This window comes from Lycorma delicatula, chromosome 12 (genome assembly GCF_047948215.1).
Source record: "Lycorma delicatula isolate Av1 chromosome 12, ASM4794821v1, whole genome shotgun sequence".
Classification (NCBI taxonomy): Eukaryota; Metazoa; Arthropoda; class Insecta; order Hemiptera; family Fulgoridae; genus Lycorma; species Lycorma delicatula.
This window is the reverse complement of record NC_134466.1, coordinates 42,442,872-42,514,960: the sequence shown is the minus strand read 5'-3', so window position 1 is coordinate 42,514,960 and position 72,089 is coordinate 42,442,872. Positions and strand designations below refer to the sequence as shown.

The window sequence follows — 72,089 nt, the reverse complement described above, 5'->3', positions numbered from 1 at the left end:
GTCTCCGATATTCTTAATGCAAATATTATTCCGTACATTACTATCTGAAATCATATGAGATTTATTCAAAATATCGAAACTAGTTTTTAAAATACTAAAGTTTTGTTTTAAATTATTTTATGACGCTTACAAATATTAACATTTCAATATTTCTTCTTCTTGTGACTTAACCGCTCAATGAACGTTGGCTATTTTGTTAACGACCATAATTTTATTCACCGCTGTTCTGAAAAAAGATGTACTCGACACCCCAAATCATTCCCTCAAAATTTTTTAGTCAGGCTGTCCTTCGCCTGCTTAGACCATCCGATGTCCTCATATCTTTCCCTGGATAATTAGATGTAACAGGGAATATATATCTGGATGTCTTATGATATGGCCAAAATTGGATAATTTCAGGATTTTAAATGTTCACACAATCTTTGGTTTCTTTTTTCATCCGGTTTAGAATCGTTTCATTTGTTACTTAGTCTGTCCAGCTCAGTCTTAGTAGACGCTTGTAAGACCACATCTCAAAGTCTTTAATCTTTTTAATAAATACTTTAATGAGTGTCTAGGATTCCAGCCCATACGATAGGAAAGAGAACGCATAAAATGTGAGCATTCTTATAAGCAGGTCCAATGAACGGTTGGGGGTATGAGCAATTCTTAATTTGGAAGAAGACTGATCTAGTTTTCTCAATTCTGCATTGTATTTCCAAATTGTCATTCCAAAGCCACCGGGTTGGTCTAGTGGTGAACTCGTCATCGTAAATCAGCTGATTTCGAAGTCAAGAGTTCTGAGAATCAAATCCTACTAAAGGCAGTTACTTCTAAACAGATTTGAATACCAAATCGTGGATACTAGTGTTCTTTGGTGGTTTGGTTTCAATTAACCATACATCTCAGGAATGGTCGACCTGAGACTGTGACTAGAGTACACTTCATTTACATTCATATATATCATCCTCTGAAGTAATACCTTACATTGGTTCCCGAGGCTAAACAGAAAAAAGAGACTGTGATCCCACCATTCCCATTTTAGTTTATCCCATTTTTTCCTGCCCTTTTCCCTGAGGCTTCTGATAGCTGTAAAGAATGTTTTCCAAATTTTGAGTTACTGGCCCAACCCTTCAATCCCCAACCTGGAGAACCAGGTGATTTTTATAAGGGTTTTCTTCTCCTAGCCTTTGAAGAACCAACTCTAAAACTGTAAGGTAGCAGTTTTTAAACAGATGTTATATACAATGTGGTAGTTGAACCTATTGTAACTTATAGCTCAGAGTACTGGCAGGTGATCAAAAGGAATATGGAGAGAAAGAAAACTTTGTAAATGAATTTTTTCCGTTGAGCTGCTGACTTATGAAACTGAACCGAATAAGGAATGAGGTAACTAGAGATCGGGTAAAAAGGTCAAATTCCACAATAAAAGGATCGAAGAAAAACGTTTAGTTTGGTATGGACATATTAAAGGGATGAGTGAGAAGAGGTGGCCAAAAATGGTGTTAGATTTGTCCTGGAGCAAGAAGGAAGAGAAATAGATCCAGAAAGACGTCGTGAGAAGGGGTTCAGATGGCGATATAAGAGAGAGAGATGGTGAAGGTGACTGGATGTACAGGGAAGTATAAAGATCCGGATGCGAGATGCGAACTGTGGGAACTCCGCCTGTAAAATGACTGCCCTCAAACTGATTCTTACAACATGTATCAATGTTTAGTAAATTAAAAGTTCTACCACATCTATGCGCTAAACTTAGCAGTTTTCATGCAATACTACACAATTCTTTTATATATAAATTGGTCTTAATACATTTTTGTCTCTATTTTTGGTAAATTACTGACCAATTTCCAAAGATATCTTCATTATTTTTGTACTGTATTTTTTTTTTTTTTTGAATAGTCAACTATAGATCGCATTTAAGATTTCTTATTACAGTCTTAGGATTATTTCAGTCTTTCACGAAGTACTTCTGTGATTTTTCTTTTCTTGCTTTCAATTTTTCGGAATTCAAAATTACAAAAGTTTTTTATAAATATGTTTATTTCTAAAATATTAATAGCGGATATATTTAATTCTTCCAGATTTTTTCCTGATTCTCAGTCAGATTGGTTTAACCTTTATTTTGTTGTAAAAATAAAAGAATTGTTTAATTTATCTATAGTTTAACTAGTGAATAAATTAAATTAATGGCTTTACTCGTCGTCCCAAATCACTTGTTTAACAGCGGATTTTCCAAGCCGAAGGTTTTGAGAATCAAATCCTAGTAAAAATTAATTGCTTTTATATGGATTTGAATACATTCTTTTTTTTTCCTTACAGGAGTGAAAAATTCTACCAGCCACCTTCCGCCCTCAAGAGACGGTAGTGTCGGGGTCTCACCGACTGTGACAGGTAAAAACATGTTTTTTTGAAAAACAGCGCTATCTGTTGGACGTAAAAGCAACACACGCTATACTAAATATTTTACGATTCCATTTCAATGTTTCCGACATGTGTGTCCACTATAGACTAAAAGACTACTGGACTGATTTATGCGCGGGGAAAAAGGGAGAAAAGAAAAAATCGGAAAAGGGAAGAAGGGAAAAAAGAAAAAAGGGTAAACAGGGAAAAGATAAAAGTGAAGAGAAAAGGGGAAAGGGAAATAAAGGAAATAGAAATGGGGGAAGGAAATTTAAAGGGGAGGAAATTAGGAATTAGTATATGTAAAGGGAAAGGGAGAAGGGGAGAAACGGTGGAAAGGAAATGTGTTAAAAATGGAAATTGTGAAAAAAGAAATGGGAAAAAGAAAATGGAGAAAGGGTAAAAGGGAAAGGTTAAATTTTGTGAAGTTTCGTAGTATTCATTTTGTTAATGTTTTATCAAACTTTCAATTGTGTTCATTTAATCTATATATGTGTATATATATATATATATATATATATATATATATATATATATATATATATATATATATACACTCAAATCTAGCAATAGCGAAGCATTGCCGGGTCTGCTAGTATGTATATATATATATATATAGCCTGTGAAGCTACCGGTAACGTAAGGATTCCAACACGGGGCCATATATCTAAATCGGTTCAGCCGTTGAACTGCTACAGTGGAACAAACATACATACATCCTAAATACATCAATTCCTTTTTGGGCAATCGTGTAAAAAGTATTTGATATAATCGGTTTATATAATAGTTCGCTAATATCGTTCTTTGGTTTGGCAAAAAAAAAAAAACAATTTTACGTTCGAATTAAAAAATGTTTATTATTTAAAATAAATTATTGTATTGTTTTATAATTCCGCGAAATAATGAAACCGATATAAAAAAATTACAAATAACGAGGGATTAATAAAGAGTATTGTATAATAAATAACATTAAATTAAAATATAAAAATTCATATTTATCAAAATCATTTGAAATCGTTAATCTTGATTAATGAACACAGGATTTTTAAAAATTTGTTATTATATAATAAAATTGTGAAACTCTATTGTTCAATAATACATAAAAATTTTATTCTTTTAACAGAGTTTGTAAAGTATGGTTTAAATTTAAAGTACTATTTTAAACGTTTAAAACTTCTATATTGTCCTCGTATTGAAGTTTTTTTTAATAGACAATCGATTAAACTTTTTTCATTTAAAACGCGTATTTTATAAATTCAATGACAGGATTTATTTTATAATCGTTTATTATAAAAACGTTTTGAATAGGCTTATTTACGTACTATAAAAATGTAATTAAACCAATTTAAAGTTTTCTCATTTTACATATTTTTTATGTACATACATAGAATTGGCTAGAAGCTACATTCACTGGCCAGTAATAAGAAAAAGAAATAAAAACTTTTTTCTATTTTTATTTAACATGTTTAATACATTTCAATAAAAATAATTACAGTGTCACCTTTCTTGTCTTTATGTCTTTTTTTCAGCGTTTAACCACTGAATAATACTTTTGTTTTTATTATAAGGATTTGTAAAATCAATAGAATTTTCAAGTTTGAAATGGTTCATTTTATTTCGATTTGAAAAAATTACATACCTTTGACCATTTCTCATAATTAAAAAATGGCATTAAATCAAAGTAAGATTTTGACTATTCAATTGTTTCTCACCGTTCTATATATTTAAAAAAGATTTAATAGAAATAATTGTCTTTCTTAATTTAAGGGACTAGTGAAGAGGTTGTCCCATCATATACTCAAACATAGGAATAATCAATATCAAATATAGGGTTTTTTTAATTAATATTTCACTGTATAAAACCCATTTTATTTTCGTTATAGAAATAACATCCCGGTATTTCTTTTTTGTGATTCCACACCAAAACACGAATTTAAATTTTCGGTCATCAGTTGATAATATACGAGCTAAAAAAATGGTAGTAAATATTTTTCTTTCATTTGTATTTTTTCCAAAACATCAAAAATGTTCTTAATTTAATTTATAATTCATCATTATGTGGTGTTCTGCCTGGCAGCAGGTTTCTTATGCCAACCGGATTGGTCTAATGGTGAACTCGTCATTGGAAATCAGCTGATTTCGAAGTCAAGAGTTCTAAGGTTTAAATCCTAGTAAAACCAGTTACCTTTATCCGGATTTATACGGATCGTGGATACCGATGTTCTTTAGTGGTGGTTGTGTTTCAGTTAACCTCAGGAATGATCGACCTGAAATTGTATAAGAGTTCATTTCATTTACATTCATACATATCATCCTCATTCATCCTCTGAATAATACCTTACGGTGGTTCCGGAGGCTAAACATAAAAATAAAGAGAGAGAGGTTTCTTATGCCACCGTTATCTCCACCTAAGTCTTCTTCGTCCCATTGTAGTTTCCACTGTCACCTCATCTATTAACTTCATCCTTCTTCCTTTCTCCTACTGTCTCTTCCAATTCAGTCTTGAAGATTCCATTTCCTTTAATCATATATCCAAACCAATTTCCATTTCTTTTGTGTTCTTCCACTTAACTGTTCTTTCTTTTTAACATTGTTCATTACTTCTTCATTCCTCACTTTATCTGTCTGTTTTACTTTCTCCATCTTTTTTTATACTCACATCTCAAAAGCCTCATCCAGTTCTCTCATTCTTCGTCTTCATCATCGATATTTCACTTCTATCTTACTAGAGATTTTTAATTTTTTTGTACTAAATTTTTATCTATTTTGTTTTAAATAAAAGTGGAAATTTTCTAAATCTTTTTTGTTTCAGTTGATTTTTACTGGTATAAATCTTCTAATAATTAGCTTCTGTACAGATTTTTTAAATTATAAAACTTAACCAACTACATTTAACTCGGCTAAGAATTGGACACACCAGGCTTACCCACGCTCATCTACTTGGCTCTCGTCAGAAGATCTGTGAGGCTTGCAAGGTCAAATGCTCCGTGCATCATCTGCTCTTTGATTGCTCAGTCTTTGTAACCATACGACAAAACTTAGACCCGGGTTAAGATATGAAATTTGTATTAAACCAGAACGAAGGTGGTGTAAAAGGTCTGTTGTGGTTTCTCTCCTACAGTGGCATGAGAATTTGATTTTTAGTGATTTTTAGCTAATTTATGCATTTTATTTTGTATTTATTGTTGTCACTTGTCTATGTTTATTATTTATTGTTCCTCATTATTTTTGTTGTTTTGTATAACTATATGATACTTTACTAAGTGTTACTTTAGTCGCTAATGACTGTACTTGTTGATGCGACTGTAAATAAAAGCTTTAAAAAACAAATTATGTCAAGCCTAAAAATGTTTATTTTCTATGTTAAATTTCTTGGGCTTTACAATAATTTTCTTGATAACTACTAAAATTATAGGTTCCTTGTTATTTTCCAATTTTTAGATCAAAAACGATATAAAACCATTAATTTTTCCCCACAATTCACGTAGTAAAACTTCTAGAAAGAGATGTTTTACTAGTCTTATCTTAAAAAGAAAACATTTACAAATACATTTTTCATTATTTTTACAGTATTCTTACTTTTTCTGTTTAACCTCCGAAACCACCGTAAAATATTACTACAGAGGATGAATGAAGATGATAAGGGTATGAATGTAAATAAAATGTAGTATTGTACAGTCTCAGGTCGATCATTCTCGAGATGTGTGGTTAATTGAAACCCAACCACCATAGAACACCGGTATCTACGATCTAATATTCAAATCCGTATAAAAGTAATTGCTTTTACTAGGATTTGAACCTTAGAACTCTCGATTTTGAAATCAGCTGATTTGCGATGACGAGTTCACCATTAGACCATACCGGTGGGTCTTATTAGAGTAATACAACTATAAAGTTTTGTAGGAATTTTCTGAAACATGAAAGGTGTTTTGATTTTAATATGCTGATTCTGCTCATTGAAGTAAAGGAAAAATAACTTAGTAAAACATAATTTTTTTCTTTGGATTTCCGGTTTGTCTTTTTTTATATCAATTTATGTGGTTAATAACAGTGGGTTTTAGATGTGTTATTAAAAAATTGTATATATGTATGTATGTATGTGTATGTGTGTGTGTGTGTGTGTGTGTGTGTGTGTCTGTGTGTGTGTGTGTCTGTATGTGTGTTACACTACAATAAATACATTTAAAAATTATTAAATAGGTAGATTTTACATTTAAAAAATTACAAATGACAGCCATTTTTTAAATTATTAAAAACTTGCTAATTTTCAGTTGTAACAAATTTTATTTTCTAAGTAAAATTTACACTTTTATTAATTTAAAAAAAATAACGAATAATTTTTATGAGTATGCTTCTTAACCGATTTGTGTCAATGGACTTTCTTTTAGATACTAAACAGCACCTTAAAAGATGCACAGACCTCTTTTAAGATAAAAAACGCTTCCTTCATCTCTAAAATTAAATGGTATTTGGAATGTTTCCAACACTACAGTATTTATCCATTTTCGTGGTAAATATGGCATATAATTTATTTTCATTTTTATGATATGAACATCCGTTTCTTATAACAGTTATTTAGTTGTTCCAATGATTTTTTGTTAGGATCGTATTAGAGAATCATCTATCATAAAAATTATTACAATATCTACAAATGTACCACTAATTAATATATCGTTTATTATTACGTAAACCCTAAAATATTAATTAATAAAAAATGATGGGCTTAAAATGCTGCCTTGAGGAACACCAGAGTTTATCAATAATTGCGGTACTTTCCACCGAGAAAGAAGAAATGGTATTGATTAGCTTAGTGTTATTTCTTTATAGTTCTCTAAAGATTCTAGTTCTCTATAGATTCTCTAAAGATTCTTTAAATGCTACCTTGAGGAACACCAAAGTTTATCAATAATTACAGTACTTTCCACCGAAGTAGAAAAAATGGTATTGATTAGCTTATTAGCTTTTTATTTCTCTATAGTTCTCTAAAGATTCTAGATTTGTAATTTGAATGAGGTTTTTTCCGTAATTGACCTTAATAGGTTATTTTATTATTTTATTTTTTTATTTTACCTCATTTGAAGTTATATCATTATATTAATGTGGCATTTATAACAGGATTCCAGATAATTTTCGATTTAGTCTGTAAAACTGTTGCCATGTTCTTAAAAATATTTGTTACCTGAAAAGCGAATAACTTTCTGATAAACTCTTTGCTTAATTATTATCCTGCTTTATAAAAATAAGCGTATAAGGTTGCATTAGATTCTTATAAAATTTTCTTAATAAATTGATACAGATTGCCTATTTAAAATTCTTTAGAAAAAATTGGTTTTTAATTAGATAGTTTTGTATCTCTCCTACTAAAGTTCTTTTTGACATCCGGTTGCCTGGAATAAAAAGCTTCTTTTTCTATGCTATTTCGCATAATCTGAATCTTAACGTAAATTTTTTTTTAAATCTTGTTTATGTAAAATCTGTATAATTAACTACCAAGTAATGATATAATAACAAAAACGATAGAAAATAAAAAATTACTACTAATTGTAAATAAGAAAAGTTCAGTAAATTAAAAAATATATAAAATCACGTTTTGCTGATACTATAGTATTTTTCATGTATTACATGTACAGTACATACGTAATAAAATAAATCTACATTTTCTAAAGTTAAACAGAACTAAAATGTTTGAACTTAAGTTAGCAAACGATAAAACTATTACTGCGGTTGTTGCTGAATTGTGTACTATGAAATACAAAAAATAAATGTAATAGAACAGAAGAAAAAGTTGTGAACCAAAGAGACGTTCATCGTTTTATTGCAGTTCGTTCCTGGGACCTAACCTATTTTCTTTACATTTTTTTTTGTTATATCATTTTGTACTTTTTTTTTATAACTGCTTTTTCCCCATTATACTTCCTCTAACGTTTATAACACTGATATGTATTCTATACTTGCGTGAATTCTGTCATTTTATTATCTATTTTATTTATTTATTTTATTTTCCTTCTTCTTTTTTTTAATAACTTACAACATTTCATTCAGATATTAATTTTTTTATATTGATAATATTTTATAAAAATAAATAATATATATTTTATTACTTTTTTTTATTATATTTTAATTTTTAGTTTTTGTCATTACATTTGGCAAAATTTTAATATACTGATACTTACAGCCAATAATAATAATTTAAAATAATAAATCGGTTTACTTAAATAAACTCATTAAAAATAAAAAGAGTTATTATATTTTTTTATTTTATTATTTTTTTTTTGTTTAATTTCATCGTTTTGAAGTAAGCCTCAAATTATAGATTTATTGGATAGTTTCCGGTAATTTCTTGTTTTTAATTTCATGCTATTTTATAATAAACATTGTTGAAATTTAAGAAATAATTTAATTTAAAAAACATAATAATAAAAGAAAAGTAATTCATGGGAAACGTACATCTTAATAAAGTTAAAATAGTTTAAATTGACATAAATAGCCAACTGTCCATATAATTTTTTATCGGATGTAAATGATCAATATTTACCCGTAATATGGATCAGGATCATGTAAATCAGAATGGGGAAGAATGGATTAAGAATAAGGAAAAGGAATGGAGGGGTGATAATGGATAATTGTTAAAATAAAAAAATTACAAAAATTTTAAAACCGTTAAAGAGGGAGGGACAAAGCAGAGGAGGGGCTATGAAAGTAGGAATGGTGAGCGGGCGGAGCTTCCCAACTCAGAAAAACTCAGGTCGTTATAGGTGCAGCAGACTGGTTACAGCGCTAGACTAACCCACTGAGTTTGCCTAGTGGTGAACTCTTCATTGCAAATCAGCTGATTTCGAAGTCGAGTGTTCTAAGGTTCAAATCCTAGTAAAGGCACTTATTTTTATACGGATTTGAATAATAGATCGTGGATACCGGTGTTCTGTGCTGGTTGGGTTTCAATTAACCACACATCTCAGGAATGGTTGACCTGAGATTGTACAAGACTGCACTTTATTTACATTCATACATATCGCCCTCATTCATCCTCTGAAGTAATATTTTACGATGGTTCTGGAGGCTAAACAGAAACAGAAAGAAAGACTGGTTACAGCGATGCAGCCGAGAAGAACACATTTTTCGCTCTTGTGGTCCTATTAAACCCTTCCTAAATGCACGTGCGTCTAGAAATTAGATTTCATTTTTCTTCAAGTTTCTTCGAAGCTTCTAACTAAACGAAATAAATAAAATAAGGCAATCGCCGCTTCCATTTGCGAACGCTAATATTGCTAAATCAATTATAAGTTCCGAACATCCTCTTTTCCAAATCAAGAAGATGAAGAAGACCGCCGACTGACAGCGACAAATGCGTAAGAAAAAGCCTAACAGTCGCCCGACAGAAGAGAGAAGAGTTTTGCACTTTCCCTCTGTCACCCTTTTAATAGTCATGGAATAATTTAAGGTTTGTGGTTTGTAAATTATTTACAGCCGGTTTTAAGGAAATGCCAAAGAAGAATGAAGATGGACCCGCTACCACGGACAAGAATCCGGACCTGAATCCAGCCGAGATGCAATGAAAAGATAACCAGAGTGAAAAAAGTTTCCTAACTTTGTTTCACACAACATCCATCAACCTTTCCTAAATCTTATAATTGTGTCACTGTTAGCACATGCAACTCCCTCCTGAGAAGAGAAGTGCATTGCATCCTCCAAACACTAGGGCCCCCAAAATGTGTATTTCTGCTAGGCCGGATGGCGTTACCACCGAAAGGACTTCAATGGGTGGACTGTTGTGAACCGGGAGAATTAAGCACATATGTGGTTACTCCCCCAAGGTCATCCATCCTGATCTTATAGGAGAAGACACCCGAGTTGTGAATCACCCGTTCGCCACACCATACCCTCCGTTCCCTAATGGGTTTTACCGGAGGTCATCTTCTAGACCCTTAATATATGATTACGTATATCATTCATCAGTACGTTCTCTATCAGGATTGGATCGATGCAAATGCCACGAAAGACATTTACATCGGTGTTAAAACTAATCAATTAACAAAAAATATTTTTTAAACACACCTACCTAACCCGAGTCAAAAAATTATAACCAATAAAAATGTACAATTTGAGTTGTAACAAAATATTAATCTCATACTTTCAAAAATTATTTACAAATGGCAATTTTGATCTACCATATCAAATCAACCAAAATTATCCATAAATCAACAAACGAACATACGAAACCACAACCCGGCACAATTGCCGAACGCGCTACTCTGGCGGAAAAGTACCCAAACGAATAATAATAGTAGCCTGGATGGTTCACAGCCACCCAGGCTACTATTATTCTACATTAAATACCATCTGCAATCCTTTTGAGCATCAAAAATCTTTCAAAAAATGCGCTACTCATCTCTAACTTTCAAGTTAGCCTGCAGATCCAGACTGGAACCAATACCTTGAAACTCCCTGATCATCTCTGCTCGCCTAAACTCATATTTTGAGCAGATGTACAACACGTGATATGAATCATCCTGGATTTTTATCCAGGTTCTACGATTAGTAAGGCTATACATAAATCCCACTATCCTTACGTTCCGTTCCAAGAAGATTCAGTGTTAAAAGTACTTTTGAGAATGGAGGTACTCCGAGACGCGTTAATGAATGACAATGCTTGAAAGGGTAGAAAAGAATCCTCATATCAGTTATCATAATCCTAGCGGAAATAAAAAATACTATAAAAATTATAATCATGAGTTATAGTCTTTTTATTTTCTCCTTAGAAATATATATTACCAAGTAATTCTTGTTGGGTTACACTCCAGCCAATTCTGCTTCAGCTAGGTTGGATATATCAATAAAATTTCTAAAACCAGTAGTTATACTACATTAGTTAGTTTACCGCCTATAAAGTGAACTATCCCAGATAGATAAGATAATTTGATTATTAATAGTAATGATAAAATCAAGATAGCTTTAATTTTATTTTTTATTAGTACTAATATTTATCTATAAAATAAATATAAAAATCGTGGTGATAAAAATAAAATAATATAAGAAGCTATAAAGTGATGTTACCGTCTTATAGCCTATAATAAACGTTTATGTCTCCTTTAAAAAGTCGATTTAAAAAAAGTATGTTGGTATATAGACTAGCAAACCTTATACACAGATATATATATATATATATATATATATATATATTTTAGAAAATGTTTGATAACCTAAATATGGATAGACTGAAGACCAAAAGGCTAGTTGGTTGAATCCTGAAGGGTTATTTTGCTCACAATTAGGGTTTGAACATGTGGTTGAAATGACCTCTATCCTTTATGTCGTCATCAAGAAATGCATTACCCTCAAAAACTAAACCCCTTTCATGTTATTTTATTTCTATTTTTATGTACATGTAGTTTAATTTTATAAGTTCAACTTGTACACACTAGCGCACGTGCACTCTGCTTTTATTTTAATTGGTTGAATTTAATCGTTCTATGATTGGTTGATTTTAAGTAATATAATTTTTTAGTAACAAGCGCTATTTATTAATAATATGTACATAAATAAAGTTAAAAATATAAGTAATTTTTATAAATGGTTTTAAATTTCTTATTATGATTAAGTTTTAGACTAAATTAATAGAAAAACGTTTCATGTTCAGTGATATTGTTTACAATATTAGGTAGTAGTTTCATACCTACTTGTGTAGGTCAAACTTGATTTTTAAAAAATAACAAAATTTCAAAGAATTAGTGATTTTGATCGTACAATAATTCACATTCAAACAACTTATCATAATTCGCAAGCAGGAAATTTGTCCTTCATTTCAGTACCTCAACTTTTAATCGGTTCATTGTCTTCCATATATGTCAAATTATTTGTAAGGGAAAGTTTTCCTTTAGGTCAATTTGCATGTTCCCAGATTCTATCTTCAATTTATTGATATAATCCTCTATTTAGAGCTCTGAAGAGATCTTGGTAGGAAGCTTTTAAACAAAGCTGTTGATGGTCGCAGAAAGGGTTTTACTCCTCCTCACCAACTCCTCCTGTTCTTTATCTTGTTGTTACAGTCAGCACCTGTGACTACTTTGCTTCAAATATTGGATGGTGTTGGATGGTGTATTGTCAGTAAAGAAAGATACAATTTCTGTGTTGGTGATGGTAAAATTATACGGATTTGAATACTAGATAGTGGATACCGGTGTTCTTTGGTAGTTGGGTTTCAATTAACCGTCATCTCAGGAAAACCCATCGATTTGGTCTAGTGGTGAACCCGTCTTCTCAAATCAGCTGATTTGGAAGTCGAGAGTTCCAGTGTTCAAGTCCTAGTAAAGTCAGTTATTTTTACACGGATATGAATACTAAATCGTGGATATCGATGTTCTTTGGTGGTTGGGTTTCAATTAACCACACATCTAAGGAATGGTCGAACTGAGACTGTACAAGACTACACTTCATTTACATTCATACATATCATCCTCTTTCATTCTCTGAAGTAATACCTGAACGGTAATTCCCGGAGACTAAAAAAGTAAAAGAGAGAGGTGGTGGTTAAAGACATACAGGTATAATATGTGCCATTTTAATTACAATCCCTCCCACAATGCCTTAGGAGATTGGAGAGATCAAATAGAGAAGAATCAGATTGAATCATTTGGTTGAGGGTTTTCTATTACAGAAGGAATACATTAGATTTTTTTATTATTATTTTATCGCGGTATGTTCTGTAACGGTGAAGTATGTAACATTGTTAGAAGTAACAGAGAGAGAGAGCAATAAAACTTAGATTTTCAGAGAATAATTTTAAGAGACGGTAATCTGAAAAATTATTAATTATTATCATTATTATAATTGTAATCGTAATTATGAATTCGTTAAATAAAAATTCATAAGTAATTAAAATGAAACTTTTAGCGGAAATAGTGCGTTCAATTTGGCTTAGATTACAAGCAGAATTCGAGGATGAACTTCAACTATGTGAGAACACGTACAAAGAAAGCGAGTGGGTGCTTTTTCCCAGATTGTTACTTGCAGCTAGTCAGTCTCAATTGGAGAGGTTCCAGCAGACCTTTCCGCCTCCTCGCGTCGTTATTGAAAATGAAAATTAAGATTAATTGTTGTAAAAATAAATGTTTTATTGCTTTAAATAAATTATAAAAACTGAGCCACGCTTTTATTTAACTAAATACTTTCATTACTTTTAATTTTAAAATGTAATAATTATTTTTTTTTTTTTTTTTTTTATCTGTAATTTTACGGGCATCGACTGCTAAGGTCATTAGCACTCGTCACAATCTTTAAAAGAAATTACTATCACCATCTGAAACGTCATATGTAAGGGTGTAAAGGGCCCTTACATTTTATTTAAAAGCACAAACTACACAAAACATTTAAGCCATAAAAGATAAGGACAATCACAAACACTTATGGGGTGTAAAGGGCCCCGATATTAAAATTTGAGATAAGGTTCTCAAAAGACCATGAAATTAAAATTAAAATTAAACTTATCAATACCATTTCTTTCTATATATATATATATATATATATATATATATAAACTACCGCTTAGAGTATCTTTTACCACAGCTTTAAACTTTCATTATATAGACTGGCGTGTAGAAATTCAACTATATTTTCTTCATTTCCATTATCCAGATCAGCACTAATATTATTTGTAAGACGGAACCTCTTTCTGAGGTCCTCATATATAGTACACTCTTCTATTAGATGCTTGATTGTCAGTGTTTTATTACAAACACCGCACATTGGTCTAACTTCGCCGGTTAACAAATATAAATTTGTTAATCGCATGTGACCGATTCTAAGTCTGGTCACCGCTACTTGTTCACGGCGAGTCAACTTAAAGTCGCTTTTCCATTTATAAGGAGAAGATTTACCTGAGTTTAATTTTGTATTTAAACTCCTCCATTCAGCGTTCCACTTGTTTCTTACTATGTTTGTTAGACGGTTTTTAACATCTGCCACTCTTACAGGAAATGCATCCAAATCATCGCAGACTGTTGCCTTTCTGGCAGCTTCGTCTGCGATTTCATTACCTGTAATACCAGCATGCCCCGGAGTCCATACAAATACGCATCGCTGTCCTCGTTCTTTTAGAACGTATAAAATGGACAGGATGTTTGCAATTAGGACATCCTTAATGTTTTTGTTCCGAATTGCGACAAGTGCACTTAATGAATCGGAATATATTAGCACTCTCTCTTCGCAATAGTGTTCAGTGTAGCGAAGAGCTTGCTGAATTGCAGTGAGTTCTGCCGTGTAGACACTGGCCACATATGGCAGTTTCCAAAAGTGGGCTTCTTCATTTACATATATTGAGCATCCAACACCATGTTCGGTTTTAGAACCGTCAGTATAAATTCTAATATGTTCTTCGTAGCTACTGACGGTTGCCAAAAATTCCTGCTGTATGATCACTGCTGGTTTCTTTTTTATTTCTCCTTGAAAGAGATCCAAACTTGTATTTACCGCTGGCAAGAGCCATGGCGTTATTTCTCTAGTAGAAATTGCCAATGTATCTGGAATGGCAATTTCATATTTATTTCTTAATTCGTGGTACCTAATCCCGGCTGGTCTGGAATAGGTAGCACGACGTTCGTATAATGCAGCCATGGGATGATTCGTAAATAATTTATTATTTATATGAGCAGGATAAGCCCATATATTTGCTGCGTATCTTAACAAGAGGATCTCCCTTCTATAATGTAGTGGCATTATTCCGGCTTCAGACATCAGACTAGCCGCCGGACTTGTGCGGAAAGCGCCTGTTGCATATCTTATTCCGCTATTATGAACTACGTCTAACTTTTTTAAATGCGACTTTCTAGCGGATGAATATACGATACATCCGTAGTCTAGTTTAGATTGAACCAATGCTTTATACAATCTCAATAATGTCTCTTTGTCTGAGCCCCAATTTAAGTTCGATAAACATTTTATAATGTTTAGGGCTCTTTTGCATCTATCACTCAAGTCCTGTATATGTAATCCCCATGTAAGGGATTTATCCAATACTAGTCCTAAATATCTTACGCTGTCTTTATATTGTATTGGATTATCATCAATTGTCAACGCAGGACTTTGATGAGGAATTCTCTTCCTACAAAAGTGTACACAGCACGTTTTTTCTGGTGAGAATTGAAATCCGTTACTCTTTGCAACTTCATTTAGAGCATTGATCGCTCGTTGCAATTTTTACCTCACCATAGCAGTCTTGTTGCTGGCATACCCAATTGCCAGATCATCAACATAGACGCTTTTGCTGGTTTCTGCTGGAATGGCTAATATCAATTTATTGATGGCAATGGTAAACAAGGTACCGCTCAACGGCGAACCTTGTGGTATGCCATTTTCCAAATTTCTTACAGATGAATATTCGCTACTGACTCGTACTTGGAAAGTACGGTCATTCATATAGTTGCTGAGTAGTATAGGCAGATTGCCACGAATGCCCCATTCATGTATCTGGAGCATTATACCATGACGCCAGGTCATATCGAAAGCCTTCTGAAGATCAAAGAAGACTCCGACACAATGTTTCCTTTTAATGAAGCTGTTATATATAACGTCCTCTAAGCTGATCATTTGATCAGTGGTAGAATGGTATTGCCGAAAACCTGCTTGATACGGTGATATCAGGTTTTCTTTTTCCAAAATCCAGACGAGTCGATTATTAATCATTTTTTCCAGTATTTTTCCCATACCACACGTCAAAGAAATAGGACGATAGCTATTGGGGTCTGTTAAATTTTTATTTTTATTTGGTACTGGAACAACATGAGCTTTTTTCCACTGCTGCGGGTACGTTCCATCCCGCCATATTCTATTATAAAGTTCTAATAATCTACGCTTTGCAGTGGTATTCAGCTGCCTGATCATATTATAGTGGATTTCATCCGGACCAGCAGCTGTGTTACCTGATTTTTCCAACGCTTTCGCGAATTCTTCCATTTTAAAAGGTACATTATATGAGTAATTATACTCAGTTCTGAAGTTTAGTAGACCTTCAAGTTGTTCTTTTTTAGTACGAAAATCTTCTTCGTAGTTGGCCGTTCTGCTGGCCTTTTCGAAGTGATTGGATAACAGCTCTGCAATTTCATATGGAGTGTCTTTTATTTCATCTTCATCTTGAAGGCTAGCTATGGGAGCAAAATCATTACGCCCACAAATCGCCTTCACTTTCCTCCAAACATCTGATGCAGTAGTAGTTTTGTCAATGGATGACACGTATTGCTGCCAGGATCGTTTTTTCGAGTCTATCATAAGACGTTTTGCATACGCCCTGTAATAATTATTATGTATTTATATAATTGATTTTCACTTTTCAGTGCATTTCTATATTTGTTAATATATTATGTTTTTTGTGTTTAAAATTCTCAATTTTATTTAATTCTTATTTTTTTTACTGTTTAGAGGGTTTTTATAATTTGTTTCCTTTTTTTATTAATGTTAATATTAATATTAGTTAAATAAAAGCTTTTTTAAAAAATAATTTTTTATGTGTAATCAAATATATTTTTGTATTTTTTTTTTGTGTTTTTCACATGCAACCATTTTCGTGTTGAGTAAATTTTAAGTTTTTCTTAACTTTAAGGTGGAAATTTTTTTTATCCGCTACTTAGCACCGGTGAAATCTACCTCCGCCTTCCGGCGAGCCAAAAGGGATTTTTTTTTTGTATTATGAAGAAAAATTTTCGTTCTGTTTAAAATTGTTACGTTTTCTGATTTATATTAAAATTTAATTTTATAAAATGCCGTATTTTTTTTATTAACTTAAATTAAGTTCCTCAGAATTAAATTGTATGTAGTCTTTACTTCAGATTATTATTTTTTTATTCGTCATTGTTCAATGTTAATTTACGGCTAACTCAAAAAGTATTTTCTAACTATAGTTTTTTTAGTTTTTCAAGGATTTTCCTAGAAATTACTATATATACGGTTCTAGGATCAATTTTAGTATTTTGGGTTAAAATATATACGAGTATATATGTGCCAAATTTGTGTTACGAAAATGTTATTTTCTAAATAACAATTATAATGACAATCGGCTCTCCAAGGGAGCCATAAATAAGTTTCCTGACAAAAGCACGTGATAATGATTACGAAAATTTAAATATGATTTTATTTTACCCTTACAGTAGAAATCAGAACTGCATGCTTTGCAAGCCGTAATCAGAAAACAAGGGTTCTCACATGTATGTTTTATAGAAACGTTATTGCTTATATGTTAATATCCGAAGTATTAGTGTGAAAGTTTTAGTAATATACATACTACACTCTTTACCATTTATATCGGCGGTTCTCCGCATCCTTCGTTAAAATCTACGTTTCATTCCCACTATGACCCAACTCTCGTATTGACTGACCAGGTGGGTACAAATTACCTCGAAAACAGTGCCGTACTTTCACTGTGTAGTGTACGTGTTCGAACTGTGCAGAAATTACACAGTGACCAAATCATTGCTTACTGTTTTATTAATAGCCTGTGTGTGAGAGATCATACAGGGCGTTTCATAATGTTCTTCGGAGTTTCGAAAATTCATTAACAAAAAACTATTTCAGTCATAAGAATAAAACAAGTACTGTACGAAAGACTACTTCAAACACTTTTTTTTTACATATACTAGGCAGTTAGTAAACTATTTTCTCCCTAGGCGTCGACAGTAGAGGAAATGGCTGCCACGGGAGGCGAGAGGTCGTTTTGTGTGTTAGAATTTCACTTGTCAACGTCAGTAATTTCTGTGCAACGTGCGTTTCGGTTGAAATTTCATAAGAAGCCACCAAGTGACAATTAAATTCGTGAATGGTATAAACAATTCAGTGAAACGGGTTGCTTGTGCAAGCGAAAATCAACCGGTCGTCCATCAATCTCTGAAGTCAATGGCGAACGTGTGCGTGCAAGTTTCATTCGCAGCCCGTCAAAATCGACTACGACTGCAGGCAGAGACTTACGAATTCCGAAAACAACAGTGTGGAGAAATATCCGTAAACGTTTATTATGCAAACCGTGCCATCTTCAGTTAATCCAGCGTCTTTCTGATGGAGATAAAACACGTAGGCAAGATTTTTGTTTACAGTTACAGGAAAAGATGTTGTTAGATGAAGGTTTTCTACACAAAATAATTTTCAGCGATGAAGCTACTTTCCTTATTAGCCGCAAAGTAAACCGTCATAACGTGCGAGTTTAGGGAACTGAAAACCCACACGCTTATGCGGAACACATTCGGGATTCTTCGAAAGTAAACGTTTTTTGTGCGATCTCTCGTGAGGCAGTGTATGGGCCGTTCTTTTTTATGGAAACGACAGTAACCGGCATGATATACCTGGATATGTTACAATTATGGCTTATGCCTCAGCTACTCAACTTCCTTCTCCAGCAAGACGGTTCTCCTGCCCGTTTTCATAACGAGGTTCGACAGTACCTTAACACAACATTACCTCGGCACTGGATAGGACGTGCGTCTGAGCAACACATTATGCTGTGGCCACCAAGATCACCAGACCTCACGCCATGTGATCCTTTCTCTGGGGTTACATGAAAGATAAGGTGTTTATCCCACCAATGCCGCACGATATCGCTGAGCTAAAGGATCGCATAATCAATGCAATTAACTCTATCGAAAATAACATGTTAGAACGAGTTTGGCAAGAGCTAGACTTTCGTGTTGATGTGTACCGTGTCACCAGAGGAGCAATATTGAATATTTATAGATTTTAACAAAAACTGTTTGAGTCCCTGCATCACCTCGTACAACTTTCATTTAGGTAAATGAAATACTTTTTTTTTACTGAATTTTTGTAACTCCTAAGAACATTATGAAGTGCCCTGTACGTGTGTATGAACCGAGATCCAATGTCGGGGACTGTATGCTGCGCGCGCAAGCTGCTGATATTAATGATATTGAGAATAGTATTATTGAAATTAATTTAATTATCACATTAAATAAAAAATATACCACTCAGTCAATATCTATAAAATAGTCGAACACGTCAAGCAGTCATTTAACAATAATTGTCGCTTTACTTAACATCTTCTGGCCATTTTTATGTAGAAAAATATTTCATGTACTTCCTTTTCCCTAGTAGCAGAGAACCTAACTACAATAGTTTATAAAATCGCAAAATGCGTTTGACCATAAGAACATTCAAAAAAGGATGTTTTAATATAACCTTAACTACTTATTTATGTTATAAATTAATGTTTTTATAATTCTAATTAAATAAAGAAATAAAATAGTACATTTTAGATATTGTGTTTCTTTTTTTTATTTATATCATTATAAATAAAATGAGCAAGCGTAATAAATTATTTTTTAAGTTATGTATTTATATATTTTTAATTTTAAAAAATGTAATTCTTCGATTTTTAGCTAAACACTAACTTCCCAGTTAGTGTTTATCCCATCAATGGTAACATATGTCAGATATTTTATTCGCTGAATTTTGAAATGTTACTAATTACTTTTACCTGATTCAAAACCGTTTTTAAGTGCGATCATCTATTAAATTAGCAACTTGTTTAAGAATAGTAGTATTTAATCCAGTATTTGTTGATTCTTCTTTCGTAGAATTTAGTGAATTTTTCATATTACCAGAATTATTTAATGAATTTGATATTGTTTCAGCTAAACCTGATAATATAAATAGTTTTTTTTATTAGCTAAATTTGATTCTGATTTGAATTCAGTTTTAACGCCACTGTCCTCCTCACCTAACAAACCTTCACTCAATCCATCATTTGCATCGATGTTACCACTAAGAAAAGTATTCATATTATCTGGATATCTTGTAAAATTGGAGGATAAATTTGATGGTGTATTTAATCCATTTTGTACTGCATTTTCACCCTTACCAGCAAACAAACTTTCAGTTGATCCAATATTGTCTGCTGTGAAATCGTAATCACCACTTGGCAAAATATTCATATTATCTTGATATTTCTTTAAATTAGAGGCTATATTTGATTGTGTATTTAATACACTTTCTACTTTATTTTTACTCATATCAGCAATCAAATCTTCACGCGATCCCGTAGCGTTTGTATCGATTCCACCATTTAGTAAAGCTTTCTTATTGACTGGATAATTTCTTAAATTAGCAGCTGAATCTGATAATGTAAATTCAGTTTTGTTTTGTGTTTCTGATAAATTTGATGCTTCATTTAACCCAGTTTTCATTGCATTTTCACCCCTACCAACAAACAAACTTTCAGTAGATCCAATATTGTCTGCTGTGAAACCGTAATCACCACTTGGCAAAATATTCGTACCACTTGGATATTTTGTTAAATTAGAGGCTATATTTGATTGTGTATTTAATACACTTTCTACTTTATTTTTACTCATATCAGCAAACAAATCTTCAATCGATCCCGTAGCGTTTGTATCGATTCCACCATTTAGTAAAGCTTTCTTATTGACTGGATAATTTCTTAAATTAGCAGCTGAATCTGATAATGTAAATTCAGTTTTGTTTTGTGTTTTAGATAAATTTGATGTTTCATTTAATCCAGTTTTCATTGCATTTTCACCCTTACCAACAAACAGACTTTCAGTCGATCCAATATTGTCTGCTGTGAAATCGTAATCACCACTTGGCAAAATATTCATATTATCTTCATATTTCTTTAAATTAGAGGCTATATTCGATTGTGTATTTAATACACTTTCTACTTTATGTTTACTCATATCAGCAATCAAATCTTCACTCGATCCCGTAGCGTTTGTATCGATTCCACCAGTTAGTAAAGCTTTCTTATTGACAGGATATTTTCTTAGATCAGCAGCTGAATCTGATAATGTAAATTCAGTTTTGTTTTGTGTTTTTGATAAATTTGATGCTTCATTTAATCCAGTTTTCATTGCATTTTCACCCTTACCAACAAACAGACTTTCAGTCGATCCAATATTGTCTGCTGTAAAATCGTAATCACCACTTGGTAAAATATTCGTACTACTTGGATATTTTGTTAAATTAGAGGCTATATTCGATTGTGTATTTAATACACTTTCTGCTTTATTTTTACTCATATCAGCAAACAAATCTTCAATCGATCCCGTAGCGTTTGTATCGATTCCACCATTTAGTAAAGCTTTCTTATTGACTGGATAATTTCTTAAATTAGCAGCTGAATCTGATAATGTAAATTCAGTTTTGTTTTGTGTTTTAGATAAATTTGATGCTTCATTTAATCCAGTTTTCATTGCATTTTCACCCTTACCAACAAACAGACTTTCAGTCGATCCAATATTGTCTGCTGTAAAATCGTAATCACCACTTGGTAAAATATTCGTACTACTTGGATATTTTGTTAAATTAGAGGCTATATTCGATTGTGTATTTAATACACTTTCTGCTTTATTTTTACTCATATCAGCAAACAAATCTTCAATCGATCCCGTAGCGTTTGTATCGATTCCACCATTTAGTAAAGCTTTCTTATTGACTGGATAATTTCTTAAATTAGCAGCTGAATCTGATAATGTAAATTCAGTTTTGTTTTGTGTTTTAGATAAATTTGATGCTTCATTTAATCCAGTTTTCATTGCATTTTCACCCTTACCAACAAACAGACTTTCAGTCGATCCAATATTGTCTGCTGTGAAATCGTAATCACCACTTGGCAAAATATTCATATTATCTTCATATTTCTTTAAATTAGAGGCTATATTTGATTGTGTATTTAATACACTTTCTACTTTATTTTTACTCATATCAGCAAACAAATCTTCACTCGATCCCGTAGCGTTTGTATTGATTCCACCAGTTGGTAACGCTTTCTTATTGACTGAATATTTTCTTAAATTAACAGCTGAATCTGATAATGTAAATTCACTTTTGTTTTCTGTTTTAGATAAATCTGATTCTCTATTTAATCCTGTTTTTAATGGATTGTCACCCATATCAGCAAACAAACCTCCAGTCAATTTTGTAGCGTTTTCATAGATTCTACCACTTAATACTGTATTCGTATTACCTTGATGTTTTTTACAATTACAAGCTACATTTTTTGGGGCATTTAGTGTATATTTTATTGCTTGTGCACCCATATCTGCTAACATTTTTCCAGACGATTTTAAGGCATTTGCAGCAGTCATTCCTGCTTTTACTCTTTGTTCAAAACCAGCATTCGTTAAATCATTTGTAGTATTTGCATCTCCAGCTACAAGTGTACTGAATGTTCCCATTTCGTTTAATAAGTTATCAATTGTATCGTATTTATTTTTATCATCGGCGTTTATTAATGGTTGTATATCATATTTTCTTGTATTTTTTAGAACGAAAGGTAGTGCCCCTATTCCAAAAGGTGATAATAATGAACTGTTTGGCTTTGTTATATAATTTCCTACACCTCTTTGTAAATTGTCAAAGTAAGGTCTGATATTTCCATACGCTGCCATATGAGCATTGTTATAACTTCTAAATCGATTAGGTATGTTTCTAATTGGGTTTAATCCCATATTTCCAGAAATATCGTTGAAGTTACCATTTGCCTTCACTGAAGCATATACACCAAATTGTAGATGTGGGTTAGAATAATATAATCCTTGAGTTACTGAGAACTAAAACATATAAAAATTTTTTTTTAGTAAGAAAATGAAAACATAATAATAATTAAAATTAATTAACTAATAATTATTAATAATTAAAACAACCGACTTTTAAAATATCTATTTTAGAGATCGAACTAAAAGTCGGACAAAATATACGAGAATGAGATGGTCCTGAAAAGAAATAACTGAAATGAAAAATTTCAAACCGGTTGAATTTTTACGTAATATATTTTTTAAATAATATTTTTGGATCGTATTTTTTACGTAAATTAATATTAAAAATAATTCAGTAAGAACAGCTTCCTGATAATATTATATTTTAGAAGTGTACTTGAGACCTTGACTTTCTTTTCTTCTTATGTTTAGCATTCGGAACCACTGTAAGGTATTACTTCAGAGGATGATATGTATGAATGTAAATGAAGTGTAGTCTTGTACAGTCTCAGTTCGACCATTTCCGAGATATGGGGTTAACTGAAAACCAACCACCAAAGAACACCAGTATGCAGTATATAGTACTCAAATCCGTACAAAAGTAACTGCCTTTACTAGGATTTGAACCTTAGAACTCTCGACTTCAAAATCAGCTGATTTGCGGACAATCTGAGCACATCATTCAAAATATCTATGACACTTTCTCTTGGGGGGACCAGAACTCAGGCTACCCTAAAACTTAGAGGTGAAGGTGAAAATTAGCCACTCACAAGCGGCGAGTCAAGTGGTGGTGTCGGACGGTGTGGGAGTTCTTTGATGCGGTTGCTTTGTTTAACTGACATCAATAGTTTACCTAAGGGAAAAGTTTCCTACCGCGATGCTGTAGGAAGCTAAGCGAAAGGTATGGCTGGCTACCAGCCAGATTAAGGCTCCAAGCGCTTTAATAGTGGACAGGTACTTGCTGGCATTCAGCGGCCTAGGCGTGGCAGCGAAATGCTGTCTTTGACGAGATAAATGTAATTATTGATTATCATATATGTTTTAGTAGTTGACGAGATGCACCTACCCATTTTAGTGATATATGACAAATGGGCGGTAGAACACGCAAGCGAGTGGTGTCCTACCACGCTTATTCCGCTCACGCTTTTTGATTAGCTTTAGGAGCTAGTTAGGTCCTGGAGACTCATTAGCGGTTTGTGGCACAGATATTTGATCTTATACTTTAGGGCGATCGAATGGGGTGGTGGTGGGAGAAATCCTTAGCAAACCAATGACACTTTCTGAAGAGTAAACAAGGCAGTGGTATTGTTATAGATTCCGGGCTATTGCGGCATCTTCGGGAACGAAAAGCTGATGAGGTAGCCAAGAGAGCGGCAACAAATGATCTTGATCTCCGATTGGAATTGACGTTTGACAGAGACTTAATGAAGGCAGTCCGTGTCAAACTATGTACTCAATGAAATAAGTTCTCGCTGCTGAGACCTAACATCGTCTCACATGGCATCAAGGAGAACATCTTCGATAAACCTTTTACCCCAAACGAGAGAAGAGACAAAGTCATCCTAACGAGGATAAGGATTGGGCATAAAATGCTACCCCACGTCCCTCTATTTGGCTCTCCTCAGTAGAACTGTGAGGCGGTGTAATGTAAAACTGTCCGTAAACCACTTGCTTATAGATTACTCAATGTTCGGAACTGAACATCAGTCGTCAGTTATAGTGGGTTAAGATGTAAAAGCTTTGCTCAAACGGAAAAAATTCTTCAAAAGTCTGTTGCAGTCTGTCTGTGAAAGTGGAGTGAAAAACTCCGATTGGAATTGACGTTTGAGAGAGACTTAATGAAGGCAGTCCGTGTCAAACTATGTACTCAATGAAATAAGTTCTCGCTGCTGAGACCTAACATCGTCTCACATGGCATCAAGGAGAACATCTTCGATAAACCTTTTACCCCAAACGAGAGAAGAGACAAAGTCATCGTAACGAGGATAAGGATTGGGCACAAAATGCTACCCCACGTCCCTCTATTTGGCTCTCCTCAGTAGAACTGTGAGGCGGTGTAATGTAAAACTGTCCGTAAACCACTTGCTTATACATTACCCAATGTTCGGAACTGAACATCAGTCGTCAGTTATAGTGGGTTAAGATGTAAAAGCTTTGCTCAAACGGAAAAAATTCTTCAAAAGACTGTTGCAGTCATTCTGTGAAAGTGGAGTGAAAAACTCAGTTTAGCCGGTTTGCTTATGTGAGATCCCTCATAAATATTTGTGCGTAGTGAAATGGTCTAGTGGTTATTTTCCTGTTTCGCTATTTGTTATCCAACATTTGGTGTTTATTACGTATTTAGTTATGGATATTTCGTTTTATTTAAGTCGCTAATGACTCTTATCGTTGATGTGACTATAAACAAACAATGAAAAAAAGATTCAGATTTTCGTTGATGTTTTTAAAATGAAAATTTGTCACGAAATTGTACTTTTTCCCCAGAAATATCTGTAAAAATAAAATTAATCGGTAAATACTGTCGCCATAATGAGGAAAACAATTTTTTTTTATTTTATAAATTCTTTTTTTTGTAAAGTTGTATGAAATAAAGACGTCTTTATAAAGAATGAGAAAAAAGAAAATTCAGATTGCAAGGAGTTTTTAACTGCAACAATCGTAATAAGCGAAGACTAGCTTACATTAGTAAAATATTACTCTTGATAATGATACAGCCATCTTCAAGAATCATTCCATGCCCGGCTTACTAAAGAAAGTTAGGAGTGAAATAGTTTATTTTTATCCTCTTGATAATAATAGTGATATGACTATACAGAAAAAAAATTAATCGGTATCAAATAAAATAGGAATTCTGAATACATTAATTACAGTAAAATAATATTTGAGTTCATTTTAAACAAATATTCAGAAAATTCAGGCTTCATTATTGTAATTAAAAGGCTCAATATAAATATTACAGTTTTAATTCTTAAATTAAATTTTTCTAATCACGATGGACGTTCAATGATTAACGAGACAAATTGATGTAGAGAAAAACGATTTATTCAATGACAATAAAACTCTTGCTGTTGTATTGATAATAAAGTGTTTATCTTACTGTTCGAACCATTCGCGTACCTCTTTTTTAACCGCTTCTTTGTCGTCGAACATCTTGCCGCGTAAAAAGTCTTTGAACGGGCCGAACAAATGAAAATCGGACGTGACAAGCTCTCGGCTGTAAGAAGGATGTGGCTACACTTCCCAACCCAACTTCTCGAGCGTTTCTTCCGTTCTCTGAGCGATGTAGTGGCACGCGTTGTAATGCAAGAGAATCATACCTTTTGAGAGAACACCCTGATGTTTTCGCCTTATTGCGGCTCACATTTTCTGTTAGAACGGGTATTTATAGTACCTACTGTTCACGGTACATCGTTCTTTTGAATAGTTACTAAAAATGGGCCTTTCAAATCCCAGAAGACCGTCAACATTACTTTACCGGCTGAAGCGTGGGTTTTGAATTTTTTTTTTTGGTGGACGAATCCGGATGTTTCCACTCAAGACTTTGCCGTTTTGATTTGAGGCTCGAAATGGTGATTCTACGTTTCATCAAAGGTTATTATACGATCTAGAAAGTCATTATCTTCCACTTCAAATCAAATCAAATTTTTCTTTTACTTAAAATAAAAAAAAAAAAAATAACTCACCACTGGAAAAAACCCTTTAACATTTAAAAATGTTATATATTCAGGCAGGTTCCCAATTTTATTTATTTTAAATTACTAAAGTTTTCATATAATAAATTTAAAATTAAAAAATATAAAAAAAAACAAAAACTAAGAATAATTTATTTAAAAGTCGCATAAATTAAAACTAGATACAATAGTAAGAATATTATAAAGTATGATATGAATTTAAAAGTGAATAATTCTTCAAGTTAAAATCTACTTCGCTAAAAAGTTTTAAAAGTAATTTCTATGTTGCCAACTTAAAAAAATATGACTTAAAATTTCCCTCTAGAAATATATTTTAAGTAACCTTATTCAAGTAGGCTAAGTTTTCTTCTTTGTCTACATATTACATTTAATTTTTCCATTCTTTCTTATCTTTTTATAAAAATTCTTGTTCATATAATTTTAATACTTACAAGTTATTATATCAAATAACATTACAGTTTTTGATATTAATTTACACTATCGTTAATATCTAAAGCTTTATTTATCAAAAAAAATTAAATATATTCGTATACGACAATATTTTTCGATATATACAGAGTTATCATAAAAGAATGGTGCGGTTTTGAACATGGTTTAAATTAAAACAGAATTAGTTACAGTTTATGCTTTTTATTTTTCAAATTTGTCGTCTCAAACATTTTTTTATATAATTAAAAAATTTCAATATGTGCGCCCTTAGTCGCTCGACAATTGTTCAAACGATAATCAACTTCTCTCCAAACATCAGTTAACATTTCTTTGTTAACGGTTGTCATTTCTTCATTAATCCTGTTTTTTAAGTGGTTTAGGTCGCAAATTTTTTAATTATAATTATTATTATTAATATTAATATTATTAATATTATTATTAATATTATTATTATTAATTATTAATAATTATATTATTAATTATTATTATATAATTATAATTATTATTTTTTAATTTTTTAATTATAAGTGGTTTAGGTCTAGACTCCTTGGAGGCCAAAGTATGGATCCTTGACGGCCTGTCCATCGATCTCCAAATTTTTCGTTCAAAGCGTCCGTGACCAATGCATTGAATTGCGGGGGAACACCATTTTGTTGGAAATGAAGTCGATGAATGTTTTCGAGTTCATTTCCGGCTGAGGATAGCAATAATCGGTTAACATGTCAAGATACACGACTCCATTAATTGGTTTTTCAGCAAAGAAGAAAGGCCCTATTACAAGATTTTTCATCACACTACACCAAACATTAACTTTAGGCGAATCGCGTTGTTTCGCGAATATTCGTGAATATTCGTGAATTGTGCCTGTTAACGCATCCATTCACATGGAATGTAGCTTCGTCTGTAAAAATTATATCATCTAAAAATGATTCGTTTTCACTTATTCTGTCCGACATTTCAACAGCGAAATTGTAACTTTTTACACCATCATCGGGTTTCAATTTCTGCAGTATCTGGATTTTATAAGCGTGTAATTTCAGATTTTTATGTAAAACTTTGTGAACTGTTGATTTTGGAATACCTAATTCGACCCTTCGACGGGTGATGGTGTATAATTAGTTCAACCGTTTCGTCTGGTACACTTGGTCTTCCGGTTGATTTCTGTTTCTTAACCGATCCAGTTTCTTCGAATTGTTTGAACCAACGTGTTATGTTATTTTGGTGCGGTGGATCGCTTCCGAATTCACGTCGAAACGTACGTTGAACTAAAATTACAGATTTTAATTCAGCCATCAATAAAACACACTTTGCTTTGTCTTTATCCGAGAACATAGTACCTCAATAAACTCACCGCAACGACAATACAAGAACTGACGTTGTGGTTACAACTGCTGATAAACAAACTTTTGGGTTGGAGGCTTTCAGGGATACCAATATAACATCTAGAAATTTCCCTACAATCTTCCTACGAATTACTGAAACCGCACCATTCTTTCTGATAACTCTGTATTTTATCTTAGTGTATAACTATTTTGGTAATTTCCAATAGCTCTCATTACAATGTTTTTTTTTTTTTTAGTGTAATAATTATTGATTATTTTAATTACAAACTGACTTATAGGAAATTGAACGTGTTTAAAACTCATAGTTTTATTTCATCACAGAAACTCATTTGACCGAAATTTAAAAACGTATATACCTAATCTTTATTTAGGATTAAAAAATGTACTTCTAATGTATTTGTTGAACACTCTGTTCATCGAAACTTTTGTAATAAATTAAATTACAATAAAAGTTAATGGACTAGAATTATTTTAAATTTTAACAATAGTCTGAATTTAAATAATTATTGAACATAACAATTTTATTTCTCACTAGCAAACCAGGCAATGCTTCGCTATTGCTAGATTTGATTATATGTATGTACATTAAATGAACACAATTGAAAGTTTGATAAAACATTAACAAAACTAACATTACAAAATTTTACTTTTTTCTTTTCCTTTTTTTCATTTTCCCCTTTCTTTCCCCGATTTTCCCTTTCCCTATTTTCCTTTTTCCTCCCTTTACCGTTCCTTCCCCTATTTCTATTTTCCTTATTTCCTTTTCCCCTTTATCTTTTCTCCTTCCCGTTTTCTTTTTTTCTTTTTCCCTTTCCATTTCCTTTTCCCGTTTTCCCTTTATCTTTTTTCCATTTTTCCCTATTTTCCTTTTCCGATTTTTTCCTTTCTCCCTTTTTCCCCGCAAGTAAATCGATCTAGTAGTTTTTTACTCTGTACCGGATACATATATCGGATTGAAATGGAATCGTAAAATGTTTAGTATAGCGTGTGTTGCTTTAACGTCCAACAGATAGCGTTGTTTTTATAAAAAGCATGTTTTTACCTGTTGCAGGTGTGACACCTTAGGTATATAAAAATACCCGCGTATTCGAATGCAACGTTGTGTCAGAATTTCAAAGCAATCGGTGAAGAAATTTCGGAGATTTAAGATTTTGAACAAACGAACATTTACATTTTTATTTACGTATATAGATAGTATTTCAACTTAATAACTAAATAATGTGAATTGAATGAATTGTTAAAAAATTATATATTAATTTTTTTTTAATTTTTTAAATTATTTATTTGAATAATTAGATCATATGTTGAGTAATTTATTATTTAAATAATTACTTGTTACTCAACCAGATAATTAATGAGACTGAGAAATAAAAATTTTGTTATAATTAAATCAATTGTAATGAGGGCTTTTTTAAAATACAATGATAATAATATTCTTAAATTTAAAAAAAACTGACCACACAGTTGTAGAATTTTCTTGCGTTCTGGGAAAGTCCTAAAACTTTGGGTTGTTTCTGATGCACGGCTTACACATACACACACACACACGCGCGCGCACACATACACACACAGACACACAAAGAGAGAGAGAGAGAGACACACAAACACACACGACACTCTGCAAAAAATCATTTCCTGAATGTGAGTAAGTTAACTGCTTCATACATTAAGAAAAGTGCAATAAGAATTATAAAAATAATTAGTTCAGCACAGACTGTCTGAAGTTTTAAGCGAACATATTTGTTCTCACACGCGTGCACGCACACACTAAATCTTGATAATTTAACGACTTCATAAATCAGAAAATAAGAATTCTGAGAAAACAATCATTTTCAGATCGGCGCACCAGTGCTTGCATTCTAAGAGAACCTCATTGTATTTAAACTTGCAAAAAGACACACACCGTGATTCATATGATGGCTCTATATTTTTGTGATAAAAATTAATTCCATCTTTAATTAACATACATAGACAACTTTTTAACAATAGATAGTAACCTCCTAAAATATTTATTTAGAAACAATGAATCGCATCTGACACATTTAGTTTTTTGTAAAAAAAAATTAATTTTTTTTTTACTTCAATATTTGACTGGTTTGATGCAGCTCTCCCAGATTTCCTATCTAGCAGTGGTCGTTTCATTTCAGTATACTCCCTACATCCTACATCTCTAACTATTTGTTTTACATATTTTAAATGTTGGCTGTCTGCACAATTTTTTTCCATCTACTTGTCCATCCAATATCAAACCGACAATTCCAGGATACCTTAACATGTGGCTTATAAGTCTGTCTCTTCTTTTAGCTATATTTTTCCAAATGCTACTTTCTTCATCTGTTTGCCGCAGCACCTCTTCATTTGTCACTTTATCCACCCATCTGATTTTTAAAATTCTCCTATAGCACCACATTTCAAAAACTTCTAATCTTTTCTTCTCAAGTACTCCGATCGTCCAAGTTTCGCTGAATATATAAAGCTACGCTCCAAACATATACTTTTAAAAATGTTTTCCTCACGTTTAAATTAATTTTTGATGTAACCAAATTATATTTCTCATTGAAAATTCGTTTCACCTATGCTATTAGGCATTTGATATCGTTCCTGCTTCGTCCATCTTTAGTAATTCTACTTCCCAGATAACAAAATTCTTCTACCTCCATAATCGTTTCTCTTCATATTTTTAAATTCAGTGGTCCATCTACTTTATTTCTACTACAGTTCATTACTTTAGTTTTGTTCTTGTTTATTTTAATAAGGTAGTTCTTGAGTAAGAATTTATCCTTGCGATTTATTGTTTCTTCTAAATCTTTTTTACTCTCGGCTAGAATCACTATATCATAAGCAAATCGTAGCATCTTTATCCTTTCACCTTGTACTGTTACTCCAAATCTAAATTGTTCTTTAACATCATTAACTGCTAGTTCTACGTAAAGATTAAAAAATTACGGATAGGGAACATCCTTGTCGGACTCCCTTTCTTACTATGGCTTCTTTCTTATGTTCTTCGATTATTAATGTTTCAGTTTGGTTCCTGTAAATTTAAACAATTGTTCTTCTATCTCTATACTTAAACCCTATTTTTTTTAAATGCTGAACATTTTATTCCAGTCTACGTTATGAAATGCCTTTTCGAAGTTTGTAAGTGGCATGTGTGTCGGTTTGTTTTTCTTTAATCTTCCTTCCACTATTAATCTGAGCGCTAAAATTGCTTCTCTTATCCCTATATTTTTCCTGCAACCAAATTTGTCTTCTCCTAACACTTCCTCCTCTCCTCTCTATTCTTCTGTACAGAATTCTAGTTAAAATTTTTTATGCATGAGTAGTTCTTCACGTTTTTTCTGCTCCTGCTTTCTTTGATATCATTACAATAACACTCTTTTTGAAGTCTAACGGAACTTCCCCTTTTTCGTAAATATTACACACCAGTTTGTGTAATCTATCTATCGCTTCCTCATCTGCACTGCGCCATAATTCTGCTGTCTATACCAGAAGCCTGTTTCCTACTCAAATTCTTTATTGCTGTATTAAATTCTGATCTCAGTATTGTATCTCCCTTTTCATCCTCTTCGGCTTTCTCTTTTTCCTCTATAACACCAGTTTCTAATTCATTTCCTCCGTATAACTCTTCAATATATTCCCCCCTCCTTTCAACCTTTTCTTTCGTATTATAAATCGGTGTAGTATCTTTATTTAACACATTAGATTTTAACTTATGTACCACAAAATTCTCCTTGTCTTTCTTGTTTTTCGTCTATTTTACCAATGATCATTTCTCTTTCCACATCTGAACACTTTCCTTTAATCCACTCTTCTTTCGCTAATTTGTAGTTTCTTTTTACAGTAATTCTTAATTGTCGATTGGTCCTTTTACCGTCTTCATCACTTACATTCTTATACTTTCTACGCTCATCCATCAGCTACAATATATCCTTTCATATCCAACGCTTTCAACCTGTTCTTTTTCTTCCGCCTCAATTCGCTTCTACTGATTTAATAATCTCCTTTTTTACATTTTCCCATTCTTCTTCTATATTTTCTACGTACTTTTATTAGTCAGACCTCTTGTGTGTGTGTGTGTGTTAATGGTGCGCACACGCTCGTGTGTTCGTGCGCGCATGAGTGTGTATGTATGCATGTATTTGTCCTCACGCGCGCACACACTCATCAGAATATACACAAAGCGAAGTTCAAAATTACCTAAGTGTATAAAATAGATCAGAATTTAAGCAATAAATGAACATTAAAAAACTGTTCGTTTTGCCGGATTTTAGTATATGAACAAATTTATTAATGAATATTTTTGTCGGTAATATTAGCCTTTTATTTTCGTTATAATTTCTAGATTAATGAAAAATAACAAAAAGTCGTTTTATAAAACTTAAAAAATTGTTCCAGTTTTGATTAGGTTTTAATAAATTCAGTAATATTAATTTATAAATTCTGAAACTTCTTTTATGAAAAAAAATAAATAAATAAAATATGTATTAGCTGTAATAAAGATCGATTTACCCACCGGGTTGGTTTAGTGGTAAACTCGTCGTCGTAAATCAACGGATTTCAAAGTCGAAGTTCTCAGATTCAAATCCTAATAAAGGTAATTGTTACTTTTATTCGGATTTTAACACTACATCGTGGATATACCGGTGTTCTTTGCTGGTTGGGTTTCAATTAAGCACACGTCTCAGGAGGAGACGACCTGAGTTTGTTCAAGGCCACAAATTTACCGGTACAGTTACTTTACACTGATAAATCGCTAGACTTTAATTGTTGATACCACTATAAAAAATATTATTTTTAAAAAAATCGATTTTTGTTGAACAAAATAAAGTATAAATTTATGTTTCTTATGTATTTCTTAATATTAAAAAAAAATGTTAAATTTTAACTTTTTCTTTTATTTGGAAACACAATACAGAGTGATATTTTAGTCCCGTTACCCAATTTTAAATGTAATTTAAGAAATGGAAATTTAGGTGGAATAAAAAAATGTATTTGTTACTTACAAAAGAGATGTAATAATAAGCTATTACGTACATAATTGTTAAAGGATATGCTCAAAATGCCCACCCCTTGCGGTTATACACGCACGGACTCTTTTCAGCATATTAGCAGAAACTCTTTTTAAGAGTTGCATTGGAAATATTCGTGATTAAGTCTGTAATATTGACTTTAAGTTCATCAATAGTGTGAGGATTGTTTTTGAAGGCCTCGGACTTAGACCCACAAAAAGCTTTTGTTTAAAATTTTTTTAACAAATGGGTAACAGGACTAAAAAATCACTCTGTATTATTTATGATAGTAAAAAAGTATTAAAATTCTACATTTAATTACATTTTTTTTCTTTTTAATCGAAAAATTGAAGTAAACAATATGTCAGTTTTAATTAAAACAAATAATGAAGAGTTACAGTTATAAAACTGTTTTAAAATTGACATCTATTTTTACTTTCTATAAACCGAGATTGACAGCAGTTTTAATGAAAATATTTCTTTACCTCATAATCCAAATACCATACTCTTTTTTAATTTACAGTGTTAAACTAAACATATGGATCGAAATAATTTGGTTAAACACACATAGTTCAGTGCAAACAAAATGTTTCTAAAATGTTCCTTGAAACCGCTCATTGGATATAAGCCTATATTTTCATTTAGCTTATGCTTATCACGTAACAATTACTTTTTATAAAGAATATGTAATCGCTAATTTTGTTTAATATCGCAGAAAGTTATGAAGCATTGAAATGAACAAAAAAGAAATAAAAGGATTAATTTAATTTAATTACTAACAGATGCTCGCGTCTTCGCTTACAAACTATGATTTTTTTGTAACAATATATATCGCTAATAGTACGTGTAAAATATTTTTTTATTATTATTTATGAATATCCAAAGTTTGAAGTAACAGATTCATCATGATTCATGTGTCCTTGTTATGTAAAATCAATATTTGACAATTTTGAAATATTTACAAACATACAGTAACGCGATTCATATAAATAGTGATAGATGAAATCTTTAATTCTATAGAATAATTAAAATAGAGTATAATACGCTCACATAACCACATATCATCAAGCAAATTTATGGACTAAATGAGTTCATAAAACCTTTCGATCAACTCCGACATTGAAGAAACTTAACGATGCGACAGAGGGGCGGAGCGAGTAATGTAGCGCTCTATTGGACTAACTTGTGGGCGTATCAGGCGGAGCGAATAATGTGGCTATAGCACTTTTGTGGGCGTGTCAAGAGATAAGTGAATAAAATTTGAATAACTAGCGTTATTTTTAATATATCAATATCAAACGAAGTGGAAAATCTTCTGCTTAGAGCCTGCTATAAGTGTGCAAGTGTTTTATTGAAATCGGTTCAGTAGAGTATGAGATTATCGCGAACATAAAAAAACCGTCAGAGATTTATTTTATGTAATAAATAATATATATATATATATATATATATTATTTGAGTAATTTTTACATATTTTCTACAAATAAATAGAAAATCTTAAGAATAATGTAAAAATGTACTATGTGTAATATGAACTCAAACTTTTTGACTGAGCAGTAAGTGATGTACAACTCTTTAAATACAAGATTTTTTTTAATTTTCGTGACGAATGATGTCCTTACATTTTTTTTTTAATAATCAGTGATTCATTGGCATTATATAAAATAATGATTTTTGGGATTTATTTTTAAAACGGTCCTATTCCTTAATTTTTCTTTTTCTGAATTACAAATATCGTAACGTAAATTATTTGTGGATTAAATAATAACATATAATATTAAATTTCTTATCTTATCTGTTGTTATAATATGTTTCAACCTGTCTTATCATGTATATATAAATGGGCTGTGTACTAGTCGACGCTTTGGAAAATTTAAATCATGTTCTGTGTGTGTTTGCTGAACTTGACAATTATTCGCTATTTTCATCCGTCATGGATTTGATTGACTGATTCCATGACGTACTAGATAAAACCATGCTGTTCGTTTTTTACAAGCCAAAGGAATATTAAATAATTCTAGTTTTTGCATGCAGGGTCATGAAATGTCTCTTTCGTTAAGCGGTAGGGAAGATTAATGGCATTGTGCAAAGGTGAGTTGTCGCAATTCTGCTAGTCAACGGGCGATACGTAGCTGGAGTTGAGCAAAAACTACAATTGTAAATTGTATATTTCCTGTAACTTGTAGTAGGGAATTTTCTTTTGTAACGAAGAATTTAGTGTCGGTAATGTCCTTGTAACTGATTGAAATGACTATAAGGGAAGGGTATGCGAACATGTTATCCCATAACCCAGTAATAATAGGCGGGAATGATCTGAACGTGAAAATAAGTACCTCATTTTTCAAATCGAAAATATAATATGGGGGTGTTTTATCCTCAACAAAAGAGTTTGCAGGAATTTTCAGAGAAACCAAGGAATGTATCCTATATGCTATTCTCGATCAAACTAAAAACACGTTAAAGGAGAGTGTTAGTAGACTTTTTTTTTTTTTTTTTTTTTTTTTTTTTTTTTTTTTTTTTTTTTTTTTTTTTTTTGTTAAAGAGGTGGAGAAACCCCATTTACGGACGCCGAAGCAGAGTGTCGGACTCGGTAACAGGTTCCGCAAGATGATATTACGTATATATTGTATTCCTGCGCACTACCGACTAAACCTCCACCACTGGCTACCCTTTTCCTATTACAGTAAGTGTGCTTTTCATCAGAAAGGAAGTAAACGCCCACATATACATCCAAACACCACTCAGAAAGACGCACACACGAGCAAGATCATATAAAGCAAAAGAACACCACACACGCAGCACAAATTAACATCAACCACAAACTACATACGTCGCAACACATCACATGTCACATCCACCCACTTAACAACAACACACTCGTCAAAACTTACTCAGCATACAGGAGCAACACACCAATCGCACACCATGAACACATACAGATTCGCATCATAGACACATCCCTCAACATACACAGTCACTGACATACAACATACCAGTTACCACTTACCACAGGCGACAATTGGACGCATAATACGAATGCCCCCGATCTCATCACACCCAGGCGTCGACCAGGGACGAACATAATTTCTAATTGTTAGTTACGATGATGTATCTATGTACAGTTTTACACACCAAATTGTTAATCACTCGTTAACTCCAGATTCAATTGCAGGGGTGCATACAAACACATGGGAGAGTGTATGGGTAGCAGCGAAAAGACGCTTTCTCAAGGAATGTGATACATCAATATCTACGTTAAACTCCTATCTATACGAATTCATATATCGCAAACGTAACATCGATAGAAATCTGTTTCGTCACATTTTCCTGAATATCGCCTTGTTTTTGTCTCAGCATAATACTTATTTTTTTTACATTTATTTATTTTCTTCAACCAGTTTTCCAGTTACTGCTGAGACTAGGTGTGTGTGTATGGGTGTGTGTGTGTGCACGCGCGTGTGTACAAGCAAATGCAATTATCGCTTCCGGCTTGCCAGACCTGACGTAGTGCAATATAAGTGTACCGGTAAACATGTAGTGTGGAACAGACTCAGGTCGACCATTACTGAAACATGTGGTTAATCGAAACCCATCCACCAAAGAATACCGAAATCAGCAGGCTAGCATTCAAATCCATATAAAAGTAATTACCTTTACAAGGACTCGAACCTTGGAACTCTCGAATTCAAAAATCAGTTGATTTTGGGATGACGAGTTAGTCTATTTTTATACGACTAGTCAAAAAGGAGTGCAATGTAATTAGGGTATATGTTTCTTACATAGTAGCGGCCGAATCGATTTAGATGTATGACCTCGCGTTGGAATCCTTATATTACCCGTATTGTCATAGACTATATAAATATGTAGATATAGTAGAGATTTGCCGGTTGAAGCACAAATTTTAATGAGTCGTATTAATGAACTGTGAACTGTGAGTCTCTATTGCTGTATTTGAACTTAATGAATCAAATCAATCGAATAAATAATATTACAAAAATAATAGAATTAAATTTACAATAAATAAAATAAAATTAAGTAAATTTAAAAAAATTCTGTCTAATAATAATGGACTTCCCGTGGGGAATGCGTGTGAGACTAGAGTGGTGAGGTAATGCGAGTAGCTCGAGCGAGGCTAGACCGATCATCACCATCAAATGGTAACAAACGGGAGACCCTGGGATGCTGTTTTGGGAGGTGGAAGGAGTGCTTTTATAATATCTCTGCAATCATCCGATTTTCAAAATTCAACCGAGGTATTTGTTAGTAGGTTGAAGATTAACTTTTGTACATCAGGTACACTCTCGATCTAACAAATAACGGTTATTCGGAAGTTTTGTTATAGCTTCGCAACCAATCTTCCGATTTTCAAAATTCAAACAGGGTATTTGTTAGTATAATACAAAATTACGATGAAACCAAACCAGAACAAAAATAAACTTTTACACTCAGACAAATCGAGTGATCTGCGCTACGCCGAGAGCAGCTTGAACCCGGCGAGCTCCCACAACCGGTCTTTGTAGAGTTTGATGACGGTAAGATTAGAAGTAATGCTGTCGGCATCGAATTGAGAATCGGGCCCACTATTGTCGAATTTGTTGTTTTAGGGGGACAGAGCAAAGTTGAAAGGTGTATGCTACCACTAATACTCTATTATGCTGGGCTGTGACGGTGCATCAACTACAAGGAACTACCTTAGATAGAGCTGTCGTAGATCTGAGCACTCACTTCTTTGCCAAGGGTCAAGCCTACGTAGCACTGAATACCGTGAGACAATTGGAGAGTTTAGCCATTATTTGTTTGGATTTAGAAAATTGGTGACTTGAAACAGATCTTACATCGATAGCAAAATGTTGTTCTTCAACGAAAACCTTTAAATGAAGTCCGGGTTGCATAATTTTTCACCAGGTAATACCTGGTGAAAAATTAATCAATAGATAACTTTATAAGCCTGCTATTTTTATAACATGAAAAATATATTTAAACAAATTAAAACTGTCTGAAAGTTGATTGGTCACCATTATTTTATTTAATTAAATACTGCATAATAATATTTATTCCTTTATTCCCATACCTTGTTTGCTTTTTTCAGTTCGATTTATTGTCTCTTTTTAGTTCAATTTATTTATTTAATTCTAAATTTTTGGTTTAGCGATTTAGGGAATGAGTCCGCTTCTGAAATAAGATTTTGAATTTTTTTTTTTACCATATAATTTTTTTATATATATTTTTTACAAACAGAAACCAGTTTTTTAATATTTAAAACGAAACGAAAAAAAAATTTAAAAAAAGAGATGAAATCGAATTCGAACCGATGTGCCTTTCCATTGTAATATCCAAATATTTCATCAATAAAAATTTTATTTGAATATAACTCAGGAACCAAAGAAAATAAGTACCACTTATTATCGTTGAAAATCTCTCAATGTGGGCTTTTTACTACAGTTAAGAAAAACTCCAAAATCGAAATTGTTTTTGGAAATTGCTTTTTTAGATACTTTTAATTCAGTCGATTGCAATCAAAAGGAGAGGTGTACAACTAGATGTTACAACAGGCCTAAATCCAAAATCTCAACATCCTACGGCTAATGTTTTTTTAATTATAGGAGATACATACGTATATACAGACGTCACGCCGAAAATAGTCAAAATGGATATTTCTTTTGAAATCTAAAAACCGAAATTTTTCGCGATCACAATATTTCTTTTACTTCGTACAAGGAAATGAAAAGTCATTTTGCTAGTTTTATTTTTATCTTTTTTATTTTTAAGTGGGTATAAATCTTAATTACATTTTTTTAAATATTTCCAAAAGTTTCCTTTTATTTAAATTTACTTTTTTTTCATAAAATTTTTATTACTGAAATGAAATTACACAAATTAAAACAAAAGTTTTTTTTTTTTGGACGCACATGAAAGTTCTTTATTAGCCGCCGAAAGGGATGATTTTACAATATATAAACTAATCCACTGAGTATAACGATATATAAACTATAACAGAAAAAAGTAAAATGAACAAACAAAACGTGCAATAACATAGGTAAATTAGGAAATGTTAAAGCATAGTATAATATACTAAGAAAATATATTATAAGTATCAGATAATCGAATGTAGATGTTCAGCTTTCAGAAAAAACAAGATAATCGATACATCCTCAGATTGTTTCCTAGAATATTCTGGATGGTAACTCCTAATTTAAATTTGTGACGCAACACCGCATAACACACGCAGTCCACAAGTATATTGTAGCAAAACCGGTATAACGGGTTCTGAGTAACAGATTCCTGCCAATTAAGAAGAAAGTAGTAGAAAATATAATAATGAGAGGAATCCAGAAAGGGGCTAAAAGAAACCCTTTTAGTAAAGGTTAACAATCGTTTTTTGTAATATTGCCAACTGACACACCTAAACAGATGTTCGTTCCGTGAGAAGAGTTACCGGACCAAGGTTAGGAATGCACGGGAACGAAAAGGCGCGGTCGAGCATTCTCACGTTCATTTGGGGTCTGGTCCGGCAGGTAAAGAAAGGGGTATAAATGGCATTTAAAAAATTAAAATTTAAAAATTAGAAGAACATTTAAAAATTAGTCCCGCGAGGAGAGTCTGAACGATGAAGTCTGCAGTGTGAGTTCTGTGAGACGTCAGTCAGCGAGACTATTTTGCGAGGAGGTCAGTGAAGGAGCGAATTTCGAGTGCAGGTTCAATGCAACTTAGGTGACGCCACGAGTAACTCCAGTACAAGAAAACAAGAAATGGGTCGGTAAGTTACTGTAACACTATAAGTGATAATATACTAGATAATATGTTAAATTTCATTCATATACTGTTAGGGTAGTTTTATTTGTGGACAGCAAAGGTATTTGCAGTGAAAAAATGTTATACTTATCTTATTTATTTTTGTTAATGCAATACTAACGGTTAAATGTGTTAAGACTAGCGGTAATGCTATGTCTTTTGTCAGATTCTGTTTTGTATGTAATCTCTGTTTATTATTATTATTAATATTATTATTATTGATATCTTATATTATTATTTTTTACTGTTGCCATTATTGTCATTGTTCTAATTAGTACTGTGAGATGTTTTTTTTTATTGTCTATTATTATAACTGTGTTTATGATTACTATACTATTTTTATTATTGGTTTGTCTTTTTTATTTTAAATTCTTAAAGTAATAAATTGTAATTATATAAATATTTTCATTTGTCAATCTCTCAATATTATGATCAAGCCGCGATCACGCGATAATATGATGTATCGTTAGTTGGTAGTTGTAGTGAACACAAACAAGCGCATCGGTCTGATACATTAGGTGTCCATGTTTGTGAGATTATTATGCGCTACTCGCAAACGGTAGATAATCACCTCCTCTCGACGTTTATTCCTGATTGAAGAACTCCATTGCAGCACAGTATCCTTGATGTAAAGGAAATGAAATTATTATTATTATTAATAACATTAAAATATACACATTTTATATATCTTACCTGTAAACGAAGAAATGAAATGAAAAATAACAAACAATTTTTCATCATATCAATTATGAAGAATTTGTTTTTATTTAGGAAATGAAAGTATAATCGTTGTTTTTTTTCTATAAAATTGTTTCCAATTCAAATGAACCAAATGATATTTTTTACATTACCTTATATACCTACAAATTGTGAATTACTTGAAATGAAATTTAATTATAATTGTACATTATAATATATAATTACATTATAATATTGATTGGAGGAGATTTATTTCAATCAAACGCACGCGCGCGAGCGCACAAGAAGAGAGAGAAGACTTATATGTAAACAATTTGCAAAGATTGTTTTTTTCTTATTTTAATTAAAAAAATAAATAATAAATTGCACGCTGCCGTATAATAATTACTTTCTACTTTACATATATTTATGCGTAGCCTTCTTTGTTTGTAATTAAGAATTTAAATTACTTTATTTTAATTAAATTCTATTAAAAAAAAATACATATGTGTTATGCTGTATATTTATTATTATTATTTTTACTTGAAAAACGTATTCTTTTTTTTGACTGGTTAAACATATTCAGTATTGCTATTGGTCTACGTAAGCTGATTGAGCTACACTTGTACGTATTAACTGTTGTACCAATCTATCGTTGTAACTACGTCCATTTTTACTTCCCTGTACAAAGTAAGGGAAGTATGCTATTGCGAAAAATTTCGGTTTTCATATTTCAACGGAAATATCCATTTTGATCATCCCTAAATCAATTTTGACCAGTTTTGGCGAGACGTATCTCGCATAACTCAAAAACGATTAGCCGTAGGATATTGAAATTTTGGATTTAGAATTGTTGTAACATGTAGTTGTGCACCTCCCCTTTTTATTTCAATTGACTGAACCAGAAGTGTTCAAAAAAGCCAAAATTCCAAAAAAAATTGGTTTTTGGACTTTTTCTTAACTGCATTAATAGCCCTCATTGAGAGCTTTTCAACGATATATCATAAGTGGTACTTATTTTCATTGGTTCCAGAGTTATAGCCTAATAAAATTTTAATTAATGAAATATTTGGATCTTGCAAGAGGAAGGCACATTGGTTTGAATCAGACTTCATCTCCTTTTTTTCTAATTTAAATATATTGATTTATTAATAATCAATAACCTCTGATTGTAAAAAAAATTATGATAAATAACAATTCAATAATAACAATAAAAATCAGATTATGAAAAAATATCAGAAGTTATTAATGAAATAAACTTTTATGTACTTTTATTGTACTCAAAACAACACACGATCAATATAGGAAATGAAACTTTAAATGGTCTGCAGTATGCAGGTTTCAGAATAGCCGGGCCCATCTTAAAAATAGTAATTTTACCTGGTTACCCGTATTTCGTACAACGATAAGTGTTTTGTACTTTTCTTAGGGTTACTTGGCAAACACCACAAGAAGGTGACCGTACTTCGTTTTTCATTATTTATTTATTTTTTACTCGCAGACCCGGCAATGCTTCGCTATAGGTGTATTTGAGTATATATACAAATTAAATATAAACACAATTGAAAATTGAAAGTTTGATAAAACATTGACAAAATGAACATTACGGAAGTTCACAAAATTCAACATTTCCCTTTTACCCTTTCTCCGTCTTCCTTTTCCCCCTTTCCTTTAATCCCTTTTGGATTTTTCTTCTTTCCCCCATTTTTCTTTCCCCATTTTCAATTCTAATACATTATTTTCCCCCAGTCCTCTTTTCTACTCCCTTTCCCTTTCATTCCCCCATTTCTCTTTTCTTTATTTCCCTTTCACCTCCTTTTACCTTTTCTTTTTTCTCCTTTCCCCTTTCCATTTCCTTTTTCCCTTTTCCGTTTTCCCCATTTCTCCTTTTGCATTTAGTCTTTCATCGCTTTTTAGCTTTTTCCTTTTCCGATTTTTCTCTTTTTCCCTTTTTCCCTTTTTCCCCGCGCGTAAATCGGTCCAGTAGTTTTTTAGTCTATAGCGGACACACCTATCGGAAACACTGAAATGGAATCGTAAAATATTTAGTATAGGATGTGTTGGTTTTTACATCTAACAGGTAGCATTGTTTTTCATAAAAAGCATGTTTTTGCCTGTCACAGGTGTGACATCTTAGGTATATAAATAGTAGGTATATTAAAACACGCGCTTATTCGAATGCAACGTTGTGTCAAAATTTCAAAGCAATCGGTGAAGAACTTTAGGAGATTTAAGATTTTGAACAAACGAACATTTACATTTTTATTTATAGAGATTTCTTGTTTTTTAATTTAATATCTCCGGAGCAAATTCCCAACCGCTTCGCTTACACAGTAACAATACCATGGCTGTGTTTGTTTATTCTCCGCTCGTTCATCGTCGCATCTTTAAAACTACTCTTCTCATTAACCGAAACAGATTCTGAATAAGACAAAAATTTTACTTTGGCTACGGTTTGGCCAAAGTAAAGTATAATATTTGCAACGAACATAATCCGGTTTTTACCGTAAGCAACTAAACCGGCCACCATCTTGAAATATTTCGTAACGGTGCTAATACCAAATTTTTTCCAACTGGTAAAATTATGTTCAATTTAAATCTCAGCTCAATCGCTTGAGTAGTTTTTCCGTGAAAGACTAACAGACACACAGACAACACTAGATATTTATATATATATATCAGATATACAAACATAACTCATTCACACACACACATATACATACATAATATATACGAGTATATAACAAAATTTTGGATGAATAAAACTGATCAAGAATCTTTTCCACTATGGGACCGCATGGTTTAAACTTTTTTCTATAGAAGTCAACTACTGAAATAACAACTGTACTATTAGCAATAATTACTGAATTTATTGCGCTGTTTTCAAATACCGTTAATAATAATAATTATTGTATTTCGTTTACTTTTGTTAAAAAATTATAATTTGTATATTTAACGTTAATTAGACGAGATTAGCGTATAAATCGAGCGTAGGTTATATTTGGTTAGATTATGTGAATTCCGTGTACTGACGAATCGTATGTATATCAACAAAACCAAAAGGAAAAAGTTGAAGCCGTTCATTCCTATAGTGGTAAAGGTCCAATCAAATATACAAGCGTTTGATAATTTTTAAAAGTTAATAACGTTAAATTCTTTCTTTTTCCTGTTTAGGCTCCGGGATTACCGTTCCGGTATTACTTCTAAAGATAATATGTATGAGTGTAAATCAAGTGTAGTTTTGTACAGTCTTAGTTCGACCATTCCTGAGATGTGTGGTTAATTGAAACCCAACCAATACAGAACATCGGTATCCACGATCTAGTATTCAAATTCGTATAAAAGTAACTAACTGCCTTCACTAAAGGCAGTTACGACAGATTATTATAACATTATTAAATATGAGCATATATATATATATATATATATATATATATATATATATAATTAAGTATATACATAATATAATATATAAAAAAATCCATTAAGGCCTAGTCCAACTTCGGTAGAAATGTGTTGCCACCGGAATTTCCTGATTTTCGGTGAAACATCGTGAAAGCATTGTGTCATTCTTATATCATACTTTTCATGCTTTCTTTGTGTCATACTTTTTATTAATTTTGTTTTTTTTTTTATTTTTATTATTTATAGTTTTATTGTACTACATACGATTTGTATTTAGAGATTTAAAAAAAAATACATTTTCTAAGTTATAAAAATGAAGCATTAACAATGGTTATTAGCGCGATGTAAATTGGTAAAGCATGAAAAGGTGCAATACCTGACCGAGATTTGAACTCGGGAACTCCGCATAAAATGTCGAAGCGGTACCTACTCGGCCACAAAGGTCGACTACATTTATTAAAAGTGTCATATCAATATTTAATTTTATACAATTTAAATACGTATTTAATAAAAGGTAGCGCTGATTGGTTTTTAGTGAACTAACAACTAAATAGTAGAATAGTATTAGTTACGAAAAGGTGCATAGACATTAACAGGAGTACTGTAGAGGGCACACAATACCTTATTGTGTACTCGCTGCGCGCAGAGTAAACAGAATTGAACATGTTTGTATCATATCAGTTGCAACCGTAGCTTACATACTGCTGTCTTTTATAGAAGCGTCATTCTGAGAAATCTTAACAATTTAATTTTTGTTAGGTTAGTGCAATGGTTCCCAAAGATTTCCGAGTCGCTGCGTCCTTTTTCAATAAAAATTTCCCATGGCACCCTAAGTAAAAGTATGACTACTCGTTAGTAAGAGGTAAAAATAAATAAAACTCGTGTATCTTCTTTTTTATTTTATTAACATTAAATTAATAATTATAAGTGTCTTGGTTCAATTAATTATGAAGCTTTTACAATATTTCACGGCGACCCTGCGAAGAGGCCGCGGCGCACAGTTTGGGAATCACTGGGTTAGTGAGTTGTTTTACTGTTAAATAACTAGTAAAATTATTTAACTTTTTTCTAAGTATATTAATATTTTTTTAATTACTATAATTTTATTAAATTAATTCGTAACAAATTTATTAATAACTTTTAATTTACTAAGCATTTGGCACCGTTTGTATTAATAAAATTATATAAGTTCCATTAACCAAAAATTTTAAAAGTATATATCCGAATACTTTCGGAGCCGTTACTCAATCACGGATTTTCCAAAAGATGTTAATTCAAATACAAATGTATAATTGTATTTAAATTAAAATTGTTACGTTCATAATAGTCGGTCGTCAAGGAATAAAATTAAATTGTACGTCACTAACACCGTAACGTCATGTTCGTAAGATGTTTACGACTATTATATCTCTCTGTCGCGCGCGCGCGTTTTTGTGTGCGCGTGCGTGTGTGTGTGTGTGTGTGTGTGTGTGTGTGTGTGTGTGTGTGTGTGAAATACAAAAAGATATAATAGTCGCAAACATCTTAGTAACATGACGTTACGGTCTTATTGACGTATAATTTAATTTAAATACAATTATACATTTTAATTTAAATTAACATCTTTTGGGAAATCCCTGATGGTGGAGTAATGGCTCCGAAAGTACTCGGATATATATTTTTTTAATTTTTGGTAAGCTGTACTTTATTTTATACAATTATTAATAACAGTTCAAGTAATAAGAATGTAAGTACAAACCAATATTATTTCGCTTAAAATAAATTAAATATGAGTATTTTGTTACGCTCTCTCTCTCTCTCTCTCTCTCTCTCTCTCTCTCTCTCTCTCTCTCTCTCTCTCTCTCTCTCTCTCTCTCTCACTCTCTCTATCTCTTTCTCTCTCTCTCTCTCTCTCTCTCTCTCTCTCTCTCTCTCTCTCTGTCTGTGTGTGTGTGTGTGTGTGTGTGTGTGTGTTTGTGTGTGTGTGTGTGTGTGTGTGTGTATGTCCGCTATAAAATGTTTTTGCCCATCTCAAAGCAAACGTCCGTGGAAACAAACATATATATTTTTTTTTTTTTATTTATTATAAATTCAAAACCATCTCTTCAAGTTACCCATTGCATTTATAATTTTAAAATTTTTATTTTTTGAAAGATTTTACTCTACAGTATTTCTTGAAAAAAAAAAAAATAGCCAAAAACTTTCAGCTCAACCTAAAAAATTACGTGTTTGTATCTTCGTATTTTTATAAAAATCTAGCAGACCCGGCAATGCTACGCTATTATTAGATATATACATCTTATATATATATTATATGTATAATATATATATATATATATATATATATATGAACACAATAGAAAGTTTGATAAAACATTAACAAAATGGACATTACGGAACTTCACCAAATTTAACCTTTGACATTTTTCTCTTTAACCCTTTCTCCATTTTCCCTCTCCCTTTCCTTTTCCCATTTTCATTTTATCATATTTCCTTTCCTCATTTCCCCTTCCTTTTCACGGATTCCCTCTTGCATCCTCTTTCCCTTTCCTCCACCATATTCCATTATTTCATTTTTCCCCTTACTCTTTCTCCTTTCTCTTTAATTTTGTATACTTTCTCCTTTCCATTTCCTTTTACTGTTTTTTCTTTTTCTCCGTTTTCCCCTTTTTTCCATTTTCCCCTTATTCCCTTTTTACCTTCTCCCCTTTTAATTATTTAGTTTTTTCTCTATTTCCCTTTTCTGATTTTTCCCTTTCTCCTTTTTTCCCTGCGCGTAAATCGGTCCAGTAGTCTTTTAGTCGATAGCGGACACAAATATCGGAAACATTGAAATGGAATCGTAAAATATTTAGTATAGCGTATGTTGATTTTACGTACAACAGATAGAGCTGTTTTTTTAAAAAAAAGCATGTTTTTGCCTGTCACAGGTGTGACATCTGAGGTATATAAATAGTAGGTATATAAAAACACGCGCGTATTTGAATGCAACGTTGTGTCTAAATTTAAGTTTTTGAACAAACGAATATTTACATTTTTATTTATATAGATTTATAAAGTTCTTTTTTTAAATTTATTACCACCTACGAATTATTTTAAAAATGAATTTTACTGGAATGATTGCACTTGAGTATGGAAGCTTTAAAAATTAAAAGAAAAAAAATGTTTTAATATCTCAAGTACCCTAAACAGTACTCCAACGTTCAACTTTCACTTAGTTTCAACTTTCGTAGGTACAAAATTAATCAGTTTTTTTAATTTATTTATTTAGCTGCGTATGAAATTTATAAATAAATATTTTTACACAAAAATGTGAAAAAAAAGGAATTCATTAATTTGGTTACTGTTTTCCAATAAAAAGTATTTATTTCATCATAAAGATACAAACAGAGCTTATAATGATTGAACTGAAAAAACTTTTTGACTACGCCAGAAATCAAAATTGAATTACATATCTTTTTTCGGCTAACCCGTTCAAGATAATGAAATTAATTTTCATTAGTATATTGTTAGTATATTTACTGTATTTTCTTAGTATATTGTTCGTATCATAAAGAAATAAATCGCTTTTTTCAATTCAATCCCATTATTTAATTGCTTAAATTGACCGGCGTAGTCGGAAATAACAAAATTTTATCATGTGATTTACAGAGTATATATATATATATATATATATATTTATTTTCAGATATTGTGACATTTATCTAGGTAAATTTTACATGCGTATTACACATTTATTAGACACAGTTCAATAAAATGTGAAAGAATATTCCTTTAGAAAGTTTTAATTTGTTACTTATTGAATATTTTAATATTCAGCAAATAATATTTCGGTGATATTTCAATTAAAATGCTTTCTTTATTACTACTAATTCATTTTTTAATATCATAGATGATTTAATCTTGTTTGGTTCATGAAACTTCATGATTGATCCTTTACGGTCTTAGCACCGTCAGCATTTACTGCGACCCGGTAGTTAGCAGCTACTTATGTATTTCAGGAAAACTGTTTTTTTTTTTATAAGCCGCCCAGTAATTTTAATGGTTGAAATATCTCTCAGATAAACTATCACTAAAGAAGAAAACGGTAAAGGGAAATTTAAGCAAATGTTATTTAATCTCGATCTCTCCAGAAGGCGGGGGTGTCATCATTGAGGCTGTCCAGATTGAGTGAGGAGGTGAGCTCTGCAAGAGCCTCCCCTCGCTTATCCGTGCTCCATCCACCCCAGCGTGCTTGGCGTTGAAGTCGCCGTTCAGCAGGGCAGGTAGGCCCATCCACCGAACACCCTCTCCCAACGTGTCCAGAAACGCCGTGTGAAGTCATCCCACGACGAGTTGGGGGGAGATGTAGCAACAATGCACGAGGATCTCTCCCACCTTAGTGCAAAAAAATCCTGCTTCCGTCCGCTGATCAGACAGCGCATACCTGCCCGACAAGTCGTTGAGCGCCACATCCTCTCTGGGGTCTACTAACCAGTCTCGGCCCCTGACTACCCCTCCGTTTGGCTCTGATGTCAATATTATATCCGCCTCCTTGTTGACAGTTGCCTCCCACAGGAGATCGTGGGTCAGCCCACTCTTATTAGTGTTCATATAGATGAGCTTCATTGCGTAGTTTTCTTAGTTCTACAAGCCACATCTCCGAAACTGTGTCCGCTAACACCGCAGTTGATACACTTGGCTTGTTCCTTGAAGTCGCAGGAAGTGGCCCTCCCCTCCGCAATTGTAGCACATCTTCGAATAGGGTTCATATATTATATGAACACACATATTTGCTGGGTTGGGTGGAGGTTGCAGAGCTCACCTCCTCATTCAAAATAGTAATTATTGGTTACCCGACCTTAGTACGGGTAGAAAAAATATTTTGACAGTTCTTAGCTTTACCCAACAAACACCGCAAGAAAGTGATCGCACTTCGTTTCTTATTTTTTATTTCATGTTTTTTAGTCGAGTAAACGGAGACAGGTACAGCCAGTCAACACGCCTGGTTGGTCTAGTGTTGAACGCGTCTACCCAAATCGGCTGATTTGGAAGTCAAGCAAATCAGCCGATTTTTGGTGCCGAAATTCGATGGTAATCGAAATTTTGGTGCAAAATTTCACCTAAATCGATTCAATAGTTTTTGCGTGAAAGAGTAACAGACTATCAGAAACCACTATATTTGTATATATATGTATATATACGTATATAAAAGAACATGCCCTGACTGATTCACATACGTATATAAAAGAATATGACCTGACTGATTCATCAACGCCCAGTAAAAACTAATCAAGATAAATTGATGAAAAGTCTTCTAAGTTTTCTTCTTACGGTGTAAGTGGACGCTAAGAAAGAATTTTTTTTGTAATTTGGAGTTTAAAGGGTTAAATTGGAATAACAATGAAATTTACTAATTTTTTTTTACTTTTTCGTTAATAAATGAAGATATTAAACTCATTTTTATTCTGTGTGTAATCTTCATATGAATATCTAAAAAGTATTTTCTCGATTTTTTTTAATGGCGTGTTTGAAAGGTAAAAATGGATTTTGAATTTTTTTGAAACCCAAATACTTTTTTTACGTTTTCTTTCTAAAAAATGACGATATCATCTTCATTTTTAGTGTGTGTAAATTTCATTTATCGAAAACCAATTTCTAGATTTTTAAAATTCAATCTTGAAACGGGAGAAGAAAATTTAAAATATTTGGTAAAAATGCTTGCAAATTTTCACCTTTTCCGACTACACTAAACGAAATATTCACTAAATTAGGGCTTGGTCTTCACATCTAAAAACCATATTCGTGATGTTTGAATTTCCATTTTTTGAGGGGTCGCGACGTTGTACGGCACGGCGGCTCAACAACACAGCCACTATTACTGTATGTACGATGAGACTGGCTCCATCTGTCTCTGGTTACGTCACTAAAAAACAGAATTAAAGAAAAAATGAAAAACGAATTACGGTCACTTTATAGTGATGTTTGTCGGGCAACGATATGAACCGGGTAAAACACATTTTTAGCCGTACGAAGTACGTCTATACGAAAGTACGCCGTACGAAGTACGGGTAAAAATGTGTTTTAAAATAGTTACGGGTAACTTATTATAACTAAGATGGAGGCTGACAATTATTATCTTATCTTTTTAGGATGCGGGCAGACAATTTGAAACCCATATCCTTAGGTCACTGAAAGTTTCAAGTTTTGTATTTTCCAAACTGTTGCTGTGAAGAAAGTACAGTACACTGATAGTTTTTACAGATTGAACGGCTTTAATTTTTATTTACTATTATTATTCTTACAAGAATAAATTAAATAAGCTCAGTGGGTCTAGTAAGCTGGAAATCTCACTTCGACATACTTAAATTTAGTCATGACATTTTATGGTTGTTTTATTTTTTCCAGATTCTTGAAATATGTGGTTCAAGAGTAATCGCATACAGCATTAACACAATTTGCTGAATTTTGAAGACATTTTGAAGACAATTCTCTTCTCACAACTTAGAAACCAGGTACTGTAAATATCTTTCATTCCCCTGTTTAGCATCCGGTAATTACCTTTTCAAGATAATACTTCAGAGTATGAATGAAGATGATATGTATGAATGTAAATGAAGTGTAGTCTTGTACAGTCTCAGTTCGACCTTTCCTGAGATGTGTGGTTAATTGAAACCCATCCACCCCAAAGAACACCGGTATCCACGATCTAGTATTCAAATCCGTGTAAAAATAACTGACTTTAAGTGGAACTTGAACGCTGGAACTCTCGGCTTCCAAATCAGCTGATTTGAGAAGACGCGTTTACAACTAGACCAACCCGGTGGGTTAGTGACTAAGTAAATATCATAGAAAAGAATCCAGCGCATGTATGACATTATCTCTGATGATTAGCCGTATGAACTTCAAAATATTTCCAAGAACATATGTGTGACCGCATATTTCAATGTAAAGTTTACTGTTCTTTTCATCGGTGGGTCAAAATAGGTTATTTAATTAAAAGAAATCGTGTTTACCTTGAAATAATAGTCAAGGTCAAGTTCAATAGCAAATACAAGTTCACATAAGGTGTCCCCCTCCAGTCCGTGTAACTTTTTTTAGGTAATTTTTTTGTTTTGTATTTAAGTTTACGGTAAATCGCCTGAGGAAAATCTGAACGTTCTGGATTTTATATTTTTTAATAAACATATATATATATATAACTGGCGTACCCCTTCACGACTTCACCCACAATATAGATTTAGCTTTACTCGCAATGCTTTTTTAATAGCAAACTTATTTTTTTATAAATAAAACATATTTAATCAACAATATTATATTTAAATTTTCATTAAATCTGCTAGATGCTTTGCTAATGCTAGATTTGAGTATATATATATATTAAATGAACATTAGGAAAAGTTTGGTAAAACATTACGGAACTTCATAAAATTTAACCTTTCACTTTATAAAAGTCAGAATGTAAATAAATCCAATTGTCAAAACAACAGCACTACCTATCGGATTTAATTCAAACTACTCTTTAAAAACAGTAGTCGATTCAAAATACCCCTAAGTATCTTTCTACTGGTCAAATCGAGGATTTCAATAGTTTTAAATCTTCTCCGGACAACGCGGACCATTTTTCAAAAACCTGTGCGTCAATCGATTCAGATGTGTGTTTTTTTGTCTAGAACGGACACACATACGAGCATTGCCTTTTATATATATATATATATATATAAAATAGAAAAAATTCTGTTTGTATATTTATTTGTTTGTTTCGTAAATATCTCGACATCGGCCCCACCTAGCGGGTATATTTTTTGCAAAAATATTTATTTTCACGTAACTAATATTCATATTCTGAATATGAACCAAATCGGTGCATAAATATAATTTTTCTAAACATCTCAACCCCCAGCGCCATCTAGCGGGTTCATTTTTTGCAGAGATAATTCTTTCCATGTAAGTAATAAGTATTCTGAATATGAGGCAAATCGGACCATAAATACAAATTTTCAAAATATCTCGACGCCAGCGCCACCTAGCGGGTCCAAACTAATTCAGAAACCCTCCCTGGCATGCGTCCAACCATTCCCCAAAGTTTCATCGCTATCGGATGAACGGTTTAGGAAGGCATAAGTGACATACAGACTGAAAAAACATTCATTTATATATTATACATATATATATATAAAACCAGAAACCTTTTCTTTTTCCTGTTTAGCCACCAGGAATTACCGTTCATGTGTTACTTCAGAGGATGAATGAGGATGATATGTATGAGTGTAAATGAAGTGTAATCTTGTACAGTCTCAGTTCGACCATTCTTGAGATGTATGGTTAATTGAAACCCAACCATCAAAGAACACGGTATCCACGATTTAGTATTCAAATCCGTATAAAAATAACTTCTTTTAATAGGACTTGAACGTTGGAACTCTCGACTTCCAAATCAGCTGATTTGAGAAGACATGTTCACCACTAGACCAACCCGGTGGGTTAAACCTGCGAAGACTTAGAAATTGGAAACCTCTCGTGTTTATGTGTATACAGTACATTAAGCTCAGTTTAGAGGAATATGGAAAACAATTTCACTCCTTTTCTTTGTAATCTAGATTTGGGATTCTTGTTGTTATTCATAAAAATAAGTACTGCTGTTGGAAAACAACCGGTACTTAAAATACGGAGTTACAGAATTTAAAAAAAAAAGTTAATTAACCAAAATATTGATTACATGATATTTGAATATTTTTTTCTCTTTTTGTTATACTGATCAAAGATAAAGATAAATGACAAACAGAAGACTAAATTTGATTGAAAGGTTATAATATGATTTATAATAAAAAGGTTAAATTTAAAAAAGATTCGGAAATGAAAGAAGTAAAACGAGTTTGAGAAAACGTAGTAATTCGGTTATATTTTTTTGTGTCAAATATCCGTAGAATTTCCATGCAATTTTTAACGAATTATACGTCGTATTATGGAATTTTTCTTTTAATTACAGTATATGCCAAAAAATATACAAAAAAATTAATATTTATATATTAGTTGATGCATGCACAAAGAAAACAGTGATTAAATAACAACTGGAATACGCTTTACAGTAGCTCAACTTACCGCAATTTTGTTTTAAAAAAATGTTATACATATTTCTCTCTTTTCCTAATAGCAGCGTACGTAACCATAAAGTTTTATAGAAATTATAAAACGCGTTTTATCGTACCAAAAATTTATTTTAATATAACATTAGCTACTTATTAATGTGAATGTAATTTGTTTTTTTTTTTAATTCTGATAAAATTACGGAGTACTGTAAAACATTTAAATATATTTTTTCTTTATTTAATTTAAACGTGTTTAAATAAATAAAAAATTCATTCGGTTTGAAATTTTATGGTTTTCCCCAGTGGTTAAATTAATTGCCAAACCAGAAAACCTAACCAAAAGGTGTCTTTTCAAGTAATGATCTAGGTTTTTATACCTTTAGGTTGTTTTATATGACAAAAAATAAACAACGAAGTTAATATGTATGAATTAGTCGATGTATGTACAAACAGAATAGCGTGTCATGTAGTGATTAAATAATGACCGGTACTCTTTACAATTGCTCAACTGACCCCAATTTTATTATAGAAAAACGTTGCACATATTTTCATCCTCCTAAAAGCAGCGCACCAAACCGAAAAATTTTACAAAAATTAGAAAACGCGTTTTATCGTAACGGCATCAAAAATTTCATTTAATAAAATATTAGGTATTTATTAATGTTCATATAATTAGTTTTTTTTTTTTTAATTATGATTAAATGAAGGAATCGGGTAACACATTAAAGATATATTTTATTTAACTACACACGTTTAATTCAAACAAAATATAATATGTTTAAGTTTATTTATCTTAAATTAATAAAGTAATATTACACACCGATTGTAGTTTTGCCATTAACTGGAATACCAACCTTAGCACCATCTGCCTTAACACCTGCCAATACATTATTTGCCAAATTCGCACTACTCTGCAACATTACCAAGTAATTTTTCAATATCCACTCCAGCCTTTAATAGGTTTTCAACTTGAACATCCGTTAGATTCATAACTGATTTAAGTGTATTTAACGCAGTATCTTTTGATTCTTTTATCGCAGAATTTGATGTATTTTTCATATTACCAGGAATTTTTAATGAATTTGCTGATAAATTTGATCCTGCATTTAATCCAGCGTTTATTGAATTTTCACCCGTACCAGCTAATAAATCTCCAGTCGATCTAGCAGCATATTCGATTCCATCATTTTCATAATTATATACAGAATTTGGATATTTTGTTAAATTACCAGCTAAATTTGTTGCCGTATTTAGTCCAGTTTTTATTGTTTGTGCACCCATATCGGCTAAAAGTTTTCCAGACGATCCTAAAGCATTTGCAGCTGTCATTCCAGCATTTACTCCTTGTTCCAGACCATTATTCATTAAATCAGACGCAGTATTTGCATATCCAACCACAGGTGTACTAACTGTTTCCATACCGTTTAATAAAGCATCTCCTATATCGTGTTTAATTTTAACATCGGCATCCATTAAAGATTGAGTAACATATTGCGCTGAATTTGCTAGAGAGTAAGGTATTGCTCCCATTCTAAAAGGTGTTAATAATGAACTAACCGGTTTTGCCATATAATTTCCTATACCTCTTTGTAAATTGTTAACGTACGGTCGACTGTTTACATAACTTGACATAGCAGCATCGTTATATCCTCTAAATATGTTGCCAGTATCTCTGAACGGGTTGAATTGATTACCTGTATAATTTTCATTGACGTTACCATTTGGCTTCCCTGAAGTATTTGCACCATATCTAAATTGTGTGGTAGGAAAAGTTATTCCTCGGGTTGCTGAAAACTAAAACATATTAAAAAAAAACGTTTTAGTAAGAAAATTAAAATGTAATAAATAAAATTTATTTAGGTATTAAAATAATCGTTATACAAGCAAAAACTAAAACTGGAAACAATCGAAATGAGAAGAAGAAACAAACTAAATCTCGAAATAATTTTTAAAACGGTTAAATTTTTACGTAATAAAGTTTTTAATATTTGGTTTGGGTCATATTTTTTGTGTAGATTAATATAAAAAACTCTTGCGCAGTTTTGTTCAAGAATATAGATTTTTCGTTATTTTATTTTGTTTCCTGTAGAAAAAGTATTGTAAGTTAAAATTTTACAAATAACTCGAGTCGTTATACAAGCAAAAACTAAAACTGGAAACAATCGAAATGAGAAGAAGAAACAAACTAAATCTCGAAATAATTTTTAAAACGGTTAAATTTTTACGTAATAAAGTTTTTAATATTTGGTTTGGGTCATATTTTTTGTGTAGATTAATATAAAAAACTCTTGCGCAGTTTTGTTCAAGAATGTAGATTTTTCGTTATTTTATTTTGTTTCCTGTAGAAAAAGTATTGTAAGTTAAAATTTTACAAATAACTCGAGTCGTTATACAAGCAAAAACTAAAACTGGAAACAATCGAAATGAGAAGAAGAAACAAACTAAATCTCGAAATAATTTTTAAAACGGTTAAATTTTTACGTAATAAAGTTTTTAATATTTGGTTTGGGTCATATTTTTTGTGTAGATTAATATAAAAAACTCTTGCGCAGTTTTGTTCAAGAATATAGATTTTTCGTTATTTTATTTTGTTTCCTGTAGAAAAAGTATTGTAAGTTAAAATTTTACAAATAACTCGAGTCGTTATACAAGCAAAAACTAAAACTGGAAACAATCGAAATGAGAAGAAGAAACAAACTAAATCTCGAAATAATTTTTAAAACGGTTAAATTTTTACGTAATAAAGTTTTTAATATTTGGTTTGGGTCATATTTTTTGTGTAGATTAATATAAAAAAACTCTTGCGCAGTTTTGTTCAAGAATATAGATTTTTCGTTATTTTATTTTGTTTCCTGTAGAAAAAGTATTGTAAGTTAAAATTTTACAAATAACTCGAGTACGACTCAACCAATCATCAAACTTAAACAGGTAAAATTTCAGATTCACTACTATAGCATATCTAAATTTTATTCAATAGTTTTTTAGATTTTCAAGCCACAAATTTTATACGTAGGAATTTATATAAAACAAAACCGTAAAAACTAAAACATAAAAAAATCATTTTCGTTCCCTAATTCCACCATGCAACCGATTCTTTGAAAAGAAGGTAGAATTTTTTGTGCTTTTTCTAATGATGTATTTAAAATAAAAATTACAACTACAATTCGTTTGACTTGAAACATAAAACTACTTCTTAAAAACGAGAGAAAGTTAATTTTTATCGCTTTTATAAATTTAGTAGTTTTTTAATAGAATGAAACTAAACGTAGAGTTCTTTTTATAAAAAACGAAAATAAGCGAATTCAGATTGCAACAAGATATTAATTGCAATATTCGTAGAGGATTATGATAACCTGACAGGAATCATATGTCGTTACTGAAAATGACATAGCCAGTCTTCAAGAATAATAATCATACCACGCGAGGTATTCCTTTTCGACTTGTTGGAAAGTGGCTTTGGTGAGGGTACTCTTAAAACCAAGAAAGGATTCTAGTGAGGTCGACAGTTATGGGTCCATCAGCCTCTTGCCGGTAATCGGCAAATTGCTTGAAAGGCTGATTGTGAAACGGCTCTGGGAAAGCATTGAGGTGAAATGTTTTCCAAATCGAGGCCAGTATGGCTTCACGAAAGAGGCTAGCACCGAGAATTGCATCTTAAATGCTCTTGCTGAGTAGGAAAGCGTCGACTGTAAATATGTTTTGGCAATTTTTATAGACATAGAGACAGTATTTCCTCCCTTGTGTTGGAGTTCTGTCCTCTATGAGTTGGAACGCCGCAGTATCCCCATAGCCCTGCAGGCTGTAGCACGTGACTATTTGTCTAATCGTATGGCTCCGTTTAAAGATGCGCACCTAATTGTAGAAAAATTCGTCACCAGGGGAAGGCCGCAGGGTTCCGTTCTCGGTCCCCTGTTGTGGAACCTGGTATTTTACGGGTTTCTGGGATTGACATTCCTAGAAAGAGCCACTACCCAGGCTTTCACCGGTGACTGTCTCCTTTTAGTTCGTAGTAATTCACGACCGCAGCTGGAAGATCGAGCATAAGCGGGCTTCTCAAATGCGGAGGACTGGATGGACATTCAAAATTTAAAGGTTTCTATGCCAAAGACGAAGTTTATACTTCTCAAGGGTGCAGACAAATTATGGTACATCGAAACCCCCATATTAAGTATAAAGGCTGTGTTATCAGCCGAGTGAGAGTTAGTATCTAGGTGTTTTGTTTGATGAGAGGTTGCTGTTTAGCAACCACATTAGTCAAGTAGCGGCGGACGCCGCCTCAGTGATGCACAAACTTAGGATGATTGCTTGAAAGGACTATGGGTTGTCTGGCCGTCAAATTTACATGTTATACCGAGATGTCTTCGAAGGTATGATCTCTTACACGGCGCCCGTTTGGGCGCATAGGTTGAATATGAATAGAGCACTTGCTCAAAATTTAAGGAGTGCCCAGCGCAGAGCCTTAATTGAATGCACTGGTGTTTTTAAAACAATCTCCTACGAGGTTACCAGAGTATTGGGAAAGGCTCTCCCAATCGATTTAGTGGTGAAAGTTCGGGCAGCCATGTAGAGATTGCGAAAAAGGCAGGGAGGTCGAGGTATTTGGGATGCGGTTTCGGGCCGGGCCAGTACCAGAACGGAACGGTGATCACAATGCACCGAATCTAAATTTCTTTCAGTTGCCCATCTCCTGCCGGCGGAAGAGGCTGCAGAGCCGCGCAATAGAATCATGGCAGCTGGAATGGGACACCACGACTAAGAGAAGATCCCTGTACAAGTTTATACGCGATCTGGGGGGAAGGTATGCCTCGAGTTCGTTTTTAAGAGGAACGGGTGCCAAGTCCTCACTAACCATGTTAATTTGAACCAATATCTGTTTCGGTTCCGGCTGACAGCTGATGAGCCGTGCGTCTGTGGTGAGGTCCAGTCAAATGAACACTTGATGTTTAACTGCCCTGCTCTTGGGCGGGCCAGAGACCGGGCCAACCTGGAATTTAGAGGTCAAGAGGAAAATTGGCCACTCACAAGCGGCGAGTCAATGTGGCGAGAGCCGCATTTTTCGGACCGTGTGGGAGTTCCTTGATGAGATTGCTATGTTCAATCCTCCTAAAGCACTGCTGTGGGAAGCCAACCTAGAGATATATATGGCTGATCACCAGCCAATTACTTGCTGGCATTCAGCGGCCTAGGCATGACAGTAAATTGCTGTCTAGACAAAGTAAATTTTAATTTATGGATGTCATATATATTTTTAATAGTTGATGGGATGCGCCTACCCATTTTAACAAATATATGCCAACTGAGACGTTGGGACACGTAAACCGGTGGTATATGGCACCGCGCTTAGTCCTCACACGCTGTTAGGTAAACTCTAGGAGTTATTTAGGACACTGGTCGCTAAACTGTTTCGATGCTCAGTAGCCGTTTATGGCACAGACATTCTGTCTTATGCTTTAGGGCTACCGAATGTGATGGTGGCGGGAGAAATGCCAAGCAAACCAATACCATGTGAGGTTAAAAGAGTAAAGAAAGGTTGAAATGAAATTTTTTTTTGCCTGCTTCACTTATTCAAATTCACGGTTTCAGATTTATTTATATTATTTTATACATGATTATATATATTTATATTGTTTGTATGGTTTTATGAATAAAATCTTTTTGAAATTATAATCCAGATATTATTATATATACATATATAAAGATATCATGCCAAAGCCACTATAATCCTTGTAAATGACACCATTACAATGTGACAATCAAAATTTACGTCATTTGATGGTCATTTATCATGATATTAAAAGCGGTTTTGCATAACAATTTCTAACAAATTCTAAAAATTGTTGCAACATATTGGGTTTTTCATATGTTTTGAAAAATATGTTTTTTGGGTTTTTTTTTTAGAAAAAATTCTAATCCTTATTCTTTTTGATGAAATTGAACGCGATAAGAATTTAAAATAACAAAAATTTAAAAAAAAATTAAAAGTTTTACAGATTTTTTTTTGGCTATAATAAACAGTCTCCGGTATTTATTTATGTGCTTTTTCATCCGGCTGTGAATGAAGTTTTAAATATTATTTTATCATTTGTTATTCATATCCCTTTTCAATAAAAGATTAAAATTTTTATTTAATAAAATGTCCGATCTTGATGTCAAGAATTAAATATGTATGTATTTTATTGATTTCTACCTTTTTTTTTTTTTTTGATTGTAATGTAGCCGAAATATTTCTAATTTGAATGACATTTTCATAAATTATTTTAAGGATCATTTTATTGAAACAATTTTGAGAAAAATTCCTTGAATAAAAGTTCTTTCAAACTAGCAAAATCAATGTAAAATATATATACTGTGTTAAAAATTAGTCTGTCTGAAGTAAAACTGAGGCGCTGATGAATATATGTATACAAACAAGCACAGAATAATTAAGTACCTTCAAAAAAAGAAGATTCAAAATTATCCAAAGATAATAAATATAAAAAATTTGATAATCAATAAAATATTTTATCTTATTTTAAAATAATCCTTTAAAGACGATTTAAAGTTTTAAGTATTTAATTTTGTTTGAATTTTATTTTTTGAATAAATTTATTTATGAACATTTCCTTAAGAAAAAATAACCTTTCATTTTTGTTAAAGTTTTCAAATTAAAAAAAAAATTATAAAAAATAATTTTATAAAACTTTGGAAAAGTTTTTTTAATATTTATTCTGCTTTAATAAATTCAGAGATATTAATTTATAAATGGTGTAACTTTTTTAATGACATTAAAAAAATAAAATATGAAATAATTAAAATAGATTTAACAAATTAAGAAAGTGTATATTTTTTTAAATTGTATTTATTGCTTAATATACGAGTTTTTTTATCTTTCTCTTTTATCTTTCTCTTTTATTTGAGAATATAATATAAAGGAAGTAAAAACGGTATTAAAAAGACTATTAAACATTAATCATCTGTCAGCTTTAATTAAAGCAAATATCGAAGAGTTACACTTATAGACATGTTTTAAAATATTCATATGTTTATTGTTGATTGACAGAAGTTTTACTGAAAATTTTTCTTTACCTTACAATGCAGCTACCATTCTGTATTTCCTTAATTTTTAATATTTATAATGCACACATTAATTGTACGATATTAATCTATCTTTTTTGCCTGAATATTGAAACCAATTATTGGTTAAACATTTTTTTGAACACTTACATGTCATACGAGGTGCGACAATAAAGTAATGAGACTAATTTTTCTTTGCAAGATGTGGCAACCCTGCAGCTTGCGTAGGCACACCATCTTTGACCTTGATTTATAAGCTACTTCTAGTCCAAGCGGCATATTGATGCAACTGCTCAGTCGTGAGTTGTGCTGTAATAAGTGAACACGTGTTTGTGTCTCTCGTCACAGAAATGAAACCGCAAAATATTACGCAACGGTATGCCATTTTTTTTGCGTTAAATCGGGTGAAAACGCGACGACAACTTATGGTAAGCTTCAAAAGGCTTTTGAAGAGGAGGTAATGTCGAGAGCTCAAGTTTTTCGGTGGCATAAAATTTTTAGTGAAGGCAGAACGAATGTTGAAGATGAAGACCGCAGTGAACGACCATCAACCTCACGGACAGATGTCAACTTGACCAGGGTGCGTGAAATCGTATGATCTGATTGAAGATTATCCGTGAAAATGATTGCAGAAGAACTCAATATCAATCGAGAAACGGTTCGTCTAATATTAACTGAAGATCTTGGTATGAGAAAGATTTGTGCCAAAATGGTCCCCAAAAATCTCACACAACAGCGAGAAACACGGAAAAATGTGGCAGCCGATCTGTTAGAGCAAACGGAAATCAATCCAGATTTGTTGAGCCGTGTTATCACTGGTGATGAAGGTTGGTTTTTTCAATACGATCCAGAGACAAAACGCCAAAGTTCGCAACGGTGCTCAAAGGGATCACCCAGACCAAAAAAAGCTCGCATGTGAAAGTCAAAAGTGAAATGCATGCTTGTGTGCTTCTTCGATTCCAAGGGAATTGTTCATAAAGAGTGGGTGCCTCCTGGATAAACAGTTAACCAATATTTCTACAAAGAAATTTTAGAAAGACTCTAAACGAGTTCTTCGTGTCCGTGCCAACATTGCTGATAATTGGATTCTGCATCACGATATTGCGCCATCCCATACTGCTCTGTCAGTACACCAATTTTTAACCTCAAAACAAATTTCAGTACTACCACAGCCACCTTATTCACCAGATATCAATCCGTGCAATTTTTTTCTATTTCCAAGAGTCAAAATGGCGGTCAAAGGACACCATTTTCAAACAATACAAGATGTCCAAAAAGCTGAAACGAGGGTCTTGGAGGATATTACAGAAGATGAGTTCCAGAAATGTTACCGTCAATGGCAGAAGCGCTGGAATAAGTGTGTGCAATCAGAGGGGAACTACTTTGAAGGAGACAACACTAAACATGACTAAAACGGTAAGCAACATTTTTTTTCTTCGCATCAGTCTCATTACTTTATTGTCGCACCTCGTATAAAATTTAGTTTTTACGTAAAATTTTTAACCATTATGTTCATAAAATATCGCAAATTTATGAAACGTAGAAATATTATATAGTGTTGCTATTTTATATTAATTATTTTCAGTAATTTCTAATTGTATACGGTATGAGGAATATCGCGAAAACCCAGTTTTGATTTCCTTCAGAGGTAATTAAGAAAAACTTTGACAAATTTCTTATCTACATTGCATATATAAAAAATCCAAAAATATTTTTATTTCAAAGAATTAACCGTACATCTAGAAATTGGATTATATGTTGTTTCTTTTTCTCTACCTCCTTTCGGTTTCAATGATTTTAATTTTTTTTTTTACGTCACATATGAGCTATCAATAAATGTCTACAATTTTCCAAAATAATAAACCCCGGAAATTACACTTTATTTTTTTTATTTTAATTTTTACGTTCTTGTTTTACCCTTTATTGGATATGTATTATATTTAGAGAAAACCTTACTTTAAAAAAATGTTAAAAGCTTAACCTATGTATAAACATTTTTAGAAAGTTTTGTTTAATTAATTTGGTAACTCTAAAAAATATACTCTATTTTCTCGCTTTAACTCTTTTAATTTTTATTAAAAAAAAAATTATTATTTTTCTGCCGCTAAAGTAAATCAAAATTAAAGTAGTTTTTCGCCTATAATATATATATATATATATATATATATATATATATATATATATATATATATATATATATATATGCCTATATATGCCTTGGGTACCTAAGGCACCCAAGGAACCTTTTGAGGTACCTAAGGAACCTAAAAAACCGGATGGAAATTTTTCGGTTGTTAATGTTCATATGTTCGGTGTTGGCCTCTTAATCAGCTTATATCTCCAGAATTACTGGACTGATTTTGACACAAACTTGGTCAGATTATATAAGGGGCATTGATCTTGCTCTACAGCCTCATCTCTTTCACATTTTAAGTTGAAAATTTAATGGCATCAATGCCCCTTATATAATCTGACCAAGTTTGTGTCAAAATCAGTCCAGTAATTCTGGAGATATAAGCTGATTAAGAGGCCAACACTATTTTTTACTTATATTCAAAGGATTATTATGAAAATATAAATAAGACATTTAATGATTGAATTGTAAAGAATTTACGGCTTCTCCAGAAAGGATTAAGCCTTGAAAAAGCTGTAAAAGATTTTGTATGACTTGACCAGCATAACCAGGAAACTCTGGCAATACTAAGTCAGCTTTTTTTTTTTTTTGCTTGTCCACAATTATATACTAGTTTTAATCTGTAAACAAAGCCATTTCTGATAAAAAAAAAATTAGTTTTCTTAAAAAATATTCGATAACTTGAAAATTGTTGATCTTGGGAAAAGACCAAAGTAGCATAAAATTTATAAGTAAATACTACTTATTAGATAATTTTATATATATTTATTTTTAACATGGGTCTTACGAGTATATAATCGAAATAAATTTAAATAATATTTTACAATGGGTATTACTTTTATTTAATTTTTCTTAAATTTTTTTTATAGAGAAATTTTAGTATTGAAATGAAAGTAGATAAATTAAGTCCAAAGAAATTATGGAATTAAGAAACATTCATCATTCATTATCTTTTTTTACTGTTATTATTAATTTGTATTATTAAACTTACCAATATATAATACCATTACAACATTTCTATTCAGTCTAATTTAAATAGAAACCATGATGACCTGTGAACTCGGATAAGAAATAAACAACTATGATGTTACGACACCGAATAGGGTTTATTGTCTGACGGGTTACGACAAGCCAGGTGTTAAAACCCCTCTAGACTATTATTTAAAAAATAAATTAAATATAACAAAAGGAAAGCAAAATTACTTTGAATAACAAAAAATAATATATATGTATATTTTTTTGTCTTCAGTCATTTGACTGGTTTGATGCAGCTCTCCAAGATTCCCTATCTAGTGCTAGTCGTTCATTTCGGTATACCCCCTACATCCTACATCCTTAACAATTTGTTTTACATATTCCAAACGTTGCCTACCTACACAATTTTTTCCTTCTACCTGTCCCTCCAATATTAAAGCGAGTCTTCCAGACAGACTTAATAGTTTGTCTCTTCTTTTAGCTATATTTTTCCAAATGCTACTTTCTTCATCTATTTGCCGCAACACCTCTTCATTTGTCACTTTATCCACCCATCTGATTTTTAATATTCTCCTATAGCACCACATTTCAAAAGATTCTAATATTTTCATCTCAGATACTCCGATCGTCCAAGTTTCACTTCCATATAGAGCGACACTCCAAACATATACTTTCAAAAATCTTTTCCTGTTATTTAAATTAATTTTTGATGTAAAGAAATTATATTTCTGACTAAAGGCTCGTTTCGCCTGTGCTGTTCGGCACTTTATATTGTTCGGCGCTCCTGCTTCGTCCATCTTTAATAATTCTACTTCCCAAATAACAAAATTCTTCTACCTCCATAATTTTTTCTCCTTCTATTTTCGCATTCAGTAGTCCGTCTTTGTTATTTCTACTACATTTCATTACTTTCGTTTTCTTCTTGTTTATTTATAGTTCTTTCGTAGAACTTCATCCATGCCGTTCATTGTTTCTTCTAAATCCTTTTTACTCTCAGCTAGAATTACTATATCATCAGCAAATCGTAGCATCTTTATCTTGTCACCTTGTACTGTTACTTCGAATCTAAATTGTTCTTTAACATCATTAACTACTAGTTCTATGTAAAGATTAAAAAGTAACGGGGATAGGGAACATCCTTGTCGGACTCCCTTTATTATTACTGCTTCTTTCTTATGTTCCAATTATTACTCTTGCTGTTTGGTTCCTGTAAATGTTAGCAATTGTCCTTCTATTTCTGTATTTGAAACCTATTTTTTTTTAAATGCTCAACATTTTATTCCAGTCTACGTTATCGAATGACTTTTCTACGTCTACAAATGCCAAGTACGTTGGTTTGTTTTTCTTTAATCTTCCTTCTACTATTAATCTCAAGCCTAAAATTGCTTCCCTTGTCTATGCTTTTCCTGAAACCAAATTGGTCTTCTCCTAACGCTTCTTCCACTCTCCTCTCTATTCTTCTGTATAGAATTCTAGTTAAGATTTTTAATGTATGACTAGTTAAACTAATTGTTCTGTATTCTTCACATTTATCTGTTCCTGCTTTCTTTAGCATCGTGACTATAACACTTTTTTTTAAGTCCGACGGAACTTCCCTTTTTTCATAAATATTACACACCAGTTTGTATAATCTAGCAATGAGCTTTCTCACCTGCACTGCGCAGTATTTCTACAGGTATTCCGTCTATTCCAGTAGCCTTTCTGTCATTCAAACCTATTAATGCACTCTTAAATTCAGATCTCAGTATTGTTTCTCCCCTTTCATCCTCTTCGACTTCCTCTTCTTCCTGTATAACACCATTTTCTAATTCATTTCCTCCGTATAACTCTTCTATCTATCGACTTTACCTTTCGTATTATATATTGGTGTACCATCTCTGTTTAACACGTTATTGCATTTTAATTTATGTACCCCAAAATTTTCCTTAACTTTCCTGTATCCTCCGTTTATTTTACCAATGTTCATTTCTCTTTCCACTTCTGAACACTTTTCTTTAATCCACTCTTCTTTCGCTAGTTTGCACTTTCTGTTTATAGTATTTCCTAATTGTCGATAGTTCCTTTTACTTTCTTCATCACTATCATTCTTATATTTTCTACGTTCATCCATCAGCTGCAATATATCGTCTGAAACCCAAGGTTTTCTAAGAATTTCCTTTTTAACATTCTCCCATTCTTCTTCTACATTTTCTACCTTAACTTTTTTAATCAGACCAGGATGACATCGCAACCTCCTCAAAAATCTTCTTTACCTCCTCTTCCTCAAGCTTCTCTAAATTCCACCGATTCATGTGACACCTTTTCTTCATGTTTTTAACCCCCAATCTACATTTTATTATCACCAAATTATGGTCGCTATCAATGTCTCCTCCAGGGTAAGTTTTGCAGTCAACGAATTGATTTCTAAATCTTTGCTTAACCATGATATAATTTATCTGATACCTTGCAGCACCGCCTGGCTTTTTCCAAGTGTATATTTTTCTATTATGATTTTTAAACTGGGTGTTGGCAATTACTAAATTATACTTCGTGCAAAACTCTATAAGTCGGTCCCCTCTTTCATTTCTTTTGCCCAGCCGTATTCACCCACTATATTTCCTTTTCCTTCCTTGCCTTTTCCAATGCTTGCATTCCGATCTCCAAATATTATTAAATTTTCATCTCCTTTTATGTGTTTAATTGCTTCATCAATTTATTCGTATAAACACACTATCTCATTATCATCATGGGCGCTTGAAGGCATACAAACGTTAACAATCGTTGTCGGTTTAGGTTTTGATTTTATCGTTATTCAATGATTCTATCGCTATGCATTTTGAAATTCCCTACTCTCTTACCTATCTTCTTGTTCATTACGAAAACTACTCCTGCCTCCCCATTATTTGAAGCAAAGTTAATTATTTTAAAATCACCTGACCAAAAGTCGTTATCCTCGTAAAATTTATAAAATATATAAATCTGATATCTTTACCTGTTTAAGTAGAAATAAGATGAAAAAAAATACACAATATTTCATCATATTGATTTCGTAGAATTTGTATATTCAGTAAGAGAATTTTTACTAGTCTTAAAATACTTATAAAATTTCTTCCAATTTAAATGAAATAATATTTTCCAATGCCTTATATACCAATTTATAGGTAAATTGAAAATTACGTAAAAATAAATTTAATTTGAATTGTATATTAGCTTATTATCATATATAATTGCAATAATATTGCTGATTGGAGGTTCTATTACATTCGCGTTACACATACGCGCGAACACACTCGTATGTAATTGATTTTGAATAATTTCTTTTTGTTTCAATTTTTTTTAAATTGATTATATTTTTATATAATTATTAATTAAGTTTTACATATTTATAAATGTACTGTTTTCTTTGTATATAAGAATTAAATTATTTCATTAATATTAATTACCATTAAATAAAAATTAAATATTTAATTGTTTAGATGTATAATTACTAATTAATATTTTTACTTATGAATGTGTGAGGTAAGTATATGTATAAAAATGTTTTTTTTTTTTTTATTTTTAAATAAAGATTAAATTAATTTGTTTATTTATATGATTTCTTTAATTAACCACATTAAACATTACACGTAATAATTTTTTTTTCTTTTTCTTTAGTCATAATTAAAGTTTGTTTGATCTTTTATCGTTTGAAAAAACTTAGAAGTTTTATGAACCTTTCTTGGAAAGCTTTCTAATGACCGAGAAAAATATTTTTACTAATCATCAATTCATTTCATACCATTAATGACATAATTTATATATTATATATATGTACTAGTCGGTCGGGGCACCCCAAGGACTCTAGGGACCACGATGCCAAACCATGGGATGACGAACTCGCTGCTCTGTGTGTGTGTGTGTGTGTGTGTGTGTGTGTACATATACGTAACTTTTATTATGTTTTTTTTTTTAATAAATAATTCAAAATTCTTACGTTTGTATTTAATATCAGTTTCTATGGACTTATTTTTTACGTTTTTATTACTTATTTTACAATGTTGTTTTACTTTAATCATAAAATAGTGTTTTTTCGAAACCAATTTCAGATTTCTCGAAAACTACTAAAGATTCGATTCTGGGACCTGTTTTTTTTTTTTTTCAATTTTTCAGTTCTGATTACATATATGATTCTAAATTTTTCTTTATTTGAGTTACAATTATAATACAGTCAGCCCTAATTTCATCGGAGGCGCAAAAATCTTTCGTCAGCTGACAATCGCTAACCCACCAGGTTGGTCTAGTGGTGAACTTGTCATCACAAATCAGCTGATTTCAGCTGAGTTCTAAAGTTCAAATCCTAGTAAAGGCAGTTACTTTTATACGTATTTGAATATTAGATCGTGGATACCGGTGTTCGTGATACCGGTGGTTGGGTTTCAATTAACCACACTTCTCAGGAACGGTCGGCCTGAGACTGTACAAGACTACACTTCATTTACATTCATACATATCCTTACTCATTCTCTGAAGTTATACCTTATGGTTTTGACAAAATCAGAAAAAGCTGGCACTCGCTAACGAAGAACTTCTGAACCTGTATATTTATATGATGTTTCATCTTTATTTTCACAAGTAGAAAATGTCTTTAATATTTGTTTTATTCTTTGTGAATAACTCTGACTATATACATGTAAATATTATCAAAAATTAAAATATCATTTTAATAAAGTAATGGATACAAAAATTAATGAAGATAAATTAAAATAAATATATTTAACTTTAACCCTTATAAATATTTTAGAAAAATATTGAATAGTTTTTACCGGAAACGATGTAAATAATCATCAAAGCATTGCAAATAAATAAAATAATTAACAATATTTAAAGAAAATATTTGTTGACATAGAGATATCCGATTTATGAATAAAACCGTGCAGTAGAATGTTCTTTCAATTCTTTTATTTAACTTTTTGCTACAGAATCAAAGGAAACGTATGATAACCGGCTAACCATTTGCCTCTGTCCCCTACATCCTTTTTTATCAGCTTATAACCTATGCTTCTTTCATTTTTTCACCTTCCATCATTTCTTTGGTAATCCTGTATTGCGTAGTATTTTATCTTCCATACATACCCAATCAGTGATGTTACCCTCTTTATTATATCAGTCCACAAATATATTTTCTTTTCCACTCTTTTGTAAAGGCGTTTTTTTTTTCATTCGAGTTATATTCTATTATCTTTATTTATTAGAACATTACTTAATTTTTTACATATTTGTTTCCTAATAATTTACAAATCCGTTTCATATAAAACTACTAACAATTTTCTTTTAAATATTGTCCAGTGTTTGCGGTCAACTAGGATATTCAGGGACTAACAAGAGTAAAAATATCTTACAAATCCAATTTGTTAATTTGTCTAAAAACGTATAAACAAAATAAATAATGAAAATAATATTAGTAATAATAATAATAGTGATAATACATATATATAACACGCAAAATTTTAATTCAAATAAAAAAGACAAGATTTGTTTAAAGAAAATTAAATTATAAAAACCAGAATACAGTCCAATTTACTAAAAATGTTGAAATGACTGATAGAAACTACGAGTTTACAAAAAACTATTGTAAACGTTATGAACGAGTAGATTTCTGTTACTTTCCTTACTTCTTTCTTTTTCCTGTTTAGCCTCCGGTAATTACCTTTCAGATAATACTTCAAAGGATGAATGAGGATGATATGTATGAGTGTAAATGAATTGTAGTCTTGTATAGTCTCAGTTCGATCATTCCTGAGATGTATGGTTAATTGAAACCCAACCACCAAAGGACACCGGTATCCACGATATAGTATGCAAATCCGTGTAAGAATAACTGACTTTAGTAGAACTTCAACGCTAGAACTCTCGACTTCTAAATCAGCTGATTTGGGAAGACGCGTTTACCATTAGACCAACCCGGTGAATTAGATATAAAGTTGAATTAAGAATAAGGAAACTTACTCTTATCTTTGAATTTCCTTTCCGTTCCAGGCATTTAATCTTTAAATAGCATTGCTGTATTGACAAAAAGATATAAATTGGGTATTTAAACTAGTAAAATCGCCCTGTAATGAAATGCGTAAGGCAATTCATTTTTGAAAAGCCAGAAAATGTTTCCAGTTCAATTATTTTAAGCTCTACTTGTATTTTTCAGATGAAATATTTCCTTTTTATTGAAAAACAATAACTAATAAAATTATGAATTTTTTTTACAACGTATAATTGTGTTATAAAATATCAACCAAAGTCGTTCATCCAGCTTCAGTTAATTTTTCATCCACATATTAGGAAAAAAAACATGTATCGAATAAATTTTAATGTTATTGATAATTTTTTTTTTTTTATTAAATATAAAATTACTTGTTTGATTATATTTAAATCTTCAATTTAAATTTTTGAAGCCAAGATACTCGACAAAATATAGCAATATCTAAAAGGGTTAATATTAGCATCACAATTTTAAGAAATATAAGTTTTGGGTTTTTTTTTTTAATTTTGGGGTTCATTCAACAGAGTTTTTTTTATGATTAAAATATTCACTAAAAATGATTTTAAATTATATAAAATCGAAAAATAATTTCGTTTTTTTTAATTTGGGTGCTCACCGATCAGGGGAATGTATAAAGTTATGTTTGAGACTTAAATATATTTAACAAAATATGTTTTGAGGATTACAAATTTTAAATTACGAAAAAAGTTAATTTTAATTTTAGGGCTTCCTCAAGGGGAAGGTTTTGGGTAAAATTAATTTTTAAGAGGTAGTTAGTTAATTAGTTTAAGTGGTAATAAGTGGTAAGTGGTAATTAATCCCTAAATGGTGATAATAAATTTAAAAAAAGAAATTGTTTAAAAATATAGTGATACAGTCATAATTCTAAGTAAACAAAGTTGTACATTTCTAGAAAGGGGTTGAAGATTTTGGCTAATTTTTTTAAAGAAATACTAAAAAATAAAGGGTATAAAACAAAATCAGATTTTTAAATTTTAAATGCATTTGAGTAACTTGCGAGATGGATTTAAATTCAAAATATATATATTTTTTTTTTTAATTTTTCTAAAAACATATTTTACTTTTTACCATGACCATTGATGAGATAGTCCAAAAACTTAATTGTGGTTTCAAAGCTATTGTTTTAGATCCAAACCATTATTTTCTGAAATATTTTATGAAGGAGTAAATAAAATTTTTTGGTAATTTTTTATCTTGTAAAAAAATCAGCATTTGTTAGAAAATGTTTTTTAAAGTGTCCCAGTAAAGATTTGAAATTTTATTTCATCAAAAATTACCCATCCTCTTTCTAATTTTTGCAAAAATCTAATACATTCTTTTCCCTAAGGTAGATACACCGTTGTACCAATTTTGAAGAAAATAGGTCAACGGGTCCAGAGTTACAAAACCAAATAGTGGCCAACATATATATATACTACCTGCAGGGCGTGCCTACGGCACCCCTCCGCAGCTAGACCCTCCGGGCGAGTTGCCATGGTGGCTTCTCGGAATCCTATTATAAGGTGTCCAAAATTGATTACCTCTTGTGTAAAAATGTATTTTTTTAATGATGAAAATTGATCGAACAAAAGAGAAAAAAGGGTGCGTCATCGTTCAGTTAATCACCTTCCTCATTAGGAAATAAGTTTTATGGTGGGTTACCGTATCGCGCTTTCTAAAACCAAAATAACTTCAAAACAGAATATCTACTGCACTTTTAAAGTCTTCTCTTCGATAAATAAAAACCCGTATTCCACTTATCAATGTAAACCATTCAAATTTAGATTCTCAACATTTTCATCTAGATCCATGATATTCATATGCAAATTCACTCATTACGAGATCTGGAAGCTTAAATATAAATTTGATTATTTAATTTATTATTTATGAATTATATTCAATTTACGAAACAAACTATCGTAATACGGAACTAACCTTTCGACAAAATATCATCAATGGATTCTAAATGGATAATGGATAGTATTTTCAGTATCGAATTATTTTTATAGAAAATAGTTGCGTTTTAAGATATACTACGATATTAAATGAATGAATTACTTTAGTAAAATTTATTAATTTATTGTATAATTATTATTACTCTTGTTATTTATTGTTTATAAACATTTAAGGAAAAAAATCAAATGATTTTTTGACGGGCAGTATGTTCGATCATGTAAGCATGTTCTCACCTAAGGGGGATGCATACACACATAAAAATGCCGTTTAGTAAAGTAGGATATAAATACGTACATACATCCGCACAAACATCCATCTGACAAAAATATTTTTTTTTTATTTATTTTTTTTTTTATTTGAGGGAATTTAAATAAAAATATTTTTTCACATTATTTACGGTTTATTTAATCTATTTTTTTTTTTTTATCTTCTTAAGGGAAAAAATCTTATGTGGACACAACATGACTTCCATGCAAATTAAATAACATATACACATTTTTTGCTGCACTTCATTTAAACATCTTTCATTTCAAAGTTAAATATGATCCTCCAATTCTTTAATAAAGTGGACAGTTTACACCATTGCATTGTGGTGGACACCACATGCATCACATTTTTTTATGGTGCCCGTATCAGCATTTTAAATTAGTTTTTATATTAATTTTTTCACGTCTCAGAAGTAAGTCTTTTTACGTATGTGGAGTAAGTGAGAACGTGTCGGA

General features: G+C 31.8%; 2 protein-coding genes across 2 annotated transcripts; both read right to left on the bottom strand.

Annotated features, from left to right (window-relative positions):
* Nucleotides 1-19,612: 19,612 nt before the first annotated feature.
* LOC142333514 (uncharacterized) lies at nt 19,613-40,958 on the bottom strand. The gene is made up of 2 exons (XM_075380777.1): nt 40,821-40,958; nt 19,613-22,937 (listed from the first exon to the last, which is right to left on the bottom strand). Exons 1-2 carry the CDS (start codon nt 40,866-40,868, stop codon nt 20,001-20,003), a joined length of 2,985 nt encoding a protein of 994 aa, XP_075236892.1. The 5' UTR covers nt 40,869-40,958; the 3' UTR covers nt 19,613-20,000.
* Nucleotides 40,959-53,990: 13,032 nt separating this feature from the next.
* Nucleotides 53,991-66,547, bottom strand: LOC142332923 (uncharacterized). Its single transcript, XM_075379625.1, has 2 exons — nt 66,391-66,547; nt 53,991-55,051 (listed from the first exon to the last, which is right to left on the bottom strand). Exons 1-2 carry the CDS (start codon nt 66,436-66,438, stop codon nt 54,164-54,166), a joined length of 936 nt encoding a protein of 311 aa, XP_075235740.1. The 5' UTR covers nt 66,439-66,547; the 3' UTR covers nt 53,991-54,163.
* Nucleotides 66,548-72,089: the final 5,542 nt, after the last annotated feature.

What these genes read in the sequence shown, in the direction of transcription:
- LOC142332923 (XM_075379625.1), bottom strand. Translation starts at nt 66,438, where the DNA reads ATGATGAAATATTGTGTATTTTTTTTCATCTTATTTCTACTTAAACAG. An exon ending in TCTTATTTCTACTTAAACAG is followed by an intron (nt 55,052 to 66,390) that starts GTAAAGATATCA and finishes AATATGTTTTAG; the next exon opens with TTTTCAGCAACCCGAGGAAT.
- LOC142333514 (XM_075380777.1), bottom strand. Translation starts at nt 40,868, where the DNA reads ATGATGAAAAATTGTTTGTTATTTTTCATTTCATTTCTTCGTTTACAG. An exon ending in TTTCATTTCTTCGTTTACAG is followed by an intron (nt 22,938 to 40,820) that starts GTAAGATATATA and finishes TATATGTTTTAG; the next exon opens with TTCTCAGTAACTCAAGGATT.